The sequence below is a fragment of the Protomyctophum parallelum genome (genome assembly GCF_964188405.1).
Source record: "Protomyctophum parallelum genome assembly, chromosome: 1".
NCBI classification, from domain to species: domain Eukaryota; kingdom Metazoa; phylum Chordata; class Actinopteri; order Myctophiformes; family Myctophidae; genus Protomyctophum; species Protomyctophum parallelum.
In genome coordinates, this window is record NC_139697.1 from 46998668 (window position 1) to 47070756 (window position 72089).

Consider the following 72089-nt stretch of genomic DNA (forward strand, 5'->3'; position numbering starts at 1 on the left):
ATTGGTTATGATTAATCAGCAATATGATATTCCAAAATCATAATAAAATGAATCGGGAATATTCAATGCTTTTCAGCACATCATTAAAAACGTCACTTCTGTCGGACGTGAGTTGTTGAACGGCTTGTGAATAAATGAGATGCAATAGATTTCCCCTTTACGAAAGCAACTTTCAGATATACAGTATAATACCATGAATCAAAGAAACTGCTTCAACGAAGATTGATTGTATTATCAAAAGGGGTGTTTATTATATCAATTACTGGTTACAAATGATATGAAAACCACATAGCAAATGAGCGAACACGTCATGAGATTGTTTCCATTTGGGCATGAGCCACAGAGAAACAATTAAATGCGTATTGTTTTATTGCGTTTAGTCAGGCAGGTATACGCGATTCGTTGTTGATATAGCCTACACAGTATATGTGTCAGGCAGTAATCAAGGGCGAATGCGTTCTCTGGTCCCGTCTGATCGAACGCAATACACAACTGAAATAGGTTCGCTTTTAAAACACGTTGCATTAATTAAAAAATTAAACACAGCAAGGAAGAGGGAGGAGAGGAGGAGATGAGTAAGAGTAACGCCTCGCAATGAGAGAGAGAGAGAGAGAGGGTTTTAGGCTTCAGTGGTCGGTGTGTCTAAAGGTCTCAGTCGTATCATAATCTAATAAAGCATTTAAGATCTCTATTAAACCAATGTCGTTTTGAGGCTGGATGTTTTAACAAACAGTCTCCGACCCACCTGGTAGTAGAATGCCTTCACCGGTGGATTCCTTAAGCGTTTCTGTGCAGGAAAAGTTCATTCACTTGCTGGTGATGCTGCGCGCGAGGCTAACTTTTACTCTTAGTTAAAGTATAACAAGTCAGTGTCTCAGAGTAAAACTCGCATTAAACTGGTATATTAACAAAGGACTGCTCTTAACGTCCTGATCGCCGTTAGACTAGGCGGTTTGTCCTCAGCTGCGCGTAGGCCCGCCCGTGGTTGATGTTGCTATCTGCTCCGCAGAGCCATCGCCGTAAAAGAGCGCATAGGCGGCGGTCCTGTTTGGGCCGTGGTTCATGCGCGTGGGCCTGACAGGATTGATGCGACCTGCTTCACAGAGCTATCGCTGAACAAGAGCGTGGAGTCTTGATTAGACCCACATTATATTAAAAAGAGAGGACTACACACATCGTGGGAGGCGTTATTCTTTGTTCTTCCAAAAACTGGTTTAAACCAGCTCTTTAAACTGCTAATCTTAACGAAACCGTTAACAATTAACAATGGACAGTTTTACGACATACCGGAATCTTCCTGTGTCATTATTCATTCCTATCTCGGTCGACCATCTAGTCACCCTCACCCTCTCACACTCCTCTGAGTGTGAACACAGATGCGCACACACACACACACACACACACACACACACACACACACACATCAGAAATGCAGCCGCATTTCCCCCGTCAAAAATCTGTGGTTATAAGATGAAATAGGACAGCAAGAAATCAACCATATGCATATTACACTTTTCATCAGATGTGCGTATCTGCTGAATAACACATTTATCAGTGGTGTGTGATGTGTATAAAAAGTCCAAACTCGGCGTGCGTGCGCAGTCGCATGTGCCATCTTCATTTGGGGGTCAGTATTCGGTCACGAATGTAAACCTTGTGGTCACACCAGATAGCGTGACAATTGTAAATAATCGACCCTCCTTGGTCAGGTCTGGATTTTGTCATAAAGCTGCACTCAGCAAGTGGTCCAAACAAGGGGTCATCTTGAGGGCTATGTTTTCCTGTCATTGTCTTTACAAATTGCACAATTGTCAAATAACCCCCCCCCCCCTCCTCACGCTACATAATCCCCCCTTAGGACACATGAGGGGACACGAGACAACGTCTGTGGACCTTCATTTGGCCTATTTCCATATCCCGCATTTCATTTGTGACAAGTTGTCAATTTGAGGCCAATGTGTTGTCAATGTTCGTGGCTTTCTCTTGGGTAAGGGATGAGGAGAAAAGATAAAACCCTCGCTGACAGGGCATGTGAGGTCATTCAGGTGAGCGTCAGGTGCGACGTGATGAGAGGTAAGGCTTCCCCCCCCCCCGAGTTGGCATACTCCCAGGTGCGGGGGAAACCAGTAGTGTCTTTCAGGTGAGCGTCAGGTGTGACGTGATGAGAGGTGAGGCTCCCCCCCCCCCCCGAGTTGGCATACTCCCAGGTGCGGGGGGAACCAGTAGTGTCTTTAATGTCATTAACCTGGGTGCAGGGCTTCCTCTGCCTGTATCAGCATCCATGGGGACAAGAGAGGCATGAGGCAGTGTCTGTAATGTCATTAACCTGGGTGCAGGGCTTCCTCTGCCTGTATCAGCATCCATGGGAAAAAGGGAGGCAGAGAGAGCGACAGAGAGCAGGCGACAGTGTATGCAATGTCATTCAGGTGGGTGTAAGGTTTTTCCTGAGCACGGTCGGCTCCCAGGGAAAAGAAAAACACATCAATGTCAATCATGTCATTGCAGGCGGGTCAGAGTCTCATTTAACCCATCATGCACCCAAAACGACATGGTTTCTCCTAAGTCATTTTACACTGAGCTCCCTCTTCTATTTGTAAAGTTGTGCTGGTCTAAAGACTGGCAAACCAGGGTGATAGTGAGAAGAGAAAATGGAACAAGGGCCAGAGTAGAAGAAAGGAAATAATACTTTCGTTAAATGATAACCGGATATAAGGAGCAAAATGGCTCAAAATCTAGTGTAAATGAACATTTTGTCTGGTAAAAACAAGGCTTAAATGATAACAAAAATATAAGGAGCAAAATGGCTCAAAATCTAATGTAAGTAAACATTTTGTCTGGTAAAAACAAGGCTTAAATGATAACAAAATATAAGGAGCAAAATGGCTCAAAATCTAATGTAAGTAAACATTTAAAAGAAAAAGTGTAGCTACATTTGTGACAGATTAACGTATCTATTTGTTTGGATTTTGTTCCACTATAGTGAGGTTGTAGTTTGCTCATGTCTCACACTGAAGCAGGGCGGAGTAAAAGGTCAACCCTTCCTCATAGGAGTCAGTATTCTGTATAGGCATTTTGAGGTAGCTTTTATAGTAATATAATAAAAAAAAAGTTAAACTTAATAGACTAGATATAACACGACCAAGCGCTCTACAATGTGCATGCCGGTGAGTTCTCTCGCCTTGGCCTCAGGGTCGGTCAGTTCGGTGATTGTCTGGGGCATGTGTAATTTGATCTGGCCCTGCGAGGCCGTTTTGTCATAGGAAGCTTTCCTGACTTCCATGCTTTTTGCCAAGTTTTCCTGAGAAGATCTGGCAAATGGCCCAAACCAGTCTATCTGGAGGTCTGCCCATGGGAACTTAATTCCCCTATCTTGTGAGGGCGCTCTGGGGTTTGGACTTGAAGTTTGGGACTGACAGCAAGTCAGACAACCTCTCACGTAAACAACCACATCTTGGTGCATTTTGGGCCAATAAGCTATCTGACACAACACATCGCAGGTTGCCTGGACACCCCGATGTCCAGCAGTTGCTGAGTTGTGGCCAAAGCTTAATAGTATCCCCCTGTGGTGCTGGGGGATAACTAAAAGCGGTGCCGCATATAAGTCTACAGCATACACCAACAGGCCCTCGCTCAGTGACATGCAGTCCTTTGCTAACAGCAGTTGTGCCAGGTACTCTGTGGAGTCCCTGTCTACATCTGGGATAGGTGATGGGGTATCACCAGCAAGGAGCGCCATCATGTGGGCTAGGGCTGGATCAGCCGCCTGTAATGACACTAGATCGAAATGTCTTTCCACAGGGGCCAGTTTACTATAGTCAATCGGAGGTTCGTCGTACAGAGTCAGGGGAACTTTGCATTGCCTCACACCTGAGGGCGGGGCTGGTTCCGTTGGGGTCCCCATCATGTAGATGTCGGTGAACCCGCAATCGAGAGAAACCTTGGCAAAGACAGACTCGTGCTTATACAACATCTGCCGAAAATCTGTGTGGAATTTTGGATCTGCGGTTGCGTCCCCCAGCGCCAGAGTTTGAGTTATTTCTGCGTCGAACTCTGGCAGTGGTGGAGGACCGAGCACGTTTACCCTAGCCAGGGTTGCCGTGCGCTTCTTGTGCGCTGCGGCCGTGCCTTCCTGAGAGATGTTGTAAATCAACATGTGCTCCTGATCATCAAATTCCATCCTGCCCACTAAGGGCAGTTGATAGACTATAAAGGTCGCGCCTGAGGGCAACGACGTGGTCACATCAGGGGACCGTTGGTCCCACTGCAGTAACGCAGGGCTTTTGCCCATGATCGGAATGGTCAGGCTCAACCAACCTAAGTCTGTTACTTTGCGCAGAGTGACGTCGGCATCCAGCCGGTCGGTCACCAATGGGTCTGTAGACCTTCCTTCCACACCCATCATGGGTGTGTCTTGGGAAGTCAGACTCTGCCGCAACTGGGCATTTCCCCCCCCCAAAGGAGGAATCCCCGGCGGGGAAGGTGGGGAACTAATGCCCTGTAAGAGAGTTATTTCCAGCTGTGCCTTGATGAGGTCACTGCTTGTCTGGTTGGCCTTATCAGTCAAATCCTGTACTTGCTGACGAAGTGCTTTGCCTGTCGCAAGATCCAGCTCCCATAAACGGATTAAATTTCCCAACAAATGTCCAGCTAATTTATCGCGTTCGGCTTCAGTATAGCCTCTGGTTTCAGCATGTGAATTAGCTAGAGTTTGGACATTCAAGTGGGTCATGGTCACATCCAATTGATTCACGCAAGGCGTGTCATCGAAAAATAGACCAGTGGTGACCTGGAGTCCTTTGATCATGGCTATGATTGGATCCATGCTAACCCTCTGACTGCTGTGGTTTTAGCACTTAGTAATTTGAAAGCTCTCGGAAGTATAACAATACTCAAAACTCCACAATGCTGTTTGACACCGGGAGGTAGAATGGACAAGTAGCGTCCCTCCACTGTCTATCAAGCAAAAACAGCAATGTAAGAATGCGCACGAATGAAACAAAGTGGATATATATTTGTTTTAGTTTTGTTATTTATTATTTACCTATTAACCCCCCTTTTATTTACCCTCTTAATTCCTATCAAAGAATCAAAGTGATAATTTGAAAAGGAAGTAAGAGAGCAAATAAAACTTTAAAAAAAAAAAAATCTCAAAAACTAAAATTCAAATAAAATTCATTTTTTTTTTCAATCAATCACATTTAATTCAATTTTTTTTTTTTTTTAATTTTTTTTTTAAGGAAATCCAATTAAAGCCTTATCCATGTTGCAGGTATCAATGTTTAATCGAAACAGTGAGTAAGTAACTCATTTTCCCAATCAAAGCTATTTGTCAAAACTGAATTAATTGAAAACATGAGCAAAGAGCCCACTATTCAATCAAAACTTTTTGTCAAAACGGAATTAATTAAGCAATGAGAGTCACTGATCATTAACAGCTTGCAACTAAGACCATTCGCGAAAAAGGAATTAAATTCAACCACCGGGTCAATTAAACCCACCAGTCGATTATTTCCCTTTACGAAATGGAGCCAGCTAAAACAATGGTTAAGCGATCGCCTAATTATAACCCGTACAGGTCTAATCAAACGATCACACAGCCACAGTTGAAACTCTTTAGAATTAAAATTGTGAAAACCCCAGGCGAAGCTAGGATTCTGCAACGGCAGGGTGTGATAAAACAATCCTAATTAGATTTAAAATAACAAAGTTCCCCACTTTTCAAAATGTTTCATTAATTGTGCATTCAAAATGACTCTTCTCCACCTGAACCATACGACAGTGTAACGGAGCAGTACCACAAAACCGCCACACAAAGCACAAACAATCAAACCAGCAGTACAGTGTCTCTAAGTAAGACTATACTTCAAAGAAACCACAAATTGAGCAGCTCCGCACTTATGCGGTTGCTGATACTATGTGAACAAACGCATGCAAATAGAACCAGTGAGTGTGTGCTGTTATTTAAAAACAGCGTACTCATGACACACCAAGACCCAAACGTCTCAATGCTTTGGTAACCATGCAACATGCACGTACCGTTGTGAGAGTGACACCAGCTATGGCCACTAGATGGGCGGTTGGCTGGGATTGTCACACAGTCCGGGCAAAGGGGCTGGCCGTCGGCACTCTTGGCCTGTCACGGCTTGGAACTTCCTATCTAGGGGAGGTACGATAGTCTGAAAACCAAAATGGCGATCTAGCAGACTAACTTTTTTTCTTGTCAGGTCCCTGACAAAAGGGGTGTGTGGTGAGTTGAGTCACGTGACTTCACACAACACACAATATGGCGTGTACTGAAAAACAGTATATAGAGCACCCGGTGAAAACCACCGATTAGCCCACTCGTTCACTCCTGGTTCAGCAATAACAATATCACAATAACACTACTTTACGGGAACATTTAAGTTAAAAGGTCATACTTAACGTAGTCTTTCTGTCCTTACCCTATGTGTAACATTCAATCGTCTATCGTTTATACAACCCAGGTTCCAGTCACCTTAGTTATGAACACATTACATGAACAAAGCTGAAAGCTGACTAGCATATAGATTCGTTGTTTGACTAATTCTCGGATAGCGAGTCCGTGTCTTAGCACAACAGGGTCTTAGGAAACAAGTAAGTATAACCCGTGTTAGTTTCCCTTTTCACAAACCGTCACCCATGCAGAGGGTTCGGCGTAGCGATTAGGGATGTCGAACGCTTATTACGTCAGCCTTTACAGCGACGTGTGAAACATGAGCAGCAAGGCCACAGTTGCGTTGAACTTTGATTCAATATAAAATGTACACCGATGTCACATACAAAGGGGAGTCATTACCACCTCAAAAGCCGTCCTATTTAAGTGGGCACCATAAACGTCAATTAGGGCGCCATTAAACAAGGGGGCACCATAATGTAGTGGCTGAGATTGTAAGATTAATTGGTTATGATTAATCAGCAATATGATATTCCAAAATCATAATAAAATGAATCGGGAATATTCAATGCTTTTCAGCGCATCATTAAAAACGTCACTTCTGTCGGACGTGAGTTGTTGAACGGCTTGTGAATAAATGAGATGCAATAGATTTCCCCTTTACGAAAGCAACTTTCAGATATACAGTATAATACCATGAATCAAAGAAACTGCTTCAACGAAGATTGATTGTATTATCAAAAGGGGTGTTTATTATATCAATTACTGGTTACAAATGATATGAAAACCACATAGCAAATGAGCGAACACGTCATGAGATTGTTTCCATTTGGGCATGAGCCACAGAGAAACAATTAAATGCGTATTGTTTTATTGCGTTTAGTCAGGCAGGTATACGCGATTCGTTGTTGATATAGCCTACACAGTATATGTGTCAGGCAGTAATCAAGGGCGAATGCGTTCTCTGGTCCCGTCTGATCGAACGCAATACACAACTGAAATAGGTTCGCTTTTAAAACACGTTGCATTAATTAAAAAATTAAACACAGCAAGGAAGAGGGAGGAGAGGAGGAGATGAGTAAGAGTAACGCCTCGCAATGAGAGAGAGAGAGAGAGAGAGAGAGGGTTTTAGGCTTCAGTGGTCGGTGTGTCTAAAGGTCTCAGTCGTATCATAATCTAATAAAGCATTTAAGATCTCTATTAAACCAATGTCGTTTTGAGGCTGGATGTTTTAACAAACAGTCTCCGACCCACCTGGTAGTAGAATGCCTTCACCGGTGGATTCCTTAAGCGTTTCTGTGCAGGAAAAGTTCATTCACTTGCTGGTGATGCTGCGCGCGAGGCTAACTTTTACTCTTAGTTAAAGTATAACAAGTCAGTGTCTCAGAGTAAAACTCGCATTAAACTGGTATATTAACAAAGGACTGCTCTTAACGTCCTGATCGCCGTTAGACTAGGCGGTTTGTCCTCAGCTGCGCGTAGGCCCGCCCGTGGTTGATGTTGCTATCTGCTCCGCAGAGCCATCGCCGTAAAAGAGCGCATAGGCGGCGGTCCTGTTTGGGCCGTGGTTCATGCGCGTGGGCCTGACAGGATTGATGCGACCTGCTTCACAGAGCTATCGCTGAACAAGAGCGTGGAGTCTTGATTAGACCCACATTATATTAAAAAGAGAGGACTACACACATCGTGGGAGGCGTTATTCTTTGTTCTTCCAAAAACTGGTTTAAACCAGCTCTTTAAACTGCTAATCTTAATGAAACCGTTAACAATTAACAATGGACAGTTTTATGTCATACCGGAATCTTCCTGTGTCATTATTCATTCCTATCTCGGTCGACCATCTAGTCACCCTCACCCTCTCACACTCCTCTGAGTGTGAACACAGATGCGCACACACACACACACACACACACACACACACACACACACATCAGAAATGCAGCCGCATTTCCCCCGTCAAAAATCTGTGGTTATAAGATGAAATAGGACAGCAAGAAATCAACCATACGCATATTACACTTTTCATCAGATGTGCGTATCTGCTGAATAACACATTTATCAGTGGTGTGTGATGTGTATAAAAAGTCCAAACTCGGCGTGCGTGCGCAGTCGCATGTGCCATCTTCATTTGGGGGTCAGTATTCGGTCACGAATGTAAACCTTGTGGTCACACCAGATAGCGTGACAATTGTAAATAATCGACCCTCCTTGGTCAGGTCTGGATTTTGTCATAAAGCTGCACTCAGCAAGTGGTCCAAACAAGGGGTCATCTTGAGGGCTATGTTTTCCTGTCATTGTCTTTACAAATTGCACAATTGTCAAATAACCCCCCCCCCTCCTCACGCTACAAATGCATGTTCTCAGTGTTTCTATTGTACATGGCATAGTAGATTTGTGTGTCGAGAAAAAGGAACTTACTTATAGAACAATAGAGCAAAATATCTTTTTTTTTTTTAATCATATATGTAAAAGACAGCCCTCTCCCTCTCCACAAGTGCAGCAAAGCATTATGGTCATTGTAGTAATCCAGTGTCCATGACATCACAGACACTTTGACATACTAAAATGTCTAAAACACAAATTTCCCACATAAACCCCCCAGGAAAGATATGGTTGCAAAAGGGCTGAAGGGTGGCCCTTTAAACATGCATGTGTGAAATGTCTATTTGACCATGAGAGGATGACTTCATACAATGACTATTGCTGTGTGCAGTGAGTTTAGGCAGCACTGTGTATGCCTTGATCACTTGTAGATCGGCTATTTTCAGCAAGTGTAAAAACAATCATTACGGCGGCATCAAGGCTCGCCAAAATACATTTGGTTTGACTAAATCAAATATTCAGGAGACTATGACTAAAATCAAAATGAGCTGCCAAATACAAAACTTTGTAGGAGTAGGCTACTTATCACACTAAAAGGATCACATGCAAAATAATACTCCTATCCACTTACTGTCCGTAATTAAAGGAGATTAAACTAATGTGTTGTGGTTGTGATGAGCTTTCTGTAATGAACACACATGAAGGATATGTAGCTGTCAACCCTTTATTTGTAAAAGAAGACATTTTGGACAGTGTTTTTTTTACAGGTATGATAGAGTAAATATTTACAATGCATTCAATGAAGACAAAATACTAGAGAGAATCTAATCAAAGGATCAAACTAAGCGATTAAAATATGAGTTACAATTGCAAAGATAGCCTGGCATGGTCAGCCTAATATCACTGCGTAGACACACATTATTCTTCTGGTTTGTCTGGTTTCCAGGCTACAAGTGTACCACTAGTATTAATATTAATGAATGTGACATTTTAATTGCTGACGAATGTGGACAACCACTGATTCTTACAATGTTATATCAGTATCAGCAGGTCATTATACAAGTGGAAAATCGTTTAAAAAAAAATACGTTATAGTTCCAGCTAATCATGTATTATACGTGATGGCTGGACAAAACTGCAGATAATTGTGTCAATAATTGTCGACAAGGCCCAGGCCGTAGCGTAACGGTCTGGGCACCGGACTGGTAATCCAGTCGCAGTGTGCCGCGGGTTCGACTCCCGGACCCGACACGGCCTTTACTGCATGTCATCCTTCCATCTCTCTCCCGTTTCCTGTCAGCCTACTGTCTGTCCCTTCAAAAATCAATAAAAGGCGTAAGCCGCAAAAAAATATATAAAAAAAAAAAAAAAATGTTGACACACTTATCTGCAACTCAACTATATTGCCTTCTTTGGGGGGGAAAAGCACTCATGATTTCCTCTGTGTGTCTTCATGTGTGTTTTTAGATTACCAGTATGAGGAAAGCCCTTTTTGCAAATTTTACACTCAAAGGGTTTTTCCCCTGTATGAGTCCTCATGTGTACTTTTAATACTACAACTTTTAGAACTACAACCCTTGCCACAAACTGTACACGTAAAGGGCTTTTCCCCTGTGTGAATCATCATGTGTAATTTTAGATTACTCTTTTGACTAAAGCCTGTGCCACAAACTGTACACGTAAAGGGTCTTTCCCCTGTGTGATTAATCATGTGCAATTTTAGATTATATTTTCAACTAAAGCCTGTGCCACACACTGTGCAAGCAAATGGCTTTTCCCCTGAATGAATCAGTGCATGCATCTTCAGATTTCCCTTTATGCTAAACATTTTGCCACAATCTGCACAACTAAAACATTTCTTACCTGTATGACTCCTCATGGAGTGACTTTCTTTTGGTGATTTGAGGTCATGGAGCAGCTTGTTGCTCAAAGACGAACTATTTCCTCCCATGTGTTGTGTATTGTGCGATTTTAGTGTGTTTAAACCAGACTGGTCATCCGTGGTCTCATCCCACTCATCACTGTCTTCAGTGATGTCAGATTCAGAACAGTGTGAAGAGGGGAGCTGATCATCACTAGTTGGTTGTAATGTTCCACAGTCATCTACACCATATTGTGTTTCCATGTGTTTAGATGAGGTGCTGGCTACAGGTTCTGTTTGTATGTTTTCATCACCATCTTCGTGTTTCACTGACAGTAATGTCTCTTTTGATCCACCATCCACCTCTGATCTTTGCAGTAGCTCATCATGTTCCTCTTTGATCTGTAGAGACTCTGGTTCCTCTTTGATCAGACTGGAGGTTCTCTCATCTTGTTCTCCTTTAATCCGGGGAGTCTCTGGTTCATCTTTGATAAAAGTGGTGGATCTCTCCTCCTGTTCTTCTTTAATCTGTAGAGACTCTTGATCCTCTTTGATCAGACTGGAGGTTTGCTCCTCCGGTTTGTCTTTAATCTGTGGAGGCTCTGGATCCTCCTGGACCAGACTGGAGGTTATCTCCTGCTGCTCAGAGAATACCTCCTCTTTACACACAAGGAGGTGTATGGAGTCTAGACAGAAGATAGAGAAGAGACAAATATTATTACATGTTTGAACATGACACTGCTGTTATTTCCATATCTGTCCTAATGTTTGTTTTGATTCCAGTGTCACACACATGATTGTTTATTACCTCAACAATGCTTCACTTATAAAACAAGCCTCTACCTGTTCCTCAAATATATTTTTTAATTAGCTAAAACCTATTGCTATCAGTTTAACCCTAACATGAATGGATTTAGTTCATGTGTTCACTGTGTTCAACCATGTTCAAGCCTTCAACAGTTAACATAGTAAAGGTTAACGTAGTAAAGGTTTTACCAACCTGCTCTGTGTAGTTTGACTATTGGTTGTAAAACCATATCCAGTAGTCTGTGTTGGCGGTCAGTTTCTTGCTTGATGTGGAAAGCTTCATCCTCATACTCTGTTAGAATTCTTCCAACGACCCCAAATATCTCTTCAGCAGCAGCAGATAGTCTCTGGTTGACCATGGACTTCAATGTTTGTAGTAAAGCCATAACTCAAAACCTGCCCAAATAAACTGATACTAGTTTTTTTTAAGAACTAAAACTAAATGCTTCAGCTATAGTGTAGAGAGGATAAGTTCAGCTCTTAACAACTAGCAGAGATTAAAGTAAGTGACAGAAAGCACAACAAACTCTTGTTAAATACTAACAGAGGGCCCTGATGCTCCAATCAGAATGAGGGGGGCGGGGCACACCAACAAGGTAGAAAGTTCAAGTAAAATATGTGTAGACTGTTTAATTTAATTAATACTCCTATCATGTTCCTTATAGTAATAGTCTGGTATGAAGGATATACAATTAAGCTGTTCTTGTCACTGCATTGTTCACAGTACAAGGCGTCCATACTTAAGGGAGGTGAAACACATGTGATTAGCTTCTTGTAATGAACACAAGGATCTTTAGCTGTCAACCCTTTATTAGAAAAATAAGAATTTACAGACAGTTTTCTTACAGGTATGACATAGTACATATTTTCTGTTAGTGTTACAATGCATTCTATGAAGACAACTATTCTATAAATAAAATCTAAACAAATTATACAACTAAGTGATTAATATATACTAGGTACAATTGCACCACTAGTGTATGAATATTAATGAATATGACATTTTAATCCCAAGCAATAAAATAAACACAATATTTTTTGGCGTCTTCAAATTCCTGCCCTCACTTTTATCTTCAATATATACATTGCTCAGCCAATCATCACTATTGGGTGATCAGCCAATCACAAGCCAAAAGGAGGGGATAGCGCCTCTCTCATTAGCACTCATCATTTACAGCTTTTTCCTCTTTGTGTGTCTTCATGTGTGTTTCTAGACTACCAGTCTGATTAAAGCCCTTTTTGCAAATTTTACACTCAAAGGGTTTTTCCCCTGTATGAGTCCTCATGTGTACTTTTAACTCCCCAGTGTGACGGCAGCCCTTGCCACAAACTGTACACGTAAAGGGTCTTTCCCCTGTGTGAGTCATCATGTGTACTTTGAATCCACCATTATGAATACAGCCCTTGCCACAAACTGTACACGTAAAGGGTCTTTCCCCTGTGTGAGTCTTCATGTGTGATTTTAGATGACTCATTTGACTACATTCTTTGCCACAAACTGTACAGAAAAAGGGTCTTTCCCCTGTATGAGTCCTCATGTGTATTTTTAAATCCCCATTAAGAGTACAACCTTTGCCACAAACTGTACACATAAAGGGCTTTTCCCCTGTGTGAGTCATCATGTGTGATTTTAGATCACCCTTTCGACTACAGCCCTTGCCACAAACTGTACACATAAAGGGTTTTTCCCCTGTATGAGTCATCATGTGTACTTTTATTGCCCCATTACTAATACAGCCCTTGCCACAAACTGTACACGTAAAGGGTCTTTCCCCTGTATGAGTCCTCATGTGTATTTTTAAATCCCCATTAAGAGTACAACCCTTGCCACAAACTGTACACGTAAAGGGCTTTTCCCCTGTGTGAGTCATCATGTGTGATTTTAGATTATCCTTTCGACTACAGCCCTTGCCACAAACTGTACACATAAAGGGTTTTTCCCCTGTATGAGTCGGCATGTGTAATTTTAGACTACCCTTTAGACTAAAGCCTGTGCCACAAACTGTACACGTAAAGGGTTTTCCCCCTGTGTGAGTCAACATGTGTCTTTTTAGAATACTCGTTTGATTAAAGCCTTTGTCACACACTGTACAAACAAATGGTCTGTCCCCCGAATGAATCACTGTGTGGTTCTTCAGATGTTCCTTGTGATTAAACAATTTGCCACAATCTGCACAACTAAAACATTTCTTACCTGTGTGAATCCTCATGGAGTGACTTTCTTTTTGTGATTTAAGGTCATGGAGCAGCTTGTTGCTCAAAGACAAACTATTTCCTCCCATGTGTTGTGTATTGTGCGATTTCAGTGTGTTTAAACCAGACTGTTCATCCATGGTCTCATCCCACTCATCACTGTCTTCAGTGATGTCAGATTCAGAAGAGAGGAGCTGATCACTAATTGGTTGTGATGTTCCACAGTCCTCTACATCAGATTCCATGCTTTTAGATGAGGTGCTGGCTACAGGTTCTGTCAGCATGTTTTCATCTTCATGTTTCACTAATAGTAATGTCTCTGTTGATCCACCATCCTCCTCTGATCTTTGAAGTAGCTCATCGTGTTCCCCTTTAATCTGTGGGTACTCTGGTTCCTCTTTGATCAGACTGGAGGTTCTCTCCTCTTGTTCTCCTTTAATTTGTGGATACTCTGGTTCCTCTTTGATCAGACTGGAGGTTCTCTCCTGCTGCTGCTCAGAGAATACATCCTCTTTACACACAAGGGGGTGTATGGAGTCTAGACAGAAGATACAGAGGAGAAACACATCATTATATGTTTGAACATTAACTCTTGCTTTTAGTTCCATACCTGCCCTAATGCTGTTTTGATTTCAGTGTGAATGCAAATTATTTTACTTCAACAATGCTTGCATTTCTAAAACAAGTATATCCTTGTTTCTCAAATGTAAATTATCATTTGATATACAACCCTATTGCTATCAGATGTATCCTCTGTTGTTTTAGAGTGCAACACGTTTAATGAGTTAGCTTACTTTAAACAGTCATGATTATTCATGGTAAACATTTTAATACATTATTCCTTACTACTTGATTCTGTTATTAATGCTAGTTTAACATTCACACTAACATGAATGGGGGAAAATACAACTAGAATACTATTGACTATTATTCAATGCAACATTTATCTGTTCCTCTTCCATTCCAAATAGTCACCATTGCCATTTAAGAAATAATGGTGAAAATAGTAATAGTAGTGAAGGTTTTACCAACCTGCTCTGTGTAGTTTGACGATTGGTTGTAAAACCATATCCAGTAGTCTGCGTTGGCGGTCAGTTTCTTGCTTGATGTGGAAAGCTTCATCCTCATACTCTGTTAGAATTCTTCCAACGACTCCAAATATCTCTTCAGCAGCAGCAGATAGTCTCTGGTTGACCATGGACTTCAATGTTTGTAGTAAAGCCATAACTCAAAACCTGCCCAAACAAACTGATACTAGATCTATTTTTAAAAAGTGAAAATCTAAAGTGCTAAAGTTTAAAGTAGAACCAAAACGAAATGCTTCAGTTAGTGTAGAAAGGAGAAGTTCAGCTCTTAACAACTAGCAGAGATTAAAGTGACTCCAAGCTGAAGAAACTCTTGTTAAATACTAACAGAGGGCCCTGATGGTCAAATCAGAGTGAGGGGGCGTGACACAAAACTGGCCAATCACTGATACCAACAACAAGGCTATTCAATGAGTTTTATATCAAACATTAAGCAAATGAAACATCATATCAGATTCAGTAAAACAAATAAAGTAAAAGCTGCATTATGTAACTTTTCTATTCTACCCCGTATTTGAACCTTGTTGCCTTAATTGAAAACATATTCAGGACACAGAGCAAAATGGAATGAAAGGCAGCATCAAACAGGCATGCATGTTTTTAGCTGTGATACAAATATCAGAGTTGTTGCAGAGCTGCAGTTTTCAGGGAGTTTGTTCCAGATATGTTACACATTAATCTGAATACTACCAGGTGACCTTAGAGGTATGAACGGGTGGCACCTACGCAAGACTGAAGACTTGAGTAGCAGCGTTCTGAATGAGCTGCAATCACCTGGTATATTTTAGGGACATCTGTAAAACACTGGTACAGTAGTCAAGACTACTTTTGGACATTTTTGTAGATTCCGGTTGGATATAAATCATATAATCTGACTTTGACGGTGCTAATGTGTCTGGTTAAAGTTCTGAGGCCATGACTACAACAAGGTTTGAAGCTAAGCGCCTAACTTTTAATCCATTGTCCTTGACTTCAAAACAAGTACTTTAGTTTTGTCTTTGTTTATTTGAGGACAATCTTGGTATATCCAATTTGGTATATCCAAAATTGATTTGTTCAATGCATGTTCTCAGTGTTTCTATTGTACATGGCATAGTAGATTTGTGTGTCGAGAAAAAGGAACTTACTTATAGAACAATAGAGCAAAATATCTTATTTTTTTTAATCATATATGTAAAAGACAGCCCTCTCCCTCTCCACAAGCATTATCCAAAGCATTATGGTCATTGTAGTAATCCACCAGTGTCCATGACATCACAGACACTTTGACATACTAAAATGTCTAAAACACAAATTTCCCACATAAACCCCCCAGGAAAGATATGGTTGCAAAAGGGCTGAAGTGGCCCTTTAAACATGCATGTGTGAAATGTCTATTTGACCATGAGAGGATGACTTCATACAATGACTATTGCTGTGTGCAGTGAGTTTAGGCAGCACTGTGTATGCCTTGATCACTTGTAGATCGGCTATTTTCAGCAAGTGTAAAAACAATCATTACGGCGGCATCAAGGCTCGCCAAAATACATTTGGTTTGACTAAATCAAATATTCAGGAGACTATGACTAAAATCAAAATGAGCTGCCAAATACAAAACTTTGTAGGAGTAGGCTACTTATCACACTAAAAGGATCACATGCAAAATAATACTCCTATCCACTTACTGTCCGTAATTAAAGGAGATTAAACTAATGTGTTGTGGTTGTGATGAGCTTTCTGTAATGAACACACATGAAGGATATGTAGCTATCAACCCTTTATTTGTAAAAGAAGACATTTTGGACAGTGTTTCTTTTACAGGTATGATAGAGTAAATATTTACAATGCATTCAATGAAGACAAAATACTAGAGATAATCTAATCAAAGGATCAAACTAAGCGATTAAAATATGAGTTACAATTGCAAAGATAGCCTGGCATGGTCAGCCTAATATCACTGCGTAGACACACATTATTCTTCTGGTTTGTCTGGTTTCCAGGCTACAAGTGTACCACTAGTATTAATATTAATGAATGTGACATTTTTATTGCTGACGAATGTGGACAACCACTGATTCTTACAATGTTATATCAGTATCAGCAGGTCATTATACAAGTGGAAAATCGTTTAAAAAAAAAGTACGTTATAGTTCCAGCTAATCATGTATTATACGTGATGGCTGGACAAAACTGCAGATAATTGTGTCAATAATTGTCGACAAGGCCCAGGCCGTAGCGTAACGGTCTGGGCACCGGACTGGTAATCCAGTCGCAGTGTGCCGCGGGTTCGACTCCCGGACCCGACACGGCCTTTACTGCATGTCATCCCTCCATCTCTCTCCCGTTTCCTGTCAGCCTACTGTCTGTCCCTTCAAAAATCAATAAAAGGCGTAAGCCGCAAAAAAATATCTTAAAAAAAAAAAAAAAAATGTCGACACACTTATCTGCAACTCAACTATATTGCCTTCTTTGGGGGGGGAAAGCACTCATGATTTCCTCTGTGTGTCTTCATGTGTGTTTTTAGATTACCAGTATGAGGAAAGCCCTTTTTGCAAATTTTACACTCAAAGGGTTTTTCCCCTGTATGAGTCCTCATGTGTACTTTTAATACCCCATTAGAACTACAACCCTTGCCACAAACTGTACACGTAAAGGGCTTTTCCCCTGTGTGAATCATCATGTGTAATTTTAGATTACTCTTTTGACTAAAGCCTGTGCCACAAACTGTACACGTAAAGTGTCTTTCCCCTGTGTGATTAATCATGTGCAATTTTAGATTATATTTTCGACTAAAGCCTGTGCCACACACTGTGCAAGCAAATGGCTTTTCCCCTGAATGAATCAGTGCATGCATCTTCAGATTTCCCTTTATGCTAAACATTTTGCCACAATCTGCACAACTAAAACATTTCTTACCTGTATGACTCCTCATGGAGTGACTTTCTTTTGGTGATTTGAGGTCATGGAGCAGCTTGTTGCTCAAAGACGAACTATTTCCTCCCATGTGTTGTGTATTGTGCGATTTTAGTGTGTTTAAACCAGACTGGTCATCCGTGGTCTCATCCCACTCATCACTGTCTTCAGTGATGTCAGATTCAGAACAGTGTGAAGAGGGGAGCTGATCATCACTAGTTGGTTGTAATGTTCCACAGTCATCTACACCATATTGTGTTTCCATGTGTTTAGATGAGGTGCTGGCTACAGGTTCTGTTTGTATGTTTTCATCACCATCTTCGTGTTTCACTGACAGTAATGTCTCTTTTGATCCACCATCCACCTCTGATCTTTGCAGTAGCTCATCATGTTCCTCTTTGATCTGTAGAGACTCTGGTTCCTCTTTGATCAGACTGGAGGTTCTCTCATCTTGTTCTCCTTTAATCCGGGGAGTCTCTGGTTCATCTTTGATAAAAGTGGTGGATCTCTCCTCATGTTCTTCTTTAATCTGTAGAGACTCTTGATCCTCTTTGATCAGACTGGAGGTTTGCTCCTCCGGTTTGTCTTTAATCTGTGGAGGCTCTGGATCCTCCTGGACCAGACTGGAGGTTATCTCCTGCTGCTCAGAGAATACCTCCTCTTTACACACAAGGAGGTGTATGGAGTCTAGACAGAAGATAGAGAAGAGACAAATATTATTACATGTTTGAACATGACACTGCTGTTATTTCCATATCTGTCCTAATGTTTGTTTTGATTCCAGTGTCACACACATGATTGTTTATTACCTCAACAATGCTTCACTTATAAAACAAGCCTCTACCTGTTCCTCAAATATATTTTTTAATTAGCTAAAACCTATTGCTATCAGTTTAACCCTAACATGAATGGATTTAGTTCATGTGTTCACTGTGTTCAACCATGTTCAAGCCTTCAACAGTTAACATAGTAAAGGTTAACGTAGTAAAGGTTTTACCAACCTGCTCTGTGTAGTTTGACTATTGGTTGTAAAACCATATCCAGTAGTCTGTGTTGGCGGTCAGTTTCTTGCTTGATGTGGAAAGCTTCATCCTCATACTCTGTTAGAATTCTTCCAACGACCCCAAATATCTCTTCAGCAGCAGCAGATAGTCTCTGGTTGACCATGGACTTCAATGTTTGTAGTAAAGCCATAACTCAAAACCTGCCCAAATAAACTGATACTAGTTTTTTAAGAACTAAAACTAAATGCTTCAGCTATAGTGTAGAGAGGATAAGTTCAGCTCTTAACAACTAGCAGAGATTAAAGTAAGTGACAGAAAGCACAACAAACTCTTGTTAAATACTAACAGAGGGCCCTGATGCTCCAATCAGAATGAGGGGGGCGGGGCACACCAACAATAGAACAAAACACGGCCAATCACTCCCAACAGCAAGGCAATTGAAGTAGTTGGTAATCAAACATTAAGCAAATGAAACATTATAAAAGGATGATCAGATTCAGTAAAACATAATAGTAGCTACATTATGTAACTTTCCTATTCTACTCTGAATTTGAACCTTGTTGCCTTAATTGACCATTTAAATAATCACTCAGTGTAATGAAAGGAGGAATCAAAAAAGCATGTTTTTAGCGTATGGGTGGGGCTTATTCATTTATTATTTCGTATGCTGACGGTTGATCCTCTCAAGGCCTGTTTTATAATGTGTTGTTGATTAGGAAAATAGCCAATCTAGAAGCTGAGAACATATTGTAAATGTTCCAGTTCCACCTGTCATCAAAAACAGGAAGAAAGTGGCTGTCGATGTCCTGCACATGTAGTTTTAACATGGTCTGTAGGCTACATGTAGTTTAACATGTCCTACTTAAATATATTTGTCTACAGTACTAGAGAGGAAAATAGGTGTGGACAGAGAATCTATTCAACCCTGTCACGAGTTTAACATGCATGTGTGAGATGTCTATTTGACCATAGCTCAAGTTGTTGTTGTCACCTTTCAGAAGTTGTCGCAGGAGGCAAAATATTTTACAGTCTAAATCATTTTAATGCAAATTATTCCAAATCCTATATACATGTTCCACTCCATCCATTCACACAATACTGTAGGAGTAGGCTATATGCACTCTACTTATCACACTAAAAGGATCACATGCAAATTGGTTGGGCGATCCATTCAGCAACAGGGTTACACACCCTAACCCATTATCACCTGTCTGTTAACAATGGGACAGACATGCTCCTAAACATTCCACAACCCATTTATTCTAACACGGTAGATAAAGGTGGAATTTCCGTATCCTACGACTAGAAATAATAATGCACTGGTATTGTACAGTAAAAAATAAAATATAAAAACATGTTTAATTCATACCAATTTGTCAGATAACATATCAACTCATGTCCACAACTACTATTATGTTGTCATAGTTTTAACCATCATCACAGTATGACTAAGGGATGTGTCACCATGCTTGCACACAATTGTTAGAACATGAAGCATTTCTTATTATAAGCTAGATCTACATGTAGTCACAGGTTAAGTACAATGGACAGTATGCACTCTGTAACATTAAGACTTACTCCTGCCATGTTCAATTTAGAAAGTTCAAGTCAAAGATGTGTAGACTGTTTAATTTAATTAATACTCCTATCATGTTCCTTATCGTAATTGTCACTGTATTGTTCACAGTACAAGTTGAAGGTACAGTACAAGTTGAACATGTGTTGTGATGAGCTTTCTGTAATGAACACACAAAGGATGTGTAGCTGTCAACCCTTTATTTGAAAAAGAAGAAAATATGGACAGTGTTTTTTACAGGGTAAATATTTTCAGACAACATAATACAGAGAATCAAACTAAGTCATTGAAATACACTATGATGATATGTTAGTCCAAACAACACATGTCAACACAGAGACAAGTTACAATTGCACCACTAGTCCGTGAATATTAATGAATGTGACATTGTAATTGCTGAAGAATGTGGGCAAACACTGCTTCTCATATTGTTATATCAGCAGCTCATTATGCAAGTTGAAAATTGAATAAAATAATTTATGTATAGTCCATCATGTTTAATGTATATAGCTGGACGGCTAAACTCAATAATTTACATAATGCCTTATCTGAAGAAGAAAAAAAACACTCGTCATTCAACAGCCCTTTCCTCTTTATGACACGTCTTCATGTGTCTTTGTAGATTTTGACTAAAGCCCTTGCCACAAACCTTACACGTAAATGGATGTTCCCCTGTGTGAGTCATCATGTGACGTTTTAGATCACTATTTAGACTAAAGCAAGTTCTGCACACTGTACACATAAAGGGCTTTCCCCTGTATGAGTCCTCATGTGTGCTTTTAAATTCCCATTATTACTGCAGCCTTTGCCACAAACTGTACACATAAAGGGCTTTTTCCCTGTGTGAATCATCATGTGTAATTTTAGATTATCCTTTCGACTACAGCCTCTGCCACAAACTGTACACGTAAAGGGTTTTTCCCCTGTGTGAGTCAACATGTGTCTTTTTAGATCACTCGTTTGACTACAGCCCTTGCCACAAACTGTACACGTAAAGGGTTTTTCCCCTGTGTGAGTCAACATGTGTGATTTTAGAATACCCCTTTGACTAAAGCCTCTGTCACACACTGTACAAACAAATGGCTTTTCCCCTGAATGAATCACTGTGTGCTTCTTCAGATGTTCCTTGCGATTAAACATTTTACCACAATCTGCACAACTAAAACATTTCTTACCTATTTGACTCATGGAGTGACTTTGTTTGGATGATTTGAGGTCATGGAGCAGCTTGTTGCTCAAAGACAAACTCTTTCCTCCCATGTGTTGTGTATTGTGCGATTTCAGTGTGTTTAAACCTGACTCGTCATCTGTGGTCTCATCCCACCCATCACTGTCTTCAGTGATGTCAGATTCAGAACAGTGTGAAGAGTGGAGCTGATCATCACTAGTTGGTTGTGATGTTCCACATTCCACTACATCAGCTTGCGTTTCCATGTGTTTAGATGAGGTGCTGGCTACAGGTTCTGTTAGCATGTTTTCATCACCATCTTCGTGTTTCACTGATAGTAATGTCTCTGTTGATCCACCATCCTGAAGTAGCTCATCATGTTCCTCTTTAATCTGTAGAGAAACCAGAGACTCTGGTTCCTCTTTGATCATACTGGAGGTTATCTCATGCTGTTCATCTTTAATCTGTAGAGACACTGGATCCTCTTTGATCAGACTGGAGGTTTGCTCCTCCTGTTCGTCTTTAATCTGTGGAGGCTCTGGATCCTCCTTGACCAGACTGGAGGTTCTCTCCTGCTGCTCAGTGAATACCTCCTCTTTACACACAAGGAGGTTTATGGAGTCTAGACAGAAGATAGATAATAGAAACACATTATTACACATTATTGTTTGAACATGACTTACATTCTGTTTTACAGTGTCTTTGTATTGGTCAAGATTAGATGTGTTCAACCGCTTATGTAGTTGTGGTTGGAGGAAACTTCCACTGTTCCATATCTGTCCTAATGCTGTTTTGATTCCAGTGTGAAGGGTCACACAAATTATTGTTTCTTACCTCAACAATTTCTAAAACAACTCCTTGTTTCTCAAATATCAGTTTAACCCTAACATGAATGGATTGAGTTCCAACTGTGTTCAAACATGTTCAAGCCTTTAACAGTTAACGTAGTAAAGGTTAACATAGTAAAGGTTTTACCAACCTGCTCTGTTTAGTTTGACGATTGGTTGTAAAACCATATCCAGTAGTCTGCGTTGGCGGTCAGTTTCTTGCTTAATGTTGAAAGCTTCATCCTCGTACTCTGTTAGAATTCTACCAACGACCCCAAATATCTCTTCAGCAGCAGCAGATAGTCTCTGGTTGACCAAGGACTTCAATGTTTGTAGTAAAGCCATAACTCAAAACCTGCCCAAACAAACTGATACTAGATCTATTTTTAAAGAGCGGAAATCTTAAAGTAGAACCAAAACTAAAACTAAATGCTTCCGTTAGTGTAGAAAGGAGAAGTGTAGCTCTTAACAACTAGCAGAGATTAAAGTGACTCCAAGCTGAAGAAACTCTTGTTAAATACTAACAGAGGGCCCTGATGGTCCAATCAGAGTGAGGGGGGCGGGACACAAAACTGGCCAATCACTGCTCCCAACAACAAGGCAATTCAATGAGTTTTACAATTATCAAACATTAAGAAAATGAAACATTATATCAGATTATCTGGGCCACTTTGATATATGTTTACCACTTCACCTTGAACACCCATTGACCTGACAGGAGCAATGCAAAGATGACATAATTATAAAAAACAATACCAGAGAAATATGACACTGTTTTGCTTGTTATTTGATTATTTAATTGTTCCAGGCCTCACTCGAGTTTGTCCAAATACATGTCTTGTCTTGCCTGGAAATACACTTTACACTGCATAATTATTTTTATCTATAATTTTATTTTGATATTATGCTGTAGATTAGAAGATGAAAATAGCCAAACTGAAAACACGTTATAAATGTTTCACCTATGTCATCAAAACAGTTATAAAGTGGCTGTTCTGTACGTGTAGTTTAACATGTCCTGGTCAAATATCTTTCTGTACATGCAGCAGTATAGAGAGTACAATAAGCATGGAGAGAAAACAGACCCTGTCATGTCATGATGTTTTAGAAACAAGAAACACTTTTTTGTGTGTGTAATACGTTTTGGACAGTATGCACGCTGTAACATTAAGCCTGGCTCCTGTCATGTTCAATGTAGCACGTTAAAGTATGTGTAGACTGCACAATTCATACTCATACCATGTTCCTTATCCCATCCCTAATAAAAGACACTGGTTCTCTTCAGAATGTATAGTCATCTCCCGTCTTTCAACAAAATAATAAATGCTCGATAGTGGGCTCGCTTGATAAGCCTGATCAATAAGGTTATTGTTAGGTGATTAATAAGAATTAACGAGCTCCATTCCTACTAAAATGGGACTAAAACAAATGAAAACTATTCAAGATACTATATGACTAAAACTAAAATAAAAATGTGCTGCCAAAAACAACACTGTGTAGGAGTAGGCTATATGCGCTCTACTTATCACACTAAAAGGATTACATGCAAATTGGTTGGTCGATCCATTCATTCATCAGTAGGGTTACACACCCTACCCCATTATCACCTGTCTGTTAACAATGGATCATCCAAAACATTCACGACCCATGTCTTCTAACAGGTATTAGCATCAGCCGGCCCTGGCCATTGTTGCTCCCAGCAGCTCTGCCTGTGCGGGGATGCGCGCGCACAGACGGACCACTCGCCCTGTTCTTATTCTAATAGATGTACTTGTAGTTGCAGGCTAAGTACAATGGACAGCATGCACACTGTACCATTATGATGTACTCATGTCATGTTCAATATAGCAAGTTCAAGTAAAATATGTGTAGTCTGTACAATTATACTAATGTTGTTTGAACATGACTTACATGCTGTTTTACAGTGTCTTTGTATTGGTCAAGATTAGATGTGTTAGATGTGTTCTTATGTAGTTGTGGTTGGAGGAAACTTCCACTGTTCCATATCTGTCCTAATGCTGTTTTGATTCCAGTGTGAAGGGTCACACAAATTATTGTTTCTTACCTCAACAATTTCTAAAACAACTCCTTGTTTCTCAAGTATAATTTCTCATTAACTACAACCTATTGCTTTCAGATATATCCACAGATAATGTTTAATGCAACCTTGCAAACCTTTGCAAAAAACAGTTAACGTAGTAAAGGTTAACATAGTAAACGTTTTACCAACCTGCACTGTGTAGTTTGAAGATTGGTTGTAAAACCATTTCCAGTAGTCTGCGTTGGAGGTCAGTTTCTTGCTTGATGTGGAAAGCTTCATCCTCGTACTCTGTTAGAATTCTTCCAACGACCCCAAATATCTCTTCCGCAGCAGCAGATAGTCTCTGGTTGACCAGGGACTTCAATGTTTGTAGTAAAGCCATAACTCAAAACTTGCCCAAATAAACGCTTCAGCTAGTGCAGAAAGGAGAAGTTCAGCTCTTAACAACAAGCAGAGTTAAAGTGACTCCAAGCACAACACACTCTTGTTAAATACTAACAGAGGGCCCTGATGCTCCAATCAGATTGAGGGGGGCGGGACACACCAACAATAGAACAAAACTGGCCAATCACTGCTACCAACAACAAGGCAACTCAACATGTCTTCTATCAAACATTATACAATGACGATCAGATTCAGTAAAAAATAATAAAGTTAAAGCTGCATTATGTTACTTTCCTATTTTACCCCGAATTTGAACCTTGTTGCCTTAATTGGAGTATTTAAATAATAAAATCTCAATGAAAGGAAGAAGCAAAAATGCATGTTTTTAACTGTATAGATATCTGTGTAAATAACAGTTGTTGCAGAGCTGCACTTTTCAGGGAGTTTGTTTCAGAACTCAATTATATGTTTTTATTCTAGGGTCATATTAGTTTCAAGATACATACTGTACAAAATATTATGTACATGTTTTAACATGTTATCTGCATGTAGTTTTAACATTGTCTCTACATGCAGTTTAACATGCCCTGGTGAAATATCTTTCTGTATATGGCAGTATACTAGGAGGAAATTAGGCGTGGACAGAATCTATTCAACCATGCCACAAGTTTAAACATGTGTGAGATGTCTATTTGACCATGAGAGAATTAATTTGTTCTAAATAATTTGAATGCAAATTATTCCCAATCCTGGCTACATGCATGTTCCACTCCATTCACACTATACTGTAGGAGTAGGCTATAGTCACTATATTACTGGTATTGTACAGTAGCATCATGCCACACACAACTGACTCAATAGTCCACCATATTAAGAGTATTGGTCAATCTGAAAAGACATGTTTTGTGTATAATAACAAAATTACACAATAGTAAATGTCACCAACACATACAAAACTCTGTTTTAGTCTCCTGATTTTTGTTTTGTTTGTTCGGCCAATTTAGAAAGAAATACATGTATTTGTAATGGATGGTGTGAGGGCATTCCACATTCTGGTGTTCAGAACAGTAGAATGGTAATAATTGTCCCATGCTTGTTCTAAATCCGGGTGCTGGCGTCATTCAGTATAGTTACCCAGCTATGAGGGTACTGAGTGCACTGTCCCCCTTTTTTGGGGGTAACAAAATTACTTAATTTCCTGGCCCTACAACAACCCACTCTGTGTCTGTCTGTCTGGCTTGTGATAACAACACACAGAACCTTCAGGCCTAGCAGTCCATTATCTCCCATTTAATGACAGAGCGTGGTCAGGCTTTGGAAGGAGGGAACCATACTGGCACAACATGGCTGCTGCTTGGAGTGGCTCACACTCACCCTGCTGGGAATTAATTACCTTTTATACATTGTCATTTCAATAGTGGGATAATGGATCCTGTATCCTCCTCTCCACTCCTTATTAAAGGGACAGGGGCACAATGCACGCCAATGGGTGTATTCATGCACTCATGCATGTCTGAGTGTGTTATTGTTTGATGTCGGCCCTAGATTGCTGGCACACTTCGGTTGTGTGTGTATCGTCACTGTCGGGTGGAAACCTCATACGTCCTAAACTGTTAGTTTGTTGTCGGTCTAATGACTGTTCGGACCAATAATAGTGTCAAAACTAAAGCCTGTAGCCTACCCTTCATCGTCCATCAAGAGTAACTGGCCAATCTGACAGACATTTCAATTCATACCAATTGTCAGATAACACATCAACTCACTTCATGTCCACAACTACTATTATTCTGTCATAGTTTTTCCATCATCACAGTGATGACTAAGGGATGTGTCACCATCCGTACACAGAACTGTGTGAAGCATTTCTTATTTTCCATTAGAGTTACAGGCTTCGTGTGGTGTGTAAAATGGTGTGTGGTGTGTAAAATGAATACTCCTATCATGTTCCTTATAGTATGATTGTTTGGTATGAAGGATGTAAAATGAAGCAGTTCTTGTCACTGTATTGTTCACAGAATAAGATGTCCATACTGGAGGTGAAACACATGTGTAGTGATGAGCTTCTTGTAATGAACACACATAAAGGATCTGTAGCTGTCAAACCTTTATTTGAAAAAGAAGAAATTACGGACAGTGTTTTTTTACAGGTAGGCCTATGATATAGAAATATGTTCCGTTACAATGCATTCTATGAAGACAACATAGTAAATAATACAGAGAATCTAAACAAATGATCAAACTTAGTGATTAAAATACACTATGATAACATGTTAGCCCAAAGACACATGTCAACACACAGTTACAATTGCACCCCTAGTGCATATGAATGCATATAATGAATATGACATTTGACAAATGTGGACAAACACTGATTCTCATGTTGTTATATCATACAAGTTGAAAACCTCCCATGCCTTCTTTGTGTGTCTTCGGGTGCATGTCTTTTTTTAAAATATGAGTTACAATTGCAAAGATAGCCTGGCATGGTCAGCCTACTATCACTGCGTAGACACACATTTTTCTTCTGGTTTGTCTGGTTTCCAGGCTACAATTGTAGCCTAGTATGAATATTATATATCGTTAAAAATAAAAATGTTATAGTTCCAGCTAATCATGTATTATACATGAAAGCTGGACAAAACTGCAGATAATTGTGTCAATAATTGTCGACACACTTTTATCTGCAACTAATATTGCAACTATATTGCCTTCTTTGGGGGGGGAAAGCACTCACAATTTAACAGCTTTTTCCTCTGTGTGTCTTCATGTGTGTTTTTAGACTACCAGTATGAGTAAAACCCTTTTTGCAAATGTTACACTCAAAGGGTTTTTCCCCTGTATGAGTCCTCATGTGTACTTTTAAATCCCCATTATGAATACAGCCCTTGCCACAAACTGTACACATAGCGGGCTTTTCCCCTGTATGAGTCATCATATGTGATTTTAGATTACTCATTTTACTACATTCTTTGCCACACACTGTACACATAAAGGGCCTTTCCCCTGTATGAGTCCTCATGTGTGCTTTTAGATTACTATTTTGACTAAAGCCCGTGCCACAAACTGCACATGTATAGGGCCTTTCCCCTGTATGAGTCATCATATGTGATTTTAGAGTACACTTTTCACTAAAGCCCTTGCCACAAACTGTGCACGTAAAGGGTTTTTCCCCTGTGTGAGTCAATATGTGTGAATTTAGACTAACCCTTTGTTTAAAGCCTTTGTCACACACTGTACACGTAAAGGGCTTTTCCCCTGTGTGAGTAATTTTGTGTGCTTTTAGATGACTCTTTTGACTAAAGCCTGTGCCACACACTGTGCAAGCAAATGGCCTTTCCCCTGAATGAATCATTGCATGCGTATTCAGATTTCCCTTTAGGCTAAACATTTTGCCACAATCTGCACAGCTAAAACATTTCTTACCTGTGTGACTACTCAGGGAGTGACTTTGTTTGGGTGATTTTAGGCCATGGAGCAGCTTGTTGCTCAAAGACAAACTATTTCCTCCCATGTGTGTTTAAACCTGACTCGTCATCCATGGTCTCATCCCACTCATCACTGTCTTCAGTGATGTCTGATTCAGAACAGTGTGAAGAGGGGAGTTGATCATCACTAGTTGGTTGTGATGTTCCACAGTCCTCTACATCAGATTGTGTTTCCATGTGTTTAGATGACGTGCTGGCTACAGGTTCTGTTAGCATGTTTTCATCATCTTCATGTTTCACTAATAGTAATGTCTCTGTTGATCCACCATCCTCCTCTGATCTTTGAAGTAGCTCCCCTTTGATCTGTGGATACTCTGGATCCTCTTTGATCAGACTGGAGGTTCTCTCCTCTTGTTCTCCTTTAATCCGGGGAGACTCTGGTTCATCTTTGATAAAACTGGAGGATCTCTCCTCCTGTTCATCTTTAATCTGTAGAGACTCTGGATCCTCTTTGATCAGACTGGAGGTTTGCTCCTCCGGTTCGTCTTTAATCTGTGGAGGCTCTGGATCCTCCTGGACCAGACTGGAGGTTCTCTCCTGCTGCTCAGTGAATACCTCCTCTTTACACACAAGGAGGTGTATGGAGTCTAGACAGAAGATAGATAAGAGAAAAAGTATTATTACATGTTTGAAACTGTTGTTATTTCCATATCTGTCCTAATGTTTGTTTTGGTTCCAGTGTCACACACATGATTGTTTCTTACCTCAACAATGCTTCACTTCTAAAACAAGCCTCTACCTGTTCCTCAAATATATGTTTTAATTAGCTAAAACCTATTGCTATCAGTTTAACTCTAACATGAATGGATTGAATTCCAACTGTGTTCAAACATGTTCAAGCCTTTAACAGTTAACGTAGTAAAGGTTTTACCAACCTGCTCTGTTTAGTTTGACGATTGGTTGTAAAACCATATCCAGTAGTCTGCGTTGGCGGTCAGTTTCTTGCCTGATGTGGAAAGCTTCATCCTCATACTCTGTTAGAATTCTACCAACGACCCCAAATATCTCTTCAGCAGCAGCAGATAGTCTCTGGTTGACCAAGGACTTCAATGTTTGTAGTAAAGCCATAACTCAAAACCTGCCCAAACAAACTGATACTAGTTTTAAGAACTAAAACTAAATGCTTCAGCTATAGTGCAGAGAGGAGAAGTTCAGCTCGTAACAACTAGCAGAGATTAAAGTAAGTGACACAAAGCACAACAAACTCTTGTTAAATACTAACAGAGGGCCCTGATGCTCCAATCAGAGTGAGGGGGCGGGGCACACCAACAATAGAACAAAACACAGCCAATCACTGCTCCCAACAGCAAGGCAATTAAATGTGTTGGTAATCAAACATTAAGCAAATTAAACATTATAAAAGGACGATCAGATTCAGTAAAACATAATGAAGTTACAGCTACATTATGTAACTTTCCTATTCTACTCCTGAATTTGAACCTTGTTTCCTTAATTGACCATTTAAATAATCACTCAGTGTAATGAAAGGAGGAAGCAAAAATGCATGCATGTTTTTACAATGTGACATGCTGTGAGCGTATGGGTGGGGCTTATTCATTTATTATTTCGTATGCTGACGGTTGATCCTCTCAAGGCCTATTTTATAATGTGTTGTAGATTAGGAAAATAGCAGATCTAGAAGCTGAGAACATATTGTAAATGTTCCAGTTCCACCTGTCATCAAAAACAGGAAGAAAGTGGCTGTCGATGTCCTGCACATGTAGTCTTAACATGGTATGTAGGCTACATGTAGTTTAACATGTCCTACTTAAATATCTTTCTCTACATGGCCGTACTAGAGAGGAAAATAGGTGTGGGCAGAAAATCTATTCAACCCTGGCACGAGTTTAAACATGCATGTGTGAGATGTCTATTTGACCATGAGAGAATGACTTCATACAATGACTGCATATATCGCTGTGTGCAATTGATACCGTGATCTTAAGGATGCTTAACCTTGTAAAGTCCAAATGTAGGGATGGCTAGTAGCTAAAGTTGTTGTTGTCACCTTTCAGAAGGTGTCGCAGGAGGCAAAGTATTTTACAGTCTAAATCATTTGAATGCAAATGCTTCCCAATCCTATATACATGTTCCACTCCATCCATTCACACTATACTATAGGATTAGGATATATGCACTCTACTTATCATACTAAATGATCACATGCAAATTGGTTGGTCGATCCATTCAGCAATAGGTTTACACACCCTAACCCATTATCACCTGTCTGTTAACAATGGGAACGAAATGACTTAACTTAATTGCCTGGCCCTACAACAACCAACCCTGTCTTTCTGTCTGGCTTATGATAACAACACACAGATCCTTCAGGCCTAGCGTTACATGATCTCCTATTTAGCGGGAACTCCTTTTGGTGTTTTAAACATGTTATAATTTAGCTATTGAAAAATAGCAGATATACAAGCTCATAGCGCTCCACCGAGCGGTGCACTACGAGCTTGTAGGTCTGCTATTTTAGAAAACTTGTGAAAATGTGGCCCAGATGTTTTAATATATTCTTTCACAGCGAACATTTTAACTCAAATCCTTGCTTCTGGGGGGTTCCTGAAACAACATATTTTCAGATGGGGCTCGGTGGCCAATTACATATATTTTTTGGGAGTCCTTGACATGAAATTGTTTGAGAAAACTCACTGTCAGGATTTAGAAGTGGAATTCCCGTATCCTACGACTAGATGCACTGGTATTGTACAGTAAAAATAAAAAAATAAAAACATGTTTAATTCATACCAATTGTCAGATAACATATCAACTCACGTCCACAATTACTTTTTTTTTTAAACCATCATCACAGTATGACTAAGATGTGTCACCACACACTTGTTAGAACATGAAGCATTTATTATTATACGCTAGATCTACATGTAGTCACAGGTTAAGTACAATGGACAGTATGCGCTCTGTAACATTAGGACTTACTCCTGTCATGTTCAATGTAGAAAGTTCAAGTAAAATATGTGTAGACTGAACTTGAACCGTGTTGCCTTAATTTACTATTTAAATCATCACTCAGTTTAATGAAAGGAGGAAGCAAAAATGCATGCATGTTTTTTGACATGCTGTGAGTGTATGGGTGGGGCTTATTCATTTATTTTTTCCTATGCTGACGGTTGATCCTCTCAAACACTATTTTATAATGTGTTGTAGATTAGGAAAATAGCCGATCTAGAAGCTGAGAACATATTGTAAATGTTCCAGTTCCACCTGTCATCAAAAACAGGAAGAAAGTGGCTGTCGATGTCCTGCACATGTAGTTTTAACATGGTCTGTAGGCTACATGTAGTTTAACATGTCCTAGTTAAATATATTTCTCTACATGGCAGTACTAGAGAGGAAAATAGCTGTGGGCAGAAAATCTATTCAACCCGCTCACGAGTTTAAACATGCATGTGTGCGATGTCTATTTGACTTTGAATTAACATGAATTGAATTAACATGAATTAACATTTAACATGTCCTACCTAAATATCTTTCTCTACATGTGGGCAGAAAATGTATTATATAATTGATGTATAGTCCATCATGTTTAATGTATATAGCTGGAATAAACTGAATAATTGACATAATGCCTTATCTGAAGAAGAAGAAAAACACTCATCATTTAACAGCCTTTTCCTCTTTAGCCTATGACACGTCTTCATCTGTGTTTGTAGATGAGTCTTTTGACTAAAGCCCTTGCCACAAACTGTACACTTAAATGGCTTTTCCCCTGTATGAGTCCTCATGTGTGCTTTTAGATCAGCCGATTGAATACAGCCCTTGCCACAAACTGTACACGTAAAGGGTCTTTCCCCTGTATGAGTCCTCATGTGTATTTTTAAATTGGCATTAAGAGTACAACCCTTGCCACAAACTGTAGGCTACACGTAAAGTTCTTGTCACTGTATTGTTCACAGTACAAGTTGAAGGTGAAGCACATGCATGTGATGAGCTTTATGTAATGAACACAAAAAGATTTGTAGCTGTCAACCCTTTATTTGAAAAAGAAGAAATTACGGACAGTCTTTTTTACAGGGTAAATATTTTCAGACAACATAATACAGAGAATCTAAACATATAATCAAACTAAGTCATTGAAATACACTATGATATGTTAGTCCAAACAACACATGTCAACACAGAGACAAGTTACAATTGCACCACTAGTCCTTGCATATGAATGTGACATTTTAATTGCTGAAGAATGTGGGCAAACACTGCTAGAAATAATTGATGTATAGTCCATCATGTTTAATTTATATAGCTGGACTAAACTGAATTATTTACATAAGTGTCAACATAATGCCTTATCTGAAGAAAACCACTCATCATTTAACAGCCTTTTCCTCTCTATGACACGTCTTCATGTGTGTTTTTAAATTACTCTTTTGACTAAAGCCCTTGCCACAAACTGTACACGTAAAGGGTTTCTCCCCTGTATGAGTCATCATGTGTAGTTTTAATGCCCCATTATGAATACAGCCCTTGCCACAAACTGTACATGTAAAGGGCCTTTCCCCTGTATGAGTCATCATGTGTATTTTTAAATCCCCATTATGAATACAGCCCTTGCCACAAACTGTACACTTAAAGGGCCTTTCCCCTGTGTGAGTCATCATGTGTACTTTTAGATAATCCTTTCGACTACAGCCCTCGCCACAAACTGTACACATAAAGGGTTTTTCCCCTGCATGAGTCCTCATGTGTATTTTTAAATCCCCATTATGAATACAGCCCTTGCCACAAACTGTACACTTAAAGGGCTTTTCCCCTGTGTGAGTCATCATGTGTGCTTTTAGATTACCCTTTCGACTAAAGCCTGTGCCACACACTGTGCAAGCAAATGGCCTTTCCTCTGAATGAATCATTGCATGCATCTTCAGATTTCCCTTTAGGCTAAACATTTTGCCACAATCTGCACAACTAAAACATTTCTTATGTTTGACTCCTCATGGAGTGACTTTCTTTTGGTGATTTTAGGTCATGGAGCAGCTTGTTGCTTAAAGACAAACTCTTTCCTCCCATGTGTTGTGTATTGTGATATTTCAGTGTGTTTAAACCAGTCTGGTCATCCGTGGTCTCATCCCACTCATCACTGTCTTCAGTGATGTCAGATTCAGAACAGTGTGAAGAGAGGAGCTGATCATCACTAGTTGGTTGTAATGTTCCACAGTCCTCTACATCAGCTTGTGTTTCCATGCTTTTAGATGAGCTGTCTACAGGTTCTGTTAGCATGTTTTCATCATCTTCATGCTTCACTAATAGTAATGTCTCTGTTGATCCACCATCCTGCTCTGATCTTTGAAGTAGCTCATCGTGTTCCCCATCTGTGGATACTCAGGTTCCTCTTTGATCAGACTGGAGGTTCTCTCCTCTTGTTCTCCTTTAATCTGTGGAGACTCTTGTTCATCTTTGATAAGACTGGAGTTTATCTCATCCTGTTCTTCTTTAATCTGTGGAGACACTGGCTCCCCTGCTGCTGCTCAGGGAATACCTCCTCTTTACACACAAGGGGGTGTATGGAGTCTAGACAGAAGATACAGAGGAGAAACACATCATTACATGTTTGGACATTAACTCCTGCTGTTAGTTCCATACCTGCCCTAATGTTGTTTTGATTTCAGTGTGAAGTGTCATGCAAATTATTTTCTTATTTCAACAATGCTTAATTTCTAAAACAAGCATCTCCTTGTTTCTCCAATGTAAATTATCATTTGATATACAACCCTATGAGTTAGCTTACTTTAAACAGTCTATGATTATTCATGATCAACATTTAAGTAAATTATTCCTTACTACTTGATTCTGTTAATGCTAGTTTAACAGTCACACTAACATGAATGGGGGGAATACAACTAGAATACTATTGACTTATCTATGCAACATTTTCACCAGTTCCTCTTCCATTCAAAATAGTCACCATTGCCATTTAAGATATAATGGTGAAAATAGTAATAGTAGTGAAGGTTTTACCAACCTGCTCTGTGTAGTTTGACGATTGGTTGTAAAACCATATCCAGTAGTCTGCGTTGGCGGTCAGTTTCTTGCTTGATGTGGATAGCTTCATCCTCGTACTCTGTTAGAATTCTTCCAACGACCCCAAATATCTCTTCAGCAGCAGATAGTCTCTGGTTGACCAGGGTCGTCTAACGCTTTTAATATTTGTATTGGTTTAAATAGCACCAGACATAATGAAATAATTTGTAATATAAGTATTGTACAGTAGCACCATGCTTATTGTACAGGTACAGCCACACATCAACCATATCTAAACACAACTGACTCAATTGTCCATCATATCAAGATTAATTGGTAAATCTGAAATAATACAGATAATCTAAACATAATCAAACTAAGTCATTGAAATACACTATGATATGTTAGTCCAAACAACACATGTCAACACAGAGACAAGTTACAATTGCACCACTAGTCCGTGAGTATTAATTAATGTGCCATTGTAATTGCTGAAGAATGTGGGCAAACGCTGCTTCTCATATTGCTATATCAATATCAGCAGGTCATTATGCAAGTTGAACATTGATTAAAATAATTGATGTATAGTCCATCATGTTTAATGTATATAGCTGGACTAAACTGAATAATTGACATAATGCCTTATCTGAAGAAGAAGAAAAACACTCATCATTTAACAGCCTTTTCCTCTTTATGACACGTCTTCATGTGTCTTTGTAGATTATCCTTTCGACTACAGCCCTCGCCACAAACTGTACACATAAAGGGTTTTTCCCCTGTATGAGTCATCATGTGTAGTTTTAATGCCCCATTATGAATACAGCCCTTGCCACAAACTGTACACGTAAAGGGCCTTTCCCCTGTATGAGTCATCATATGTTTTTTTAGATCCCCCGATTGAATACAGCCCTTGCCACAAACTGTACACGTAAAGGGTCTTTCCCCTGTATGAGTCATCATGTGTACTTTTAATGCCCCTTTATGAATACAGCCCTTGCCACAAACTGTACACATACAGGGTTTTTCCCCTGTATGAGTCCTCATGTGTATTTTTAGATTATCCTTTCGACTACAGCTCTCGCCACAAACTGTACACTTAAAGGGTCTTTCCCCTGTATGAGTCATCATGTGTACTTTTAATGCCCCTTCATGAATACAGCCCATGCCACAAACTGTACACATAAAGGGTTTTTCCCCTGTATGAGTCCTCATGTGTAATTTTAGACTACCCCTTTGACTAAAGCCTTTGGCACACACTGTACAAACAAATGGCTTTTCCCCTGAATGAATCATTATGTGGTTCTTCAGATGGTCCTTGCGATTAAACATTTTACCACAATCTGCACAACTAAAAAATTTCTTACCTGTGTGACTCCTCATGGAGTGACTTTCTTTTGGTGATTTTAGGTCATGGAGCAGCTTGTTGCTCAAAGACAAACTCTTTCCTCCCATGTGTTGTGCATTGTGTGATTTCACTGTGTTTAAACTTGACTGGCCATCCATGGTCTCATCACACTCATCCCTGTCTTCAGTGATGTCAGATTCAGAACAGTGTGAAGAGAGGAGCTGATCATCAATAGTTGGTTGTGATGTTCCACAGTCCTCTACATCAGCTTGTGTTTCCATGTGTTTAGATGAGGTGCTGGCTACAGGTTCTGTTAGCATGTTTTCATCATCTGCATGTTTCACTAATAGTAATGTTGATCCACCATCCACCTCTGATCTTTGAAGTAGCTCATCATGTTCCTCTTTAATCTGTAGAGACTCTGGTTCCTCTTTGATCAGACTGGAGGTTCGCTCCTCCTGTTCTCCTTTAATCCGGGGAGACTCTGGTTCATCTTTGATAAAACTGGAGGATCTCTCCTCCTGTTCTTCTTTAATCTGAGGAGGCTCTGGTTCCTCTTGGACCAGACTGGAGGTTCTCTCCTGCTGCTCAGTGAATACCTCCTCTTTACACACAAGGAGGTGTGTGGAGTCTAGACAGAAGATGGAGAAGATAAAATAATGTATTACATGTTTGGTTGTATTACATGGCACTCCTGTTGTTAGTTCCATATCTGTCATAATGTTTTGATTCCAGTGTGAAGTGTCACACAATTGATTGTTTATTACTTCAACAATGCTTCATTTCTAAAACAAGCCTCTATCGGTTCCTAAAATATAATTTATAATTTGCTACAACCTATTGATGTATCCACAGAGAATGTTTTTGAATGCAAGTGTAACCCTAATATGAATGGATTGATGGAGTCTCCAACCATGTTCAAACATGTTCGAGCTAAACACCAGGCTTAGTAAAGTTAACATAGTAAAGGTTTTACCTGCTCTGTGTAGTTTGACGATTGGTTGTAAAACCACATCCAGTAGTCTGCGTTGGTGGTCAGTTTCTTGCTTGATGTGGAAAGCTTCATCCTCGTACTCTGTTAGAATTCTTCCAACAACTCCAAATATCTCTTCAGCAGCAGCAGATAGTCTCTGGTTGACCAAGGACTTCAATGTTTGTAGTAAAGCCATAACTCAAAACCTGCCCAAACAAACGCTTCAGCTAGTGCAGAAAGGAGAAGTTCAGCTCTTAACAACTAGCCTAGTTAAAGTGACTCCAAGCAGAACAAACTCTTGTTAAATACTATCAGAAGGCCCTGATGCTCCAATCAGATTGAGGGGGGTGGGACACCCCAACAATAGAACAAAAATGGCCAATCACTGCTCCCAACAACAAGGCAACTCAATATGTCTCCTATCAAACATTATACAATGACGGTCAGATTCAGTAAAAAATAATAAAGTTAAAGCTGCATTATGTTACTTTCCTATTCTACCCTGAAATTGAACATTTAAATAATAAAATCTCAATGAAAGGAAGAAGCAAAATGCATGTTTTTAACTGTATAGATATCTGTGTAAATAACAGTTGTTGCAGAGCCGCACTTTTCAGGGAGTTTGTTTCAGAACTCAATTCTACGTTCTAGGGTCATATTAGTTTCAACATAGCCTACATGCAATGTACATTTTAAAATATTATGTACATATTATTAACATTATTAACATGTTAACGGCATGTTGTTTTACCATCATCACAGTCATTAAGGGATGTGTCACCATCCGTACAAAGACCTGTGTGAAGCATTTCTTATTTTCCATTAGAGTTACAGGCTTAGTAAAAATGGATGCACACAGTAACATTAAGACATATTCAATGTAGCAATAGTTCAAGTAAAAGGTGTGTGGTCTGCAGTGTTGTGACTAACGCCCTTACATGCGTTACGTTACATAACGTAATTACTATTTGCAGTAACTTGTAACCTAACGCTTTACATTTCCCCATTCCATAACGGCCTTATAGTTATTGTGCGAGCGTTACCCGCGTTATGGCGTTATGTCAACTTATGTGATCAGTGAAAAGTCTCGCAGTTCCGTGAGTCTATCATACATCATGCGTCTCTGTGCTGCTGACTGCAGTGCAGAGAGAGAGAGCACTCTCTGTGTTGACAGTTTCGTTTGTGCTGCCTCTCATACTAGCCTGAGTCAGCCACATGGCTTACACCCTAACTTGATAAAAGCACGTCGCAGAAGAGGTCATTGATTGGCTAACGTAGGGACAGATTTCAGGGTAAGCCAATCAGAGACAGTCTACAGGGTGGGCGGGCTTACTGCGTTTTGTAAACGGTAACAGATTTATTCACAGACACACGAACCCTTGTAACACATACATAGATACTATACACAGACAGAAATCGCCGGTAGAACGAAAATCATAATACAGTACCACACGCTAAAATGGCAAATGCGGATCATGACAGCGAGATCGGTTGCTTTGGGAGTTGGAAATTTAAACACTATTTTGAGTAGGCCTACTTGCGACCCAAGGACGACAAAAACATTGAGGTGAAATGTAAATTGTGTGGCGGACATAAAACATTGTCCTCCAATTGTTTTGAAGGCAAGTTGAGGCTATACAATAAAGATGCCTGTCAAAATTCCTGAACATGTTTTATTGTTCCACTACATTTCATAATGTTAGGAGGGAGTTGTGTTTTCTCTTACTGTGCGAAAAGTAAAGTAAAGTAAAGTAAAGTAAAGTAGTTACTTTCATAATTTACAGGTAAAGTAAAGTAACAAATTACTTTTTTAGATAAGTAACGATAACTATAATTCCTTACTTTTTAAAAGTAACTTCCCCAACACTGGTGGTCTGTAAAATTAATACTCCAATCATGTTCCTTATAGTATGATTGTTTGGTATGAAGGATGTAAAATGAAGCAGTTCTTGTCACTGTATTGTTCACAGTACAAGATGTCCATACTGGAGGTGAAACACATGTGTAGTGATGAGCTTCTTGTAACGAACACACAAAGGATCTGTAGCTGTCAAACCTTTATTTGAAAAAAAGAAGAAATTACGGACAGTGTTTTTTTTGCAGGTAGTTCAAAGTGGCAATGATGACATGGACACTGATCTCACTTCCTTCCTGAACTATACATGTTGTCTCAGAAAGAGACAGTGCAACAAAGCATTATGGTCATTGTAGTAATCCAGCAGTGAGTACCAGTGTCCATGACATCCAGGAAAGATATGGTTGCAAAAGGGCTGAAGTGGCCCTTTAAACATGCATGTGTGAAATGTCTATTTGACCATGAGAGAATGACTTCATACAATGACCATTGCTGTGTGCAGTGGGTGCGGTGATGTTGTCACAGGGATGCTAAGTATTTTCTAGTCTAAATAATTTAAATGCAAATGCAGGTGGAGCGAAATCCAGACGCGACGTACGACGACGTTGTGACTGATTTTTTTTTGCGTCGCGACCTATTATTTTCAGTCGCAACGTATAATATCAATTCGTCCCGTCAGAACGGACTCGTCGCGGCTATATCTACCCGTTTGCGACCTAGTAGGTTGACTATTCTTTTACGTCGCGACAGAACGGGACACGTCACGGCTATATCTACCCTTCTCGACGTAAAAGGTAATTCGTTGTGGCGTGTGTGGACTCGTCGCAACAGAACGGAACTCGTCGCGGCTATATCTACCCGTTTGCGACGTAAAAGGTTGACTTTGTTATATGCCCGGTGCCCGGCTCTCTCTCCGCCGTCTCCAAGCGAGCCTGAGTGGTTCTCTGGGGTTCCAGCAGGCCTTTTTCCGCGCGCATCGTGCCCGGGGAACGGCCCATGCGCTGGGCCTGGCACCAGCGCGTGCACCTTGTCCATGGAGCCCTTCTCCGTCCCCAGGCGACCCTGCGTTCCAGAGCTGTCACCTTTTTTTGCCCACCGAAAATAGCTGATCTACCAGCTCCTATACGGGATGGCCCGACCCGCGTCTGTGGACCCCTGGGGATCACGGTAGTCCACGGGGGTCCGTCTGTGTGTGTGTGTGTGTGTGTGTGTGTGTGTGTGTGTGTGTGTGTGTGTGTGTGTGTGTGTGTGTGTGTGTGTGTGTGTGTGTGCGTGCGTGTGTGTGTGTGCGTGTGTGTGTGTGTGTGTGTGTGTGAGCGTCTGAGCGCTTGTGCTGCTATCCGTGTGCCTCCCCCCACTTGCTGCGTATATAGCCTAATACTGGAAAAAAAATACTATTTTACGCACAGCGCAACGGCTATATTCAAAGCTCACCGCGCTCGTATAGCGCATTGACTGTCTGTCTGTCTGTCGGCCGGCATCTGAGCTCAGAGCGCGGTTCTGCGCAGCCCCGTGCACCTTGTGGATCAGAGCGCACGGGGGTTAATGATAATACCCCCGGGCGGTACGGGTCCCCGTGGACCCTTGGGGATCAAGGGGGGCCACGGGTGTCCACGTTTGCGGAGACGCTGCCTTCATATTAGCCTATACTTTAATAACAAGCAGCTGATCTACAATTGACAATTTGACATGTCATTGCGTCGTATTCTGTCTGTCTTTCACGCACGCACGCAGACATGTCACAGACCACCACATAACCATATTTGTATGGCCATATCGTTTATAGGCCTTATAGCTGAATAGCGCCGGCCGTCGGGGGTTCATTTGGTTCCACTTCCAACCGTCCCATTATGGTCAACACTTATGATATGCTATTGCATTCTTCCAACTAAAGATTTAAATATTAATCTGGCAGCTCCGAAAATAGCAGAAGATGTAATGCAGTAAATGACATGGCACGGACTGGCTCAGAAAATCTCCCTGCATCATTATAAACCAGGCCTATACTGAATGTAGGCAATTGAATTCCATTACGTTTGTTTCAATCAACTGAACTAGACCAATAAAATAGTAGGCTAGTATTTATGTTTTTCGTTAATAATAATACTGCTAATTATTATTGAACGGTAAGTACGCTGGTATGTACGCTATGGTACACTATAAGCTTGTATATCTGTTTATTTTAAGCATGCCGCCGCATTCTGTCAGAATCTTGTGTGTGTGTGTGTGTGTGTGTGTGTGTGTGTGTGTGTCGCACGCGTGCGTGCGTGCGAACTTCATGACAGTGGTGCAGCATTACATTGTATTTTGATTTGAAATAAATAATGATGAATAGATGTCTATACTGTTGCTTGTGTGTGTGTGTTATGCTATAGGGTTAGCTGGAACACACGCCCTGTATGATCTGTGGTGCGCATCTACAAGCTCCAAGTGTTGCGTCCACATGCAGCGCGTTGTGAGCTTGCAGATCGTCGGTGCCCCACTATAGAGAGATGGTAGGGTAGTGCCCAAGCCTATTCGTATTCCTATATGATCTGTGGCTATATTAAAGGCCTTTTATATGTGATCTCACATAATGTGCGAGTCAGAGCTAACGTTACTCAATCATCATTTGCCGACTGATTTATATCACAGCACAGCTATAACATATATAGCACACATGTGTGCACATGTGTGCTTGTAATAAAAGTGGGTTTCCTATGTTTGCTATAAATTGTAGCTATGTCAGAACCTGGACGGACCACAGACAAGGGATTTAAATATATAACAGAGCAATCTTTATTAAAGGTAATACTCAGTGGGTTATAGCACAACAATAATAGAATGAGGCAAAAAGGTAATAAACTATAACAGGACATTTCATATATGCACAGCACTTAATGATAAAACCACTCTATAAAATACCAGCCTATTTACATGTACACATAGTGACATAATACAACAGTGTTTGGTCATGTACTTAACTAGCCGCCAGGGCGGGACCCCCCAGGGTCTGAGCTGTGACGCCGTCCAACTCCCCAGGGGATGCTTAGCTGGCCGGCGTGCCGCGCTGACAATACAGTCTCTTTAAACTTGGTCAGCTGTCATCGTAGGTCGCGGAGCGAGGCGGCCGATCACCCTGCTACTTGCCCAGCCCTGTCTATGGAGACCGTAAGTGTAGTCTCCCCTCCTGCTTCATTCAAAGCTAACTCCCCCTCGCTGTCTGTCTTCGCTGTCGGCTGGACTAAAACCAGCGAACGGCCCCTCCCGTCCCCAGAGTGCCGTGCCGCAAGACGTATGCTCCGACCTGTACAAACACCCAAGTGTCCCTTTTATACTGGCGTCCACCACCTGAATTCACTGCCGTCAATCAGTGCGTCTCTGCTCATCAATCACTGAGCTCCTCCTCTGCTGCACACATCACAATATGTTATAGCTCTAGAGACGCAGAGACAGAGACATATTTATTTAAAATAATCCTGTCTCGCACGGCCTATATAGAGCCAATAAACGGAGCACCCCCCCCCCCCCCCCTCTCTCTCTCTCTCTCTCTCTCACTCTCTCTCTCTCTCTCTCTCTCTCTCTCTCTCTCAGCACACGCTGTGCTGTGATATAAATCAGTCGGCAAATGATCATTGAGTAACGTTAGCTCTGCCTCTGACTCGCACATTATGTGAGATCACATATAAAAGGCCTTTAATATAGCCACAGATATAGTACAATAATCCAACATTAATGGTCGATCTTTTTTCCAGGCGAGACGAAGAAGTGGAAGAAGAGGTACAGTTATCTTTTACTATTCATGAACATATGAAAATAACAAACATGCTTGTGAGAATGTACAACGATTTAAGTAATGTAATTTCTTTTGTTTATTCCACAGACTGACAGTGAGGACTAAAGGAAAAAGAAATCTGCGTTTTTTCAATGTTTTTAGGCGGTGATTCCGGAGGAAAATCTGTGGGATTCTGCGGAGTGTATTATATTTTTTTCTTTTGATCCATGCATCAATGTGTTTAGAGAGCAAAAATAACTCTAAATATGCTAAATAAACATTAAAGTACAAACCTTTAAAAAAAATAAAAACATCTCCTTAATCCTTGGGAAGTACAAATATCTTACTGCCTTGACAACATCACTTTTAGGTATAAAATAACAGCAAATATAGCACATCTCGGGGAATTTAATGTTGTAATAACATATCCAACAGGCTGTGTACTGATAACAGGTACTTGTACGTGAATATGCAATGTACTTATATATGTGCAGCCGCGTCACGTTCCTATAACGGCGGTGGGTGCCAAAAAAATAATAATAAAAAAAGCCCAAACTGGTACACCCGATACTATTTAATATTCCCCTTATTTTTGATACATTTTCTTACCACATCTATGGTATGAAAACAATGCTAAGGAGTTGCTTCAATGAAATATAATTGCTTTAAGCTGAAAACGATATGTTTAATGATGTTTTTTAGCGTTGTTACATTTATCATGCATGCCAATTAATCCGACATGCGCAGCAATTGTAACACTGGAACAGCGTCCACGTTCGGTTTAATAACTCCCGACCTGTTTTATAAAAAAAATAACTTGAAGTGGTTTATGGTAGCTGACATGTGTAGGTCCGTTGCCTGAAAATATTACATGTGTAGATAAACGGATCTCTGAGTAAAAAAATGAAACGTGCAAAGTGTTACATCGTTGGCGGCTGTCCGAACCATGGAAATGTCAACCGGGTCGTCACACACCAGAACCAGACGAGGGTCCGAGTACTTAGATAAGAATCATAAAGTGTTTATCATAACATTTAATACAACAGTAAATTGAATGAAAGAATGAATGAATGCATTGATGAATGAACGAATAGTTTATTTCGGTGCTAAGACAATGTAAGTGAATGTTAGTCAATAAAATGAGAAAGACAGGCTGTTATAGAAGTAAGAAAACAATCACTATATATTTTGCGTGCTCTGCGCTGGCTGGCTGGCTGGCTGGCTGGCTGACTGACTGACTGACTGACTGACTGACTGACTGACTGACTGACTGACTGACAGACAGAAATGACGCTATGAGCGTGGTGAGCTTTGATGATCGGCTAAAGTATAGGCTAATATAGCCTTGTATAGAAATGCATATGACCCCCCCCCGGCCCCCTCAAAGGGTCCACATGGGGTGGGGGGGGGGCACGGATAGGAGCACAAGCGCTCAAACTATAGGTGCATGCGAGAATAGGCCCTATAGTTGCACACATGGCTATGTGCACAAGCCACGCATTATCACAGTTTCTCTGTAAAGGTTGCTCACACACACACACACACACCCTCACACACACACACACACACACACACACACACACACACACCGCGCTCTGAGCTTGTAGATCAGATGCCGGCCGACAGACAGACAGACAGACAGACAGACAGACAGACAGACAGACAGTCAATGCGCTATACGAGCGCGGTGAGCTTTGAATATAGCCGTTGCGCTGTGCGTAAAATAGTATTTTTTTCCAGTATTAGGCTATATACGCAGCAAGTGGGGGGAGGCACACGGATAGCAGCACAAGCGCTCAGACGCTCACACACACACACGCACGCACACACACACACACACACACACACACACACACACACACACACACACACACACACACACACACACACACACACACACACACACACACACACACACACACACACACACACACAGACGGACCCCCGTGGACTACCGTGATCCCCAGGGGTCCACAGACGCGGGTCGGGCCATCCCGTATAGGAGCTGGTAGATCAGCTATTTTCGGTGGGCAAAAAAAGGTGACAGCTCTGGAACCTGGGGACGGCGAAGGGCTCCACGGACCGGCAAGGTGCACGCGGTGGCCTGGCACACGTGCACACGTGCCAGGCCACAGGGCGCAGGGCGGACCGGCAAGGTGCACGCGGTGGGCGTAGGGCAGCGCAGGGCACCGCGCACCGGGCATATAACAAAGTAAACCTATTACGTCGCAAACGGGTAGATATAGCCGCGACGAGTCACGTTCTGTCGCGACGAGTCCAGCTCACGCCACAACGGGTAGATATAGCCGTGACGAGTCCCGTTATGTCGCGACGGAAAATAATAGCCAACATATTACGTCGCAAACGGGTAGATATAGCCGCGACGAGTCCGTTCTGCCGGGGCGAATTGATATTTACGCCAGGACGTACTCGAATATACGTTGCGACGGAAAAATATACGTCGCGACGTACGTCGTCCGTCGTGAAGGGATTTCGCTGTCTCTCTGCAAATGATTGACTGTAGGAGTAGGCTATATCCACTCTACTTATCACACTAAAAGGATCACATGCAAATTGGTTGGTCGATCCATTCAGCAACAGGGTTACACACCCTAACCCATTATCACCTGTCTGTTAACAATGGGACAGACATGCTCCTAAACATTCCACAACATGCACAACCCATGTCTTCTAACAAGGTAGATAAATGTGGAATTTCCTTATCCTACGACTAGATGCACTGGTATTGTACAGTAATGTTTCATTCATACCAATTGTCAGATAACATCAACTCACGTCCACAACTACTATTATTTTGTCATAGTTTTAACTATCATCACAGTATGACTAAGAGATGTGTCACCACCCTTACACACATATGTTAGAACTTGAAGCATTTCTTATTATACGCTAGATCTACATTTAGTCACAGGTTAAGTACAATGGACAGTATGCACTCTGTAATATTAGGACTTACTCCTGCCATGTGTAGACTGTTTAATTAAATTAATACTCCTAACATGTTCCTTATAGTAATAGTTTGGTATGAAGGATATAACATTAAGCTGTTCTTGTCACTGTATTGTTCACAGTACAAGATGTCCATACTGGAGGTGAAACACATGTGTAGTGATGAGCTTCTTGTAATGAACACACATAAAGGATCTGTAGCTGTCAAACCTTTATTTGAAAAAGAACAATTTACGGACAGTGTTTTTTTACAAGTGTCGTGATTTCATGGACACTGGTCTCACTTCCTTCCTGAACTATACATGTTGTATCAGAAAGAGAGTCCTCTCCCTCTCCACAAGTGCAGCAAAGCATTATGGTCATTGTAGTAATCCAGCAGTAAGACATGACATCACAGACACTTTGAAATACTAAAATGTCTAAAAACACACATTTCCCACATAAACCCCCCAGGAAAGATGTGGTTGCAAAAGGGCTGAAGTGGCCCTTTAAACATTTACAATTTAGGCATTTAGCAGACGCTCTTAATCCAGAGCGACTTACATTTAAGCAAGAACAAAGCATGGGAATACATCACATAAAAAGCATTTATCATGAAACATGCGTAAGCTAAGAAAGTAACAGTGGAATATTTATATAGTGAAACTATACATACACTATACATATAAACTATACATCTTTACTACTATGCTATATATGTGTACTATGGCGTGCTATGACTACATACAATACAATTACAGTGCTGTCTACATAACATGCTATAAGTCTGTATCAAATGCTATATAATCCAACAGAAATGCTATCTAAGGGTTTAGGGTAAGTGCTAAGGGCCATGATGGAGTCTGAAAAGGTGGGTTTTCAGGCTACGGCGGAAGATTGGGAGTGATGCTGCAGTTCTGACTGCAATGGGAAGTGCATTCCACAGTTTTGGAGCCAGAAGGGAGAAGAGTTTGGGACGTGTGGAGCGTTGTCCCGGCGTTTTTAGTGAGGGTACTTCCAGCTTCCCTGCGTTGGCTGATCTGAGTGCGCGGGAGGGTTTGTAGGGTTCAATCATACTTGTAAGATATGGGGGAGCCATACCTTTGGTTGCTTTGAATGCCAGCATCAGAGTTTTGTATTCTGTGCGGGCAGCGACCGGGAGCCAGTGGAGGGAGCGGAGCAGGGGGGAGACATGTGAGAATTTTGGCTGGTTGAAGACCAAGCGAGCTGCTGCATTTTGGATCAGCTGGAGAGGCTTAAGTGCACATGCTGGTAGGCCAGTAAGGAGGGAGTTACAGTAGTCGAGTTTTGATAAACATGCATGTGTGAAATGTCTATTTGACCATGAGAGGATGACTTCATACAATGACTATTGCTGTGTGCAGTGGATGCGGTGAATTTAGGATTAGACAAATAGCTCAAGTTGATTTTGTCACCTATCAGATGGTGTCACAGGGATGCTAAGTATTTTCCAGTCAAAATGATTTAAATGCAAATGATTCCCAATCATATATATACATGTTCCACTCCGTTCACACAATACTGTAGGAGTCTACTTATCACACTAAAAGGATCACATGCAAATTGGTTGGTCGATCCATTCAGCAATAGGGTTACACACCCTAACCCATTATCACCTGTCCATTAACAATGGGACAGACATGCTCCTAAACATTCCACAACATTCACAACCCATTTCTTCTAACACGGTAGATAAAGGTGGGATTCCCGTATCCTACGACTAGAAATAATAATGCACTGGTATTGTACAGTAAAAAAAAAATGACTTAGGCTACTGCTGTCATGTTCAATGTAGAAAGTTCAAGTAAAATATGTGTAGACTGTTTATTTTAATTAATACTCCTATCATGTTCCTTATAGTAATTGTTTGGTACGCAGGATGTAAAATGAAGCATTTTAAGAGCCTGCTCAGGGACTACAGATGCAAATTAGATTATGACTAACTCTGGCACATTTGCATGGATGTGAAAACTGAAATGTTGATTCATGAGCATTGTCCCTGTCAATAAAATAAATCAATACAAATAAAAAGGGGTAACGAAATTACTTCACTTAATTGCCTGGCCCTACAACAACCCACTCTGTATCTGTCTGGCTTGTGATAACAACACACAGAGCCTTCAGGTGTATTGGTGGGGCTTACTCCTTGGATGAATGCATCATTTACCATTTATTCACAACCCATGTCTTCTAACAAGGTAGACTAGAAAAACTAATGCATTTTATTACCGTATTGTACAGTAGCATCAAGCATCTACACACAACTTACTCAATCATCCATCAAGAGTGAATGGACAATATGAAAGACATGTTTCACATGTTTCATTCATACCTATTGTCAGATAACATATCAACTCCACGTCCACAACTACTATTATACTGTCATAGTTTTACTCTCAATATGACTAAGGGATGTATCACCCTCCTTACAGACAGTTAGAATATGAATATGAAGCATTTCTTATTATACGGTAGATCTACATGTAGTTACAGGTTAAGTACAATTGACAGTATGTAAAGTAAAATATGTGTAGACTGTTTAATTTACTTAATACTCCTATCGTAAGATTCGTAACTAGTAATAGTTTGACATGCAGGACGTAAAATGAAGCGTTTTTTTGTCACTGTATTGTTCACAGTAGAAGATGTCCATATTTAAAGGAGGTGAAGCACAGTGTTGTGGTGAGCTTCCTGTAATGAACACACAAAGGATGTGTATAGCTGTCAACCCTTTATTTAAAAAAGAAGAAATAACGGACCTTAGCGGTATGAACGGGTGGCACCTTATAGTGCGTTCTCCGTCACACTCGTCTCAATTATCCACGGCGCCGCTGCTATATACAGTAGTGGCATTTTCCTTTTTTTTCTCTCTGGCTTTTTCGGGTTTTCGGGCCTGACATTATGGTAATTGTTAGGGTCGGGCCGAGCCTCGGGGCAAGCCTCGGGACGACCCAGTTAGGATATGGTAGGGCCGGGCCTTAATTTTCAGGCCCGATGAGAACTCTACCACACACACAAAATGGCCGCTGTACGTGGCAACACAACTCCAACTCCCAGATGAGAGGACCTCAGCAGCACACAGACAGGTGTAGTTGTTTGAGGCAGAGCTGGGAGAGAACTCCAACTCCCAGAGGGCCCTGCAGCACAGCACACAGTCAGGTGTAGTTGTTTTAGGCAGAGCTGGGAGAGAACTCCAACTCCCAGAGGGCCCTGCAGCACAGCAGTACAGCACACAGTCAGGTGTAGGTGTTTGAGGCAGAGCTGGGAGAGAACTCCAACTCCCAGAGGGCCCTGCAGCACAGCACACAGTCAGGTGTAGTCAGGCAGAGCTGGGAGAGCAAACAAATTGATTGATTGCATACTGTATTGGCAGACATGTAAACATGTAGTACAGGCCAGTGTACAGTCAAACAAACACGTCCAAAGGGATCACCGGAAAAAAATAAGTAATTGCGGTCTTGTTTCCATTCAGGTCCAGACAGTACAGGGAAGGACAGAGAGCTGAGGGCTGGGACGGAGTTGGACCCCAAGGACTGGTAAGTAAGGCACTGTTTGGACATTATTATTCTCTCTTTGGGATATTTTATGTTGTCTTTGCAAACTGCCTCATGTTGGCCTGTATATATATACCTGTCTGAGTTAATTATCTGTGGGGAAAGTCAAACCTCATTTCATGTGTAACCCTGGATTCAGCCTGCTGGTTCTGCATTGCCTCACACTAGCCCACTCTATACCTCTCATGGTGACATTACAATATGTTGTTTCTGTGCATTACATTGATTGATTGATTGACGTTTTTATTCCACAGTATGCAGAATGGGTAGTTAGTTAGTTACTTTATTGACACAAATGTATAAAACATTGGGTCCAAACAATAATAAAATACCCGTGCATCAAAACATTTAAAAGGGTACAACACATTAAAATATACAATACACAATACAGAATCCCTTTTTTTAGAAACCGGAGCTTTCTATTGCTCCACAAGTGACAGGCAGGCATGTAGCATAATATGCAAAGTCTCTCTGTTAGTGCCCACAAAGAGTGAGCTCAAATCAATACCCTCATGTCCATATTTCACTCTGATGTCTTGTGTGAGGTTAGAGGACACACCTGTGCTGTTCGTTTTGTATACCAGTCTCACATTGGCAAAACCGCTGTTCAGGTGGTCCATCTTCCCATTTCCACACGCAGCCTAGAAATAAGAATGCACTGGTATTGTACAGTAAAAATAAAATATAAAAAACATGTTTCATTCATACCAATTGTCAGATAACATATCAACTCACGTCGACAACTACTATTATTTTGTCATAGTTTTAACCACCATCACAGTATGACTAAGAGATGTGTCACCACCCTTACACACACATGTTAGAACATGAAGCATTTCTTATTATACGCTAAGGTTAAGTTAAGTACGCTAAGGTTAAGTACAATGGACAGTTTGCACTCTGTAACATTAGGAGTAGGACTTACTCCTGTCATGTTCAATGTAGAAAGTTCAAGTAAAATATCTGTAGACTGTTTAATTTAATTAATACTCCTATCATGTTCCTTATAGTAATAGTTTGGCATGCAGGATGTAAAATGAAGCCGTTCTTGTCACTGTATTGTTCACTGTACAAGTTGATGGTGAAGCACATGTGTTGTGATGAGCTTTCTGTAATGAACACACAAAGGATGTGTAGCTGTCAACCCTTTATTTGAAAAAGAAGAAATTACGGACAGTGTTTTTACAGAGTAAATATTTTCAGACAGCATAATACAGAGTATCTAAACATAATCAAACTAAGTCATTGAAATACACTATGATGATATGTTAGTCCAAACAACACATGTCAACACAGAGACAAGTTGCAATTGCACCACTAGTCTGTGGATATTAATGAATGTGACATTGAAATTGCTAAAGAATGTGGGCAAACACTGCTTCTCATATATCAACATCGACAGGTCATTATGCAAGTTGAAAATTGATTAAAACAATTGATGTATCCATACTTAAGGGAGGTGAAACACATGTGATGTGATTAGCTTCTTGTAATGAACACAATGATCTTTAGCTGTCAACCCTTTATTAGAAAAATAAGAAATTACAGACAGTTTTCTTACAGGTATGACATAGTACACATTTTCTGTTACAATGCATTCTATAAAGAAAATCTAAACAAATTATACAACTAAGTGATTAAAATATACTAGGTACAATTGCACCACTAGTGTATGAATATGAATTAATATGCCATTTTAATCTCAAGCTATAAAATCAACACAATATGTTTTGGCGTCTTAAAATTCCTGCCCTCACTTTTATCTTCAATATATATACTTTGCTCAGCCAATCATCACTATGGGGTGATCAGTGCCTCTCTCATTAGCAATCATCATTTACATCTTTTTCCTCTTTGTGTGGCTTCATGTGTGTTTCTAGACTACCAGTCTGATTAAAGCCCTTTTTGCACATTTTACACTCAAAGGGTTTTTCCCCTGTGTGAGTCAACATGTGTCTTTTTAGATCACTCGTTTGACTACAGCCCATGCCACACACTGTACACATAAAGGGCTTTTCCCTTTTATGAGTCCTCATGTGTACTTTTAAATCCCCAGTGTGACGCCAGCCCTTGCCACAAACTGTACACGTAAAGGGTCTTTCCCCTGTATGAGTCCTCATGTGTACTTTTAACTCCCCATTGTGACGGCAGCCCTTGCCACAAACTGTACACGTAAAGGGCCTTTCCCCTGTATGAGTAATCATATGTTTTTTTAGATTACTCATTTGACTACATTCTTTGCCACAAACTGTACACATAAAGGGTCTTTCCCCTGTATGAGTCCTCATGTGTATTTTTAGATCACCATTTCGACTACAGGCCTTGCCACAAACTGTACACATAAAGGGTTTTTCCCCTGTATGAGTCCTCATGTGTATTTTTAAATCCCCATTATGAATACAGCCCTTGCCACAAACTGTACACACAAAGGGCCTTTCCCCTGTATGAGTCATCATGTGTTTTTTTAAATCCCCATTATGAGTACAACCCTTGCCACAAACTGTACACACAAAGGGCCTTTCCCCTGTGTGAGTCATCATGTGTTGTTTTAGATTCCCATTATGAGTACAACCCTTGCCACACACTGTGCAAGCAAATGGCCTTTCCCCTGAATGAATCATTGCATGCATCTTCAGATTTGCCTTCAGGCTAAATATTTTGCCACAATCTGCACAACTAAAACATTTCTTACCTGTGTGACTCCTCATGGAGTGACTTTCTTTTGATGATTTGAGGTCATGGAGCAGCTTGTTGCTCAAAGACAAACTATTTCCTCCCATGTGTTGTGTATTGTGTGATTTCAGTGTGTTTAAACCAGACTGGTCATCGGTGGTCTCATCCCACTCATCACTGTCTTCAGTGATGTCAGATTCAGAACAGTGTGAAGAGATGAGCTGATCATCACTAGTTGGTTGTGATGTTCCACAGTCCTCTACATCAGCTTGTGTTTCCATGCTTTTAGATGAGGTGCTGGCTACAGGTTCTGTTAGCATGTTTTCATCATCTTCATGTTTCACTAATAGTAATGTCTCTGTTGATCCACCATCCTCCTCTGATCTTTGAAGTAGCTCATCGTGTTCCCCATTAATATGTGGATACTCTGGTTCCTCTTTGATCAGACTGGAGGTTCTCTCTTGTTCTCCTTTAATCTGTAGAGACTCTGGTTCATCAGTGAATACCTCCTCTTTACACACAAGGAGGTGTATGGAGTCTAGACCGAAGATAGAGATGAGAAAATTATTATTACATGTTTGAACATGACACTCTTGCTGTTATTTCCATATCTGTCCTAATGTTTGTTTTGATTCCAGTGACACACAAATTATTGTTTCTTACCTCAACAATGCTTCACTTCTAAAACAAGCCTTTCCCTGTTCCTCAATATTTTTTTTCATTAGCTACAACCTATTGCTATCAGTTTAACCCTAACATGAATGGGTTGAGTTCCAACTGTGTTCAAACATGTTCAAGCCTTTAACAGTTAACTTATAGTAAAGGTTAACATAGTAAAGGTTTTACCAACCTGCTCTGTTTAGTTTGACGATTGGTTGTAAAACCATATCCAGTAGTCTGCGTTGGCGGTCAGTTTCTTGCTTGATGTGGAAAGCTTCATCCTCATACTCTGTTAGAATTCTACCAACGACCCCAAATATCTCTTCAGCAGCAGCAGATAGTCTCTGGTTGACCAAGGACTTCAATGTTTGTAGTAAAGCCATAACTCAAAACCTGCCCAAACAAACTGATACTAGATCTATTTTAAAGAGCGAAAATCTAAAGTAGGCCTACTAAAGTTTAAAGTAGAACCAAAACTAAATGCTTCAGCTAGTGTAGAAAGGAGAAGTTCAGCTCTTAAACAACTAGCAGAGATTAAAGTGACTCCAAGCAGAATAAACTCTTGTTAAATACTAACAGAGGGCCCTGATGGTCCAATCAGAGTGAGGGGGGCGGGACAAATAACTGGCCAATCACTGCTCCCAACAAGGCAATTCAATGAGTTTTATATCAAACATTAAGCAAATTAAACATTATATCAGATTCAGTAAAACAAATAAAAATAAAGTAAAAGCTGCATTATGTAACTTTCCTATTCTACCCCGTATTTGAACCTTGTTGCCTTAATTGAACACATATTCAGGACACAGACAAAAAACAGAACAAATTTAAATACATTAAATGTCAGTGTAGAATAAGAATGACACAATCTCAATGAAAGGCAGCAGAAAACAGGCATGCAAAAATATCAGAGTTGTTGCAGAGCTGCAGTTTTCAGGGAGTTTGTTGTAAAACACTGGTACAGTATTCAAGACTACTATTGGGCATTTTTCTAGATTCCGGTTGGATATAAATCATATAATGTGTCTGGTTAAAGTTCCGAGGCCATGACTACAACAAGGTTTGAAGCTAAGCGCCTAACTTTTAATCCATTGTCTTGACTTCAAAACAAGTACTTTAGTTTTGTCTTTGTTTATTTGACGACAATCTAGGTATATCCAATTTTGTATATCCAAAATTGATTAGTTCTTATGCATGTTCTCAGTGTTTCTATTGTACATGGCATAGTAGATTTGTGTGTCGAGAAAAAGGAACTTATATAACTAGTCTATACAGAATTTATAGAACAATAGAGCAAAATATCATTCATCATTTTTTTATCATATATGTAAAAGGCAGCCCTCTCCCTCTCCACAAGTGCAGCAAAGCATCATGGTCATTGTAGTAAACCACCGGTGTCCATGACATCACAGACACTTTGAAATACTAAATTGTCTAAAAACACAAATTCCCCACATAAACCCCCCAGGAAAGATATGGTTGCAAAAGGGCTGAATTGGCCCTTTAAACATGCATGTGTGAAATGTCTATTTGACCATGAGAGGATGACTTCATACAATGACTATTGCTGTGTGCAGTGGGTGTGGTGAATTTAGGATTAGGAATGTGACAAATTGCTCAAATTGCTTTTGTCACCTATCGGATGTTGTCACAGGGATGCTAAGTATTTTCCAGCCAAAATGATTTAAATGCAAATGATTCCCAATCCTATATCTACATGTTCCACTCCGTTCACACAATACTATAGGAGTCTACTTATCACACTAAAAGGATCACATGCAAATTGGTTGGTCGATCCATTCAGCAATAGGGTTACAAACCCTAACTCATTATCACCTGTCTGTTAACAATGGAACAGACATCCTCCTAAACATTCCACAACATTCACAACCCATTTCTTCTAACACGGTAGATAAAGGTGGAATTCCCGTATTCTACGACTAGATGCACTGGTATTGTACAGTAAAAATAAAATGTTTAATTCATACCAATTTACAGATAACATATCAACTCACGTCCACAACTACTATTATTTTGTCATAGTTTTAACCATCATCACAGTATGACTAAGGGATGTGTCACCATCCTTACACACAATTGTTAGAACATGAAGCATTTCTTATTATACGCTAGATCTACATGTAGTCACAGGTTAAGTACAATGGACAGTATGCACTCTGTAACATTAGGACTTACTCCTGTCATGTTCAATGTAGAAAGTTCAAGTAAAATATGTGTAGACTGTTTAATTAGTACTCCTATCATGTTCCTTATATAGTTTGGTATGAAGGATATAAAATGAAGCTGTTCTTGTCACTGTATTGTTCACAGCGTCCATACATGTGATGTGATTAGCTTCTTGTAATGAACACAAGGATCTTTAGCTGTCAACCCTTTATTAGAAAAATAAGAATTTACAGACAGTTTTCTTACAGGTATGACATAGTACATATTTTCTGTTACAATGCATTCTATGAAGACAACTATTCTATAAAGAAAATCTAAACAAATTATACAACAAGTGATTCAAATATACTAGGTAAAATTGCACCACTAGTTTATGAATATTAATGAATATGACATTTTAATCTCAAGCAATACAATCAACACAATATTTTTTGGCGTCTTCAAATTCCTGCCCTCACTTTTATCTTCAATATATACTTTGCTCAGCCAATCATCACTATGGGGTGATCAGCCAATCACAAACCAAAAGGAGGGGATAGCGCCTCTCTCATTAGCACTCATCATTTACAGCTTTTTCCTCTTTGTGTGTCTTCATGTGTGTTTCTAGATTACCAGTCTGGGTAAAGCCCTTTTTGCAAATTTTACACTCAAAGGGTTTTTCCCCTGTATGAGTCCTCATGTGTACTTTTAAGTCCCCTGTTTGACGGCAGCCCTTGCCACAAACTGTACACGTAAAGGGCCTTTCCCCTGTATGAGTCATCATATGTGTTTTTAGATTATTCATTAGAGTACAACCCTTGCCACAAACTGTACACGTAAAGGGCTTTTCCCCTGTGTGAGTCATCATGTGTGATTTTAGATTATCCTTTCGACTACAGCCCTTGCCACAAACTGTACACGTAAAGGGTCTTTCCCCTGTATGAGTCATCATGTGTACTTGTAATGCCGCATTATGAATACAGCCCTTGCCACAAACTGTACAGGTAAAGGGCCTTTCCCCTGTATGAGTCATCATATGTGACCCCACACGATGTACAGACTGCCATCGCGCAAGTTGCAACTGTTCAGGACAGCTGAAAAACTTTTTTATTTTTCCTTTTTTATTTTTCTGTCTAAAATGATCTGAAGCTATATTATTATTCATTTAATGTTTGAGCAGGTCTGAAATAAATGTCAGAGCTTGACTATGCATGTAAACATGACATAATTGTATTAATGTTTAAGTGTAATGATGTTATTGACCGGATTATCCGTAGTCCTCCAGCCGTTAGCTTAAAAAGCTAATAGTATAAGCTAACCGCATTACTAAAGCCAATGTATTGCGGTAAATGCGTCATGTCCGCGGTAAATTACTTATACAAGTGAGTCGCGTTATATTTACCTTAAATACCAGCCAGAGTACATTCCAAATAAACAATTATTAGCCACGTTATGTTGCTATATCAGTTTAATTAATAAGAAACATTATTTTTCTTCTTCGTTTGTATAAGGGGAAATCCGCATTTTCTTCTTCTTTGTTTTTGTGAAATGTTGAGTGACGGCCTGAGATTGGCTAATGCCGTAAGACGCAGGCGCCTGTGATTGGCTTTGGCTGTGTTTTACTTCCTTATTGATCCTTATTTCAGCGACAGAAACAGCTGCTTGGGTGTGTGGCGTTTAATGAACATGGAAGCCGAAAAGAACACGATGGACCCTGCTGCTAGACGTGATTTTATCGCTAAAAGAATTTGTACGCTACTTAACATGTTGAGGGCAGAAGGTTTGAGACCAAGCCATCAATTAGAATTGGATAAGGAGCTCGAGGAGTTTTTGGATATGGATGACGGTGATGTTGGAAGTCTGACAGAGGAAGATGATTCGGACGAAGAATCCAGTTTGCCAGGAGATATTGACGATGTTCGTGTATTTGAAAATGATGACACGGACTGTAACATTGTCACAGTGGAGGAAAATATCCACGAGGAGACATTAGCGAACGAGGTCGTCCATCCTATTAGAGAAAATGAACTCGATACAATCCGAAACTTCAAGTGTAGATGCACAAAGCGCCAGGCAAATAAAGAGAACAATTCCGCACAGTCGTGTATGCTAAAGTTAGATCCATTAGATGTCTATGACAGACGTCAGCAGATATCCATGTTGGCGGCAGACATGAGAGACATGCTGATTATGGGACATTATGACACTCACATAAGAACAACAGAGATGACTAGTAGCAACAAAAAAACGCCAACCAAACGGAAGACTCCATGGACAGAATACATCATCAATGACATAAAAATCTGCAGGACAACGTACATGTTTATGCATTGGTAAGCTTGTAGATTTGCTATAGCTAATTTCATGTAGCCTATATGATATTTCATTGTATATAAATTACAATTATATTCTGATTCTACTTACATTACATTATACATTAGACTACATACATTCATCATACATGCATGATGAACATACATTTTAGAATTCACATTTTAAAAGACCAGTCACATTATTGTTTGCATTTTTTTTAATCAATGTTTTCATTCTAGCTTGGCAGAGAAAACACTCATCGCTATCCACAAGCAGTTCAGAGATTATGGATTTGTGCCACGCTCTGTGAAGAAACCTCGACAGAAGCGCTATCTGCAGCCAGATGACATTCAGCGGGTCATATCCTTCATAAGAGGTATTGTAAACAAGTGTAATGCTTTATGGTGCCGTCCACAATAACAGTCTTTGTATTGAGTTGCGCTTGAAATGTACTGTAATCTGTTAATACTTCAATCATTCAGGTTATGCTGCAGAGTATGCTGTGGTTTTGCCAGGGCGCCAAGCAAACCAGAAAAACTTTTCTGGAGAAGTCCTCTCCTCTAGTACCACCAGGGCAGAAGTTTGGCGTAAATACCAGGAGACATCAAAGAAATATGAGCCTGGTAGGTTAAAAAGAAAGCATGTTATGATGTAAACACTAGGGGTGGATGCTATGTGAAAAACAACAAAGTGTGTGTGTGTGTGTGTGTGTGTGTGTGTGTGTGTGTGTGTGTGTGTGATGTATATTTCCATAAGCATATGCCTTAATACATGTCATAATTGTACACATAACATTTCAGTCTATAGTTTACATTAGTTAGAAGCCTGAGTGAGGAGGTCACTAAAGCTCACTCAATGAGCCCAGAAAACAGCTGTTACTAGACTGTTGCTATTTTCAGTCAATTTGCTCAACAGTGAGTCCTCGAAGATAAGAGAGTTATTTATGGAGCCACCTGGGATAACAGAGCTTTATTTTAGGGGTGTAATTAAACCCCAGGGTCTGTGTGAACTCTTAAACTCTTGGTTGCAATCTATAGTTATAGTTTCAGCAGTCAGAGCTCATCTCTGGGTCATATATATACTCTGTTTGTCTGTCTTGAAGAATACAGTCTAATTATTTCATTACATATGATATGGTACAGACATTTCATTCTTATAGTTACTGGTGTTAAACAAGGTTCAGGTAATACTTCATAATCTAGTATAGATATTTAGTTAGTCCTATTTATATAAATTGTATAAATAGGTGTGTGCCACTGTGCCACAATGAGCTACTTGCAATGTGTCCCTCCCACTCACAGGAACATCCCGTGAGTATGACGTTTTGATTGGTTCCCATAAAAGCGGAGGTGGCCTATAGCGTTTCCGGGGGGAGGGACCTTTTATCTGAATATAATGCAATGTTTTAGACTGATGTCTTTGTGTTCACCGTATTGTAAGTCGATTCGAGAAGGGCTTTCAAACTGTGACTCCATTTTCGTCGTGGGCCGTTGTCCTCACGTCGCCTTGTTCATTGAGCCGTGTTTGTGTCAATAAAACTGCGATACAACACTGGGATTGAAACTTTGTCTGGTTCATTGAGGGTCGCCTCACTTTGCTCCTCTACACACAACAGCGCCGCGATCCAGATACATCAATTGGTGCCGAAATTTCCCGGTTACGATAGGCTTCCTCGCTGAAACGCTTTTAGGTGAGTGATATTATTTGATTGCTGCTTTGGGCTGTTTGGTGAGGAGGCCTAGGTAAGTAGAACGCAGGGCAGTTTGGATGGCGACGCTGTGTGTGGGGGGGGAGGTGCAGCGATGGGGCTCCCCTCTGTGTTCCGGGGCGCATGAGAGGATTTTTTTTTTCTCTCCCTGTGTTTGCTCAAGTGGACAACGCGCATTTAATTTGCCATTGTTTTATTTTTTACTGTAATCACCGGGCGACCAAGACCTCGTCCTTACCCCTGGTTTGAAGTACATTTTTGACGACAATAGTACATCTTTAACTTTATAAATGTTCCCTCGTCAAGTGAGGGTTCGTTTATAAGGCATACCTGGCTAATAATGCAGAAGATATGGTTTTTGCTATATACAAATTACCTTCTGCTTCTATTTGGAAGCGTGTATTGTGTATATCTCATATTGTTGTACATGACCAAGAGCTGATTGATGGGGAATTGATTCCATATTTAAAAAGAAATGCTAAAATTGGTGGTTTTGGCGTTTTCTTGGAAAACGATTCCGGGTGTTTAGCATAGAAATCAAAGGACGTGCGCTTCTAAACGGGTACAATTAACTATGTTCGTCTAGGAGTTTGGGATTGGTAATTTTGATTATTAATTATGATTAATAATTTTGATTATTGATTATGATTAATAATTTTGATTATTAATTCCTGACATTAGCCAGTCGAAACCGTGGGAGTCTGTTATGCCGGCGGGTGGAGGCCTGATTCCAATTCCATACGTAGACTGCAGAACTATGTATGGGCCTGTGTGTAGGTGTGTCTGATATCTGTATGTTGATAGGGAAGATTGCTGGTAGGTGTGGGGGTTGATTTGTATTATATTTCCCCCTGAGCTGGCGTTTTTCCTGGTGATTTATGATCGGGCACGTACGCACTTGTATGGTACGATGTTAGATAGGGATCCCTTGTTTTGACGTGTTCAACAAAAGTTGACATGTTTTTGAACTGTTTGTCATTGGTGTGCTGCAGTCCTCATTTGGGCGTATTGTACATGCAGGGGGAGTGGGTAGCTAGCTATACGTATGAGGGGCAAATGTTTCCAGAAATCGAGTCTTTTTTCGCTTTTTAAATGTTTCTTCATTACTAAACGTGCGTCTTACATTCGATTAGGTTACGTTTGCGTTTCATTGTGTGGTGGTTACTCTCCCGGTGGGCCTGGGTGAGTGGGGACGTGCAGTGTGCTGATTTATTTTGTTGTTGTATGATTTGAGTGACGCTCATATTGGGGGCGCTCATGGTTCTGTGTGTGCTGGTTATCTAGCGGTCATACTCTTTGTTCCCGTTCGGGGGCGTCTCTCTCTCTCTCTTTTTGCAGTCTCCTCATACTTCCGGTGTGTGAGTGGGTTTGCTATTTTGCTTCCTTGTGCCGCTCCGTGCGTGCGCGTGCGTGTGCGTTTGTGCGCTCCTTTCGCTTCTTGTGCGCATTTTTCCGCGCCTGGGTGTCTGTGTGTGTGGTGGCGCTTCGATGTTCTCTATCTTTGGCTTGACAAATGGGACTGGGATTTTTTGTGCGTGATTGCATGTACCGTGAGTGCATGGGTACGTCTGTGATGTGTGTGTGTGACTGTGTGTCGGTTGATTTGTTCTACTGACTGTGTGAATGTATTTGTGTACTTCTGTGACTGCTGAGCGTGATGGGTTGATTTATGGATGGCATATGAAGATACCTGCCTGGTGATTTTGCACTGTTTTATTTGAGATTCCTGTCATGAGCCATATGATGGTGATGGCTCAAGGGGGGAGGTTAATAGTAGGAGGTTAATAAATTAGATTAATGAATGGAAATTAATGGGAGGTTAATAAATAAAACTCGATGCATGAACTAAATTAGATAAGGGAACTATAAAATGGCTAATCATGCACGTTAGAGTGTATGGGAGTGTCTGAAATTAAATTTAAGAAATTATTTAAGGTGCAGTTGATAGACATTTTCTGTGTTAAAATGCGGAGTTAAAGTATCCATTTGGCAAAAGTAATCACGATAGGAGACTATTGACTTCACTATATTAATATGGTTTGGGATTAGGCCTTTTGGAGAAATAGTAGCTGGGATGGCTATTCAAATCAGATCGTCTGAACGGAGTGGCTGTCACCTCATTTTTTGATCAGTGGTTGTTTTTAAAAAGTAGATTGACTTTTTTCTTAAAAGAATGATATGGATATTATGGCGGAGGTTCATGTTCAATTTGACGGAGACAAACAGCTTTATGGCTTGTTGTCTTGTGCGCCAAAACTCAGGGATTGGGGACAATTCAGGTTTAAAAATGTGGGTTTAATTTGGGGGTCCGAGCTAAATTTAGAAGGTAACTGAGAATGCATTTTCTCATTGGAAATGGTTACATTTAGGTAAAATATAGGTTAATTAAGGATTGTTAATCCTACAGGTTTTTTAGTAGTACAAATAAAAATAAAAATATAGTCTGTGTGAGTAATTTGATAATAGGATAAAAACAGTTGCCTAGAGTGAGATAAATCTACATCTACTGAGTGTATGAGTTTGGTTGTATGCAAATGAGTGTGTGGGGGATGTAGGGGGGCCCGTTATGGTTTCCCATGTATGTGTGAGGTGAGAGAAGTACAGTAGTCTATGAAACAATACTTCTACCTTGTCCTATGTGTGATATGAATGTGTTATGTTTGAAGGGTTGGAAAATAATGCTACTAAATAAGTAGTAGTTGTACTATAGGGGTGGCGCTTCAGTGCTGCTTTGGCGCTGCTCTTGTGATGGACAGAATCCTGTCTCATCCTTCCTTCGTGTGACTGCGGTTGCGTGAAGTTGATTGTTGATACATGATGGCGTTTCGTGTCTCAAAAGGGGGGGAGTTGTTTAAGACATTTTTAAGGTCTGTATACAAGATATGAGGGTTCTGATAGTTTCAGATGAGTCTTTATGTGTGCGTTGTGGATGTTGTCTGTCTGTATTGAATATTTATTGAAGGAACAAAGCAGCCTAGAGGCCTCTAGGATCATTTTCTGGCTGGACCAGAGAGCGGATTCTGTTGGGTTTTGACAAATGGTATTTTAGTCACTTAGACGACATGTATGGGCACATATTTAGACTTAGTCTGGTTCTGTTTGTTTAACTTGTAATTTGAATACAAAAAGTAGACTATAATTGCACCAGCAAACGAATGATTAGTGCAGTAGAAGTCATAAATTGACGAGAGGTTGGTTGTGGCATTACTAAAAATAGCCTATGGGCTCTTTAAGATAACAAGCCTTGTATATACTGTAGAGGACAGTGGTTTTTACTACCCAAAGAAGGCTTTGAAATAGATTAAACACACCAGGTGGCAGGCTGGCAGCCCACATGATAACGTGTGGTCACATGATGACTCCTAGTCCTGCCTTATCCCATAGGTGTGTGTGAAGGAGGACTTGGTTTCCCAAGCGAATGGTATGAGTGTGTGTGTGTGGCATGGAACTCTCTCATTGAAAAAGGCATAGCAAATTAGCAATGTTAGACACTGTCTGCCATTGATTTTATAATTTTTTGTGGTTTGGTATACCTCAGTGTGTCAGGAGAAGCAGTAATGCTTGTGGTAGCTGAAGCCAGGTTTCAATGAGAGGGTTTACAAGCCTGTGTGAGTGAGTGAGTGAGTGAAAGCACGATGTGATTGAGAATGATGAGTGTGTGAGAGTGAACGAACAAAAGGGCTGTAGTATGCTTCATACAAAATTTACTTTAGGAAGGCTCTGGCTATGTTCAGGATAAATATTACTAGTAGAAACTATTCTACAAGTAATAGTTATATGGGTGATTCATACAGAGCTAGGTATTAGCATATCGGGGGGCAATTTTGGCATGCTTCAACATAAGGTTTTGGGCTGTAGGGGAGGGGGTGAGCCGACGCCTGAATCAACACTGTTTCAGGAGGAAAGAGCCTTTTATGACTATAGGGTTAACCTTATCTCCTCTCCTTTCATCTTAAGGAACCTATTATGAGCAGTTGTTTATTGCTATAGTTAAGTTTATTACGTCCTTTCTGTAGTAAGATGGCATGCAGCAATACTAGCTGACAAATGTTTTTATATTTTAGCCTGGCATATTTGTTACAATGTATCCTACATCTCGTTCTGAGAGGTTTTTTTTATGTCACCTTAAGGTGATGTGTGGTTGAAATTTCATTTGGGGTTGCATGTGAGGGGGTTGAGGGACAGTGTAATAATCATTTCCACCACATAGTGGGTTATCTGTCCATATGTTGACAAAACGTGTCATCACTTCTCTGTGCCGAGTACATGTCTGTTAAATCCGTTACTAATTATACATCCCTCTGGGGTGATTAAGAAGTAACGTTTTTTGTTTTTATTTCTTTCAGTTGCATGCATGGTGGACAATATGTGGGTGAGTATTGGAAAGGCCTTCACGTTGATAAAGTTTTTGCTTTAAATTTGAACAACTGGTAGAAATATTCCCAGGTGTTTGGTGTGTATACTCAAATTTATAGTGTACATTTTGATTAGGAGGCCATCCGATACTCCATTCATAATATAGCCACAATTTTTGTAACTCATTTTTAGCCCATAATTGAATTATAGTTGGACTTTTAATCCCATTCTCACGTTTTTCTTTTAAAAAGTATAACCATTTGGGAGCCCATCTGGAAATTGGATGTACGTGAGTTTTGGGTGTATGGATTCCTTCCCGTCTTTTGTTTTAAATTTCTATATTAACTTGCATGGGTGGTGGTGATGTAACTGGACATTATTCTGTCATTTTCAACTCACAGCATAACCTCATCTTGAAACATTCAGTGTGTGATATGTTCTAACAATTTGTCTGATTTGTTTGTTTTTGACTTTAAATAGGGGTTACTGTGGGCATTTGATAACACAGTAGGGTTGTTGGGTAGTCACTAACACGTGTGCTTTTCTGGTTAATGACATCCTCTGTTACAGTAGGTTATAGGAGGAACCTTTGAGTTTCGTAATAGGTTGATTTGGTTTCTGTCTCAGGACACCTAAATTTTGTTGCTTTTAACTCCGTACATAGTTACGTATTTCTTAATCTATTCAGGTGCATTGTATATAGCTGTACAGTTCACGTTGTACATGCTTTCTGTGATAACACCCTTAATAACTGGTTTTTAGGTTGACCGTTGTGAAATCTGTGTGTTCCCTTGGGGTGGTGACAACTAATATATGAAGTGATTTTGTATCACGGGTAGGTGTGTGCTTATAGTAGCAATAAAGTGACTGTAATTGTGATTTAATATTCTCTATACTACTTAAATAGCTTCAGTATGACTAGTTCAAATACACACGCATGTTCCTCCCAACCACATGATGGACTGATGACTGAATTAACTTCAATTTTGGCTGAATGGGATTTACTGTGCCCTTCTGACATATGTACTCCAGTGTTCATTGCTGCGTTAACTGTGCAGTTACAGGACTATAGACTTGTTCTGGAGCATAGGGTTGAAGAAGTACAGGGTTTGATGGATCTCTTTCTCCGGAGAGGAAAGGAAATATGTGAGGCAGATGCCCAGCTTCATGTCGAAGTGCCGCCGGTCCAGGACGCCCTCCAGTTTACATCAATTTGCCCTCCTGATATTTTTGATGCACGTGACTTGGATTTTTCTAGCCCCAGTCCAGACGATGCAGCGCCGACCTTGGTGCTGCAAAGACCGGGCGGTGGTGGTGGCCGTGTTCTGGGAGAGGGTGAGGACGTAACCACGCCAAGGCGGGTGCTGGACGTCCCGAGGATCGATCTGGAGAGGAGGGATAGTCCTCCGCCTGCCGACATGCCCACGCCCACGCCCCGCGCACGCTATCCCCAGATGGTGATAACACGGAATCGTAGGAATGTTGACCCTTCTGAAGTTGTTTTTTCTCCTATGAAGGATACAGAGGACCCTTCGACATTTGTTGAACGTGCGTACGAAGCATGGGCGGCTGTCGCTGGGTGTCACTTGTGCTGGGTGGACGTGAATGACATGGACAGGCCTCTTCTGAGGGAAAAGATTGAACAAGGCCTGCCAGAGGGCATGCGAGCCGACATGGTGACTGTGGTAAGACTGGCAGATGTGTCATATGGACATTATAGGGATTGCATTGTTGATCGTGTCCGTTCGTTCCGTGACCAGGTGGCCTCCCAGCGGCGTAGAGATGAGGAGGAGGTGAGGCAATTGCGTAAGTGGCGATTGGAATGTTTTCAGGGGATGGGCCGTGCGGGGGTTGCGGTCCCGCAGCCTCAGACCTGTGCGGGTCCACCAGTCGTCCAGGCACCTCTCAGGGGGGTGGTGCCACGTGACGTGCCGCTGCTTGCCAACCAATCTGTTTTTCCTAGAGATTTCCAGCCTCGTCAACAGTCTCGGCGTTTTCGCAAGAATCAGCGTCAATACAGCGGCTGCTTCACATGTGGTAGTTTGCTACATTTGGCACGGTATTGTATGGCGTGAGAGGCTGGCGCCCGTCCAGCCGTTGCGAACCTGTCGGCCGACGCCACCACGTGACCCCCAGTGAAGAGTTCCTGCAGCTGGAGTTTGCAGGGCGGAGATCTGTGGTCTACAACTAGGACGGCTGAGGTAATCTGTGTCATTGATCGTCTATTTTGTTTGACATTTTTTTGAAAGGACTGCTGACTGGCACAGGCCGTTCCCACAGGATTATCTGGGATTTTATTCTTTTTTGGACATTATGGTCGGGAACATTTGGGGCAAGTGTGTTTTTACTGCTTGTGCGAGGCCAAGAGCTCACGTTCCCTTTTGTGACTCAAAAAAGGAGATTCCATCCCTCTGTGTTCTTCAATTTTACTTTAATATAGGTATTTGGTAGTTGTGATTTTTAGTTTACAATAATGGCGGTTTATACTTCAATATAGGTGGTTGGTCCGGTCAAGGGGGGTGGCAGGTGTGTGTTGGTTATTTTCTCTGTATTTTCCTGGGGATATTAGATTCCCAGGGAAATAAGGGGGGGTAGTAGTATAATTTTATATTAATACAAAACAGTGAGATTGATGTCAGAGAAAGTCACACTAAATTGTTTAAATTGTTTTAGGGTTGTCAAAATAACAAGGGAACATGCTATGATTCGCAATTGCGTTGATGCTTTGAGGGGAATTAAATTACATTTGAGATATATAAATGAGAAGTTAAAAGAGGACTAATGTGTTAACACACTTTCTTGATTTTTGAATGGATGACTAATATTCTAACCGCATGATTTGCAAGGGGACTTCTAACTTTCTTTGGAGGGGGGCAGCATGTCACCCTTTTCAATAGGTGAACATGGGAGAGGGTTCCATTCTGGTCATCTGCACCGGAGTGATTTCCTGCTCCAGGGGCGTGTCAACAACTGACAGCTGACAGCGCCAGAAAGGGGGAGTGGCAACCTGACAGCATCCAGGGGGGCGTGTCAACAGGCAGCTGTCATCACAACAGAATGCTTCTCACCTAGCCTCTACCGTCAGATTGACACAGCAGGTGACCTTCACAGCCATTGAGATAGTTGGTGAGGTGTCAACCCGACCATTATCCTGCAGCTGTGATTCCAAGGAGCACCTAAGTTCTCACTGGAGAAGGGCTGTTTGTTCTCTGCAGGCTGAGGAGGAGGGAGAGTTGAAATGCGGCAGCCATGATTGACACGGCTGTACGCAAATGTGCTGTCATTCAGAGCCTTGTGATGCTTAAAAGAAGTTGTCTTCTGCCTACGATAAGTCCACTTTGCCCGGCCTCCCCGAACCTGAGAGATCTGCATCCCATCATCGGTCAGTGCAAACCTGTGCTGAGTTCTGTGAAATCAAGGATTTCCCCAAGCGTTGTTATTCTATAGGCGAAAAAATAATTGTGGGAAACGCTTCCTACCGCGTGTCTGACCGTCTGAACACTTTGCGTCATGGAGAAAAAATCGTGGTTCATCTGAAATTGTGACTAATGTTGTACAATGTTGTTTTAATGTTTTCATGTTTGTTGTTTTCTTTGCTGATACAGTTCGGACAGATTTAACAAAGTACTGATCTGGTACTATTTTTAGGGATGTTTGTTTTTTGTTGTTTAATCCATTTCTTGTTTTGAATGATTAACTTTGCATTTACAGGTATTTTAATTTGATTTGGTCTAAATAGGATTTTAGGAGTTTAATTTCTATGATACAAGAGGCTCCTGAGTTAAGGGGGGTCCTAATTTGAGTTGTCTTTCACATCAGAACTATGGTTTAATGATTAACTTTGGATTTTGGGAAAACGAAAAAAAGTGTATTTTTTGGAAATATTAATTTTGGACATTTATGAAATATGAATTATGTCTGGGGAATATGTAATTCCCCAAGGGGGGCTGTGATGTATATTTCCATAAGCATATGCCTTAATACATGTCATAATTGTACACATAACATTTCAGTCTATAGTTTACATTAGTTAGAAGCCTGAGTGAGGAGGTCACTAAAGCTCACTCAATGAGCCCAGAAAACAGCTGTTACTAGACTGTTGCTATTTTCAGTCAATTTGCTCAACAGTGAGTCCTCGAAGATAAGAGAGTTATTTATGGAGCCACCTGGGATAACAGAGCTTTATTTTAGGGGTGTAATTAAACCCCAGGGTCTGTGTGAACTCTTAAACTCTTGGTTGCAATCTATAGTTATAGTTTCAGCAGTCAGAGCTCATCTCTGGGTCATATATATACTCTGTTTGTCTGTCTTGAAGAATACAGTCTAATTATTTCATTACATATGATATGGTACAGACATTTCATTCTTATAGTTACTGGTGTTAAACAAGGTTCAGGTAATACTTCATAATCTAGTATAGATATTTAGTTAGTCCTATTTATATAAATTGTATAAATAGGTGTGTGCCACTGTGCCACAATGAGCTACTTGCAATGTGTCCCTCCCACTCACAGGAACATCCCGTGAGTATGACGTTTTGATTGGTTCCCATAAAAGCGGAGGTGGCCTATAGCGTTTCCGGGGGGAGGGACCTTTTATCTGAATATAATGCAATGTTTTAGACTGATGTCTTTGTGTTCACCGTATTGTAAGTCGATTCGAGAAGGGCTTTCAAACTGTGACTCCATTTTCGTCGTGGGCCGTTGTCCTCACGTCGCCTTGTTCATTGAGCCGTGTTTGTGTCAATAAAACTGCGATACAACACTGGGATTGAAACTTTGTCTGGTTCATTGAGGGTCGCCTCACTTTGCTCCTCTACACACAACAGCGCCGCGATCCAGATACATCATGTGTGCGCGCGTTATGACTGTTATGATGGAAATCTGTAATAATCTGTCCTTTTTTTCCCCAGATGTCCGTGTTTTGTCTCTTAGTTCATTCAGATACATCTGGAAGACGTTTCTGTCAGACATCAAGTGTACCAAGCCTATGTCAGACTTATGTTGGCAGTGTCAAAATAACAACTACAAGGTATGTAAATCATTATGAATGGTCAAAATGATTCAAGATCACAAATATGAATTATAGGGTTTATTTGAGTTGATTTGGGCATATTTGATTACGTTCTTACTGGCTTGTTTTAATTGTTTCTCTCCATTTATGTTACAGAGTAACCTTGTTAAAGGCTGGGTCCGCCTGCTGCACACGGCACTTTTCTCTTCTGTTGGGACTGCACTGTGGGACATTTGGGTTTATTAACTCAATTAAAACAAAAGATAAAACAGATTTGTCTGTCTCATAATACAACAAAATAATAACAGCCTAATCTAATATAAGTACAACAGTTAATACGGCAGTGAATTAAAGTTAATGTGTTTCTTGTTTTTGTTATTTTCTTACAGGTCTTGTATCCACATCGCCATCACCAGCCAGGAGAGATATTTTTCAAAACTCCATGCAAGTGTGGAATTTTTGGTATATGCTGTGAAGGGATACCAGAACAGGTCAATTACCTTGTCGATGAAGGCATGACATGTGGCAAAGGGAGCAATGCAGTCATTAGCTATGTACACCACTTCTTCTGTGATTATGGACTGGGAGAGACGGACGTGGATCTTCACTGTGACAACTGCTGTGGCCAGAATAAAAACAGATTTGTCTTGTGGTATTGTGCCTGGCGCACGATACACAAACTGCATCATCAACTCGGGCTCCACTTTTTGATTGTAGGTCACACAAAATTTGCTCCTGACTGCTACTTCGGTCAGTTCAAGAAGATCTTCCACAAGTCAGACGCCCACAACCTGGCTGACATCGCTGCAATGGTGAACAACAGCTCAAAGCCCAACATTGCACAGCTGGTTGGAACAGAGGATGGCCGTGTGATGGTGCACTGCTATGACTGGCAGAAATTCCTCCAACCATACTTCCGCCCACTGGAGCACATCAAACAGTACCAGCATTTCCGGTGGGTTTATTTTATATTTAAACATGTATTTATTGACACTTTTCAATTATATAAAAACTTGTGTTTTCTAGTGGGAATTTATTGTCTTTTCAACCCTATAACAACCACTACTTACATAATTTTATATTTCATCACATGCAGGTTTGATGCCGACAAGCCTGGCATGGTGTTTGCCAAGAAACAACACAACGATGAAGAAGAGGTGAAGTTCCAACTGCTTCGTGACGTCAACGTCCTGCCACCAAAGCATGGCTTTCCCACTCTACAACCAGCAGGACTGGACAGAGAGAGGCAGGCCTATCTGTACAAACACATCCGAGAGTTTTGTGAGGACTATGCCAAAGACACAACATGTCCTAAACCACCACCCAGCCCACCATCACGCCCAACAAAGTCAAAGACACCAGCAAGATTGTAGATTGTAGAATTTAAATAGGATGTTATACCAGGAATTGTTTGCTGTGTTGTTTGCTGTGTGGATTGTAATGTTTGCTGTGATTTGATTTTTTTTATTAATTATTCCTGGTGTAATTATTGTATATTGTGTGTATGTATATATATATATAAGGTAAATGGCCTTATCGACGTGAGTCACGTTATGTATTTCTACCTTAAATACTAGCCTAAGTACATTACAAAAATGTTTATTTAATAAACATTAAGGCCTCAATCTTCTTCCTTGATTGTTTTGTTGGAACAGTAGGGGTCGCTGTTTTACCGAATATTTGCCGATGGGATTTCTCAGATTTGTTTGAGAAACTTATATTATTATTATGCTATTATGATTAACGTTAAAGCTTCATAAGAGTTAAGCAACCTCCGTTTACGTCATGGGGCCAGTCTGTCTGTTAGTCTGTCAGTCAATGGCAGCTCTTCTACATAGCCTTCTTTGTCCCTACTTGCAAGTACATGAACCACGTGACCGGGCTGTTTTCTGCCACCTCAATATCGCAAACCAACTTTTTTATAAGCTGGCTCTCCGCACAAGTGCATAATACTTGTTTATTAGGAGTGAACATGACAATGATTTAAATATAAATATTAACACGACTCCCGTCGATAATTTATTTAGCCTGGACATTTCCGCATTTAGCTGAAAACGGGCTTAGTAGCCTACTATTCGGCTAGCGGCAGGAGCTAACGGCTAACAGTCCAGTAGCCCTGGATGTCCCTTCCAAAGCCCGCAGATATTCTCACTCCCGTGAGAGGATTTTCAAATCCCAGCAAAAAAACTAAACGATTTGTAGCTGTTGCAAAAGACACAAATCTACAGAGCTACAAATAAGATGAACTGGTTTCAACTTCACCTACAAAGATTCAAAGCTACAAATACGCTGTGTATCTTTGTTTTTGTTCCCCTCTATTGAGAACAAAGGGACGTTTAATTAAAACTATGTGGTAACTGTATTATGTATTCATCTTTGTCTACTATTTGAATCTACCCCAATAACATAATGGGTGCTAAAAACATTGTCATTTTCCAGTTACTATAGTTACTTTATAGATTTTGATAATTATTATAAAACATGCATTAACCACTTCAACCTTATATTCATTAGTATGAATAGGGTAGTAGTACTTAACTTAAGTAAATCAATTGGGTAATTTATAGTAGGTTATAGGCCTACTACTTTTTTAATTTGACACTTTTATAAAGGCTAATTTCCTTACTATACCCTGACCCAGAATTAAATATAATAGCTTCACTCTTGTTTTCGACTCAATACTGCCCCACCTGGGGGGGTAGAGTACCGCAGTTTAGCAATGAAGAGGAAACAGCGCCCCCAAATGCCACTGACCACGGAACTGCATCTTTGAAGACCAAATTCTCAGATTGCTGTAGCTCTGCAAGACATTACACTATAAGCCATATCTCAAAAACTAGTGGGTCAAACTGCACAACCAATATGTCAATTTGAAGCTATGATTCCCTGCTTTCATATGACATGATAAAAACAAAAATTAAAAAAATCCAATGGCAGTCTCTCGATCAAGACTGGTCACATATGTTGTTTTAGACCAGCCTTTATACTGCAGCCCTTGCCACACACTGTACACATAAAGGGTTTTTCACCTGTGTGAGTCCTCATGTGTAATTTTAGATTACCCTTTCGACTAAAGCATGTGCCACAAACTGTACATGTAAAGGGCTTTTCCCCTGTATGAGTCATCATGTGTAAATTTAGACTACCCCTTTGACTAAAGCATGTGCCACACACTGTGCAAGCAAATGGCTTTTCCCCTGAATGAGTCGGCATGTGTAATTTTAGACTACCCTTTAGACTAAAGCCTGTGCCACAAACTGTACACGTAAAGGGTTTTTCCCCTGTGTGAGTCAACATGTGTCTTTTTAGAATACTCATTTTTTTTTAGATATTTTTTGCGGCTTACGCCTTTATTGATTTTTTAAGGGATAGAAAGTAGGCTGACAGGAAACGGGAGAGAGATGGGGGGATGACATGCGGTAAAGGCCGTGTCGGGTCCGGGAGTCGAACCCGCGGCACACCGCGACTGGATCACCAGTCCGGTGCCCAGACCGTTACGCTACGGCCTGGGCCTAGAATACTCATTTGATTAAAGCCTTTGTCACACACTGTACAAACAAATGGCCTGTCCCCTGAATGAATCAATGTGTGATTCTTCAGATGTTCCTTGCGATTAAACATTTTACCACAATCTGCACAACTAAAACATGTCTTACCGATTTGACTACTCATGGAGTGACTTTGTTTAGGTGATTTGAGGTCATGGAGCAGCTTGTTGCTCAAAGACAAACTATGTCCTCCCATGTGTTGTGTATTGTGTGATTTCAGTGTGTTTAAACCAGTCTGGTCATCCGTGGTCTCATCCCACTCATACCTGTCTTCAGTGATGTCAGATTCAGAACAGTGTGAAATGTGGAGCTGATCATCACTAGCAGGTTGTGATGTTCCACAGTCCTCTACATCAGATAGTGTTAACATTATTTTAGATGAGGTGCTGGCTACAGGTTCTGTTAGCATGTTTTCATCATCTTCATGTTTCACTAATAGTAATGTCTCTGTTGATCCACCATCCTCCTCTGATCTTTGAAGTAGCTCATCTTGTTCCCCTTTAATCTGTAGACACACTGGTTCCTCTTTGATCATACTGGAGGTTCTCTCCTCTTGTTCTCCTTTAATCTTGGGAGACTCTGGTTCATCTTTGATAAGACTGGAGGTTATCTTCTCCTGTTCTTTTTTAATCTGTGGAGACACTGGTTCCTCCTGGACCAGACTGGAGGTTATCTCCTGCTGCTGCTCAGGGAATACCTCCTCTTTACACACAAGGGGGTGTATGGAGTCTAGACAGAAGATACAGAGGAGAAACATATCATTACATGTTTGAACATGAACTCTTGCTGTTAGTTCCATACCTGCCCTAATGTTGTTTTGATTTCAGTAAATGTATCATTTGCTATACAACCCTATTGCTATCAGATGTATCCTCTGTTGTTTTAGAGTGCAACACGTTTAATGAGTTAGCTTACTTTGAACAGTCTATGATTATTCATGTTCAACATTTAAATAAAGTATTCCTTACTACTTGATTCTGTTGTTAATGCTAGTTTAACAGTCACACTAACATGAATGGGGGGAAATACTACTAGAATACTATTGACTATTATTCAATGCAACATTTTCACCAGTTCCTCTTCCATTCCAAATAGTCACCATTGCCATTTAAGAAATAATGGTGAAAATAGTAATAGTAATAGTAGTGAAGGTTTTACCAACCTG